This window comes from Opisthocomus hoazin, chromosome 2, assembly GCF_030867145.1.
Source record: "Opisthocomus hoazin isolate bOpiHoa1 chromosome 2, bOpiHoa1.hap1, whole genome shotgun sequence".
NCBI lineage: Eukaryota > Metazoa > Chordata > Aves > Opisthocomiformes > Opisthocomidae > Opisthocomus > Opisthocomus hoazin.
The window spans coordinates 34,710,755-34,782,843 of NC_134415.1; positions in this window are offsets into that span (position 1 = coordinate 34,710,755).

Sequence of the window (72,089 nt, forward strand, 5' to 3'; positions counted from 1 at the left end):
GGGAAGTCTGCTGCCTCCCTGGGGCCCGGGTTAGGGATGTTGTGAAGAAACTCCCTGATCTGGTGCAGCCTTCTGGTTATTACCCCCTCTTGGTAATGCAGGTTGGCGGGGACGAGATAACAGAGAGAAGTCCCAAGGCCATCAAAAGTGACTTCAGGGCACTGGGGCGACTGGTTGAGGGATCAGGGGCGCAGGTGGTGTTTTCCTCCATCCCATCAGTGACAGGGAACAGCACTGAAAGGGGCAGGAAAACTCACCTGGTTAACAGATGGCTCAGGGACTGGTGCCATCGGTCAAATTTTGGCTTCTTTGATCACGGGGAGGTGTACACAGCACTGGGCCTGCTGGCGACAGAAGGAGTGCAGCTATCTCAAAAGGGAAAAAGGATTCTTGGCCACGAGCTGGCGGGGCTCATTGAGAGGGCTTTAAACTAGGTTCGAAGGGGGAAGGGGACATCGCCCTGCTCACTAGGGATGAGTTCAGGGTTGGCGTGCCAGGGTCAGGGGTGAGATTGACAGCCCAGCTCAAGTGTGTCTATACCAATGCATGTAGCATGGGCAATAAACAGGAGGAGCTGGAAGCCATTATACAGCAGGATGGCTACGACTTGGTTGCCATCACAGAAACGTGGTGGGACAGCTCGCATGACTGGCATGCTGTCATGGATGGCTACAGACTCTTTAGGAAAGACAGGCCAACAAGGAGAGGTGGGGGAGTTGCTCTATATGTGAGGGAGCAAGTAGAATGCATTGAGCTTGGCCTGGGGGCAAATGAGGAGCAAGTTGAAAGCTTGTGGGTTAGAATTAAGGGACAGGCTCACACGAGTGACATTACGGTGGGTGTATACTACAGGCCACCTGACCAGGAGGAGGAGGTTGATGAGGCCTTCTACAGGCAGCTGCAAGCAGCCTCACAGTCACAGGCCCTGGTTCTCATGGGGGACTTCAACCACCCTGACATCAGCTGGGAAGACCATACAGCTAGGCAGGCGCAATCCAGGAGGTTCCTACAGAGCATCAATGATAACTTTCCGATGCAAGTGGTGGAGGAACCAACAAGGAAAGGCGCTCTGCTGGACATTGTATTAACAAACGAGCAGGGACTGGTGGAGGATGTGAAGGTCGGAGGTAGACTCGGCTGCAGTGATCACGAAATGGTCGAGTTCAGGATCCTACATGGAGGAAGCAGGGTGATAAGCAGGATCAAAACCTTGGACCTCAGGAGGGCTAACTTTGGCCTCTTCAAGGAGCTACTGGGAGGAATCCCGTGGGCCAGGGCTCTCGAAGGCAGGAGGGTCCAAGAGTGCTGGTCGCTCTTTAAACGACACTTCCTCCATGCTCAGGAGCAATGCATCCCCCTGAGAAAGAAATCGAGCAAAGGAGGCAGGAGACCTGCATGGTTGAACAAGAAGCTTCTAGCAGAGATCAGGTGGAAGAGAAAGGTCCGTGGAATGTGGAAGGAGGGGCAGGCCACTTGGGAAGAGTACAGGAATGTGGTCAGAGCTTGCAGGGATGCGACGAGGAAGGCCAAGGCCCACCTGGAATTGAAGCTGGCAAGGGATGTCAAAAACAACAAGAAGGGCTTCTTCAACTACATCAGCAGCAAAAGGAAGGCTAGGGACAATGTGGGGCCGCTGCTGAATGAGGCGAGTGTCCTGGTGACGGAGGATGCTGAGAAGGCAGAGCTACTGAATGCCTTCTTTGCTTCAGTCTTCAGTGCTAAGACTGGCCCTCAGGAATCTCAGGCCCCGGAGGTAAGAGAAGAAGCCCACAGAGAGGGCCTTGGTCGAGGAGGACTGTGTGAGGGATCCCTTAAGTGATCTGGATGTCCACAAATCCATGGGCCCCGATGGAATGCACCCACGAGTGCTGAGGGAGCTGGCGTATGTCATTGCTGAGCCATTCTCCATCATCTTTGAGAGGTCCTGCAGGACAGGAGAGGTGCCTGAGGACTGGAGAAAGGCCAATGTCACTCCAATCTTCAAAAAGGGCAAGAAGGACGACCCAGGGAACTACAGGCCGGTCAGCCTCACCTCCATCCCAGGAAAGGTGATAGAGCAGCTTATCCTGGAGGTCATCAACAAGCAAGTGGAGGAAAAGAAGGTTATCGGGAGTAGTCAGCATGGATTCACCAAAGGGAAATCATGCCTGACCAATCTGATAGCTTTCTACGATGACATGACTGGCTGGGTAGACGAAGGGAGAGCCGTAGATGTTGTCTACCTTGACTTCAGCAAGCCTTTCGACACAGTCTCCCATAATATCCTCCTAGGGAAGCTCAGGAAGTATGGGCTGGATGAGTGGTCGGTGGGGTGGATTGAGAACTGGCTGAATGTCAGAACTCGGAGGGCTGTCATCAGCGGCGCTGAGTCTAGTTGGAGGCTAAATTCCAGACACTAGTGGTGTCCCCCAGGGGTCAGTACTGGGCCCAGCCTTGTTCAACTTCTTCATCAACGACCTGGATGAAGAGTTAGAATGTACCCTCAGCAAGTTTGCTGATGACACCAAACTGGGAGGTGTGGTGGATACACCAGAAGGCTGTGCTGCCATTCAGCGAGACCTGGACAGGCTGGAAAGTTGGGCAGAGAGGAACCTGATGAGGTTCAACAAAGGCAAATGCAGGGTCCTGCACCTGGGGAGGAACAACCCCATGCACCAGTGCAGGCTTGGGGCAGACCTGCTGGAGAGCAGCTCTGCGAAGAGGGACCTGGGTGTCCTGGTGGACGACAGGTTGACTACGAGCCAGCAGTGTGCCCTGGTTGCCAAGAAGTCCAATGGCATCCTGGGGTGCATTAGGAGGAGTGTGGCCAGAAGGTCGAGGGAGGTTCTCCTTCCCCTCTACACTGCCCTGGTGAGGCCTCATCTGGAGTACTGTGTCCAGTTCTGGGCTCCCCACTTCAATAAAGATGAGGAGCTACTGGAGAGAGTCCAGCAGAGGGCTACAAGGATGGTGAGGGGACTGGAACATCTCTCCTACGAGGAGAGACTGAGGGAGGTGGGCTTGTTCAGCCTGAAGAAGAGAAGGCTGAGAGGGGACCTTATAAATGCTTACAAATATCTGAAGGGTGGTTGCCAGGAGGATGGGGCCAAGCTCTTTTCAGTGGTGCCCAGCGACATGACAAGGGGCAATGGGCACAAACTGAGGCACAGGAAATTCCGTCTGAACATGAGGAAGAACTTCTTCCCTCTGAGGGTGACGGAGCACTGGAACAGGCTGCCCAGGGAGGTTGTGGAGTCTCCTTCTCTGGAGATATTCAAGACCTGCCGGGACAAGGTCCTCTACAGCCTACTGTAGGTGACCCTGCTTCGGCAGGAGGGTTGGACTAGATGACCCACAGAGGTCCCTTCCAACCCCTACCATTCTGTGATTCTGTGATTCTGTGATTCTGTGATTCTGTGATTCTGTGATTAATGCCAGCTGGCGATCTGGCCCATTATTGGACTATAAAATTCTCTTTCCGAAAGAATTTTACTAGACAAGGCAGCCAAATCTATATATGAGTTTCTTAATTAAAACAGATAGCAAGAGGCCCTGAATTCTACTGATGTGTAATGCACACAGGTAACAAGGACACATTGCTCAACGTTGTGGTGAATCACAGGAACCTAAAAGGAAGCTCGGAGAAATGTGCTATCCTATGAAATCAACAGGATGGACTCACAGCTTCATGACTTTAATACTCAATATGCAATCTACCTTTCATATACCTGTATCTAAATTCCTACATTTGCCACTTCAGTGCTGAGTCCAGTGTGGTGGCAGGGTTATAGAGCGGGCGATAATATGTACAGCTTACTTTAAATGAGTGAGTTTTACTGAGGATGCCTGTTAAATAGCAAGTGAGAGCAAATCTGCCATGAAATTCAGAGGAAAAGAGCTTGAGTTGCTGCAAATAGATTGAACATGTTTATGTCTCACTCCTTTTATTTCCTAGGTCCTTGACTGATGGAAGATTGCCGAAGCTGGTAAATGTTTAATCTGACTTCGGCTGCATTCCCCAGCACTGTGGGCAGAAGCGATCAGTTCACATATTGTAATCAGTTTGCTAGATAAAATATTAATACTCCCAAATATACCCAGGGCACACATGTAGGATGTCCTTTCACTTTAGAATTTTAATATGTTCAATTTTTAGCACTCAAGTGCCACAACAGAGTAGCGGGCTGCGGAAATCTGATCTTATGCTGATGTCCGGAGCAGGCATAGCATGGAGGGGTAACAGTCTGAGCTTTGCCACGCTGTCACCGTACCACGGCTCTTTCCTGGCGCGTGGGCAGATGAGCTTGCAGCAGATTAATTTCTGCCCGCTATGTAGTTCCTCATGCTCTGCTGCTCCAGTCGGTGTCAGCTATGCAAGGGCTTTAGCAGCAGCAATGAACTGAGGTTGCTCCATACATTTCACATGGGCTAAGTGTCAGGTGGTAGCACCATTTTGGCAACAGCAAACATCCTCTGAGAGCTTACACCTCCATCTTCTGTGCTGTTAGCCAGTCTGCCACAGATCGACACTGTTTCGTAAAAAGACCATGTGATATAACTCTTTATTTTATCCTTTTTAAGTGATAAATTCAGTGTGTTGTTGTATGAACTACTGAGTTCTGGATGGTGAAGCAAGCAGCAGTGGTGAAATGATTGACTTTGACATCACATGCAAACTTTTTTGATTTTTTTGTGGGTTTATTTTTTTTGTTACTGTATATTAATCTTTTTCTGCTGAAAAGTGATTTCCCTTTACCTTTTTTTTGTGTGTGTGTGTGTTAGCCTGTTCGTCTTGCTAATGCTACATACAGATTTTCTTATGCATCCCTTGATGGAAGGGAGGAAGAGCTCTGAAACCTTGAACATGATCTCAGGTTGCTCTCTAGGATGATGTGCTGTCGCAGTGTGATGCCCTTCAGCAAAAGCATGCCTCTTTTTTGTGTTCCTTCCAGCTGCAGCTGGCATGCATTAGGATCTCAGTTTCTGCCCCTAACAGAATTTCAGACGAAGTCCGGCTGCTCTCCGGCAGACCCTGAAGCAGAGTCCAAATGGCTCCAGCCAAACTGGAGCCAACTGCAAAGAAAAGAGAGAATTTTATTTCCTGGCTCAATATGATGCAATCAATACAGTGAATTCCTTGTCAACATAAGATGCACACTGACACCTATAAGAACACATCATCAGTTTTCCATAGTGTCTGATAGCTCATGAAAAAATTGTATGTATTTTTGATTAAGCATAATTACCTTAGTTATTTTTTTAGAATTCAGACATTATGCCATGACTTCCTTCTTCCCATTTCTTTCTCCGTATTACTGCTGTTGATGGATTGTTGCCTAGTTAGTTAACTTTTTAGCAGCTAGCTTTGAAAAATCAGGTTTGAACAGGTGCTCGATTGCTCTCTCCTTTGTTTGTGTCAGAGGTGAAAACAGGAGGTTCATGCATGTCCCCTTGGGAAGCTGTTGGGAAAAAAGCAAATATTGCTGCTGTGAAAAGGTTGTGTTTACTAGCTTCTGAAAAGGCAGTAAGTCCATTTCGGTGTCAATGCAAAGTGCAGTCATTAATGGAATTATCCTGGAGGAAGGTGTTTGCTCTCCTAGGGGTGCTGGGGTGGGAGCTGGAAGGAGCAGGGACCGTAGCTTACTTGTGCTGGTGACCCATCTTGTGTGACTCTTTCTTCGAGTCACCTCCTCCGCTGATCCCATCCCTTGTCTGTGGCCTTACACTGAGATTTGAAACTCTCTAGAGTGGTGGTCACTTTGTTGTCACCTGCATCCATCAGGCATCAGGAGACTGCGCTGTGGGAGCTGCAGCAGTGCCGAGCTAGAAGCGACACTGACGATTAGTGAGCCTGTTTACCTAACTCTGTGGAGTAACTTCAGCTTCAGCCTGCTGCATTAAATTCTGTTTTCAGTTAAACCAACGATACGTGATTGAAGAAAAAAGCCCATGGGGTTTTTATAGCGGGGAGAGAGATTGTCCCTTGTTGGAACGCTACAGTCACAGGAGACAAGGATGTTCTAGATGTTGTCTTAATGAAAAGATCTTTCATATGTATAATAAAACATAATATACGCTATGATATCTATGTAGCATATATAAGGAGAGAAGAACCTTTTGTGTGTTATTTACTAATGTGCCATGAGCACAAAAATGCTGACAAGAGCTTCAGCAGCAATTCAAAGAAGAGCAATGTATTTGTCCTAGTAAAAAAAAGCAGTGAAACAGCGTGGGCGGTGGGGAGGGACACTTAGCTCCTATTTTCATCTCTGATGGCACAATAACATTCACGGACACCAAATATCGTCACACCTCTGGCTGTCTTCAGGTGTGGTTGTGCCGCGCAGCTGCTTTGCTGGGTGCAGAGCACCGTGTTCAGCTCGGACGCTGCTGGTGGGGCAGGGTCTCATGCTGGCAGGCTCTCTCCTGGAGCCAGGATGGCTCGCTCGATGCCCAGGTCTCCGCAGGCACAAGCGAGGGCTTTGTGGCCAAGCAGCATGAGAAAATTCATCTTCACTCAGGCGGTAAATTGTAACTTATTCTTTCAAACAGTTGTTGAAAGTAGCGCCAGAAGCCAAATTTGGGATGGCTCAGGATTCCTTTAGAACTAAAAATCTGTCTATCATCTTCCTGCCCTGACAAAATTTAGCATTTAATAGTGTCTCTTTTGTGCAGATGTCTGCTGGTGTCTCTCCTTATCAACTGAGGAAAGAAAAATCAGATAAACATGTAGTTTCTCAAAAAGTAAGACTTAAGGCTGAAGCTCTGTTGCACACCTAGTCCAGCCTCTAAAGTTTTGGGGGGAAACCAGGGCAGAGTTGCAGGTGGATGCTAATACAGCAGCAGGTAGGAGCATGCTGTCAGCTCTCCCATTCACTCCCAGGCAGAGCCTGGGAGCTTTCTTTCAGATCCCAGGCAGATCTTCTCTCTGTGAGTTTGAGTTTGCAACGGGCTTTTCTTGTATTGTGTAAAAAATGTGGCTTTGAAAGGAATAGGCTCACGCTTGCAAAAACATTTTCATAGGCGTTTTTTTTTTTTTGTTCTCTAGTCTATGTATTCTTGAGAATTTCTAACTCCTTATATTTGATTTGTGTTCTTTGTTTGTAAAGATTACACTCATCTGAAAATATACAGACCAAATGAATAAACACAGCTCAAATGTTGAAGGCTGAACATGAACTTTGCAGAGTAACTCTCACCAACAGAAAACGTGCACAAACCAAAGTTTCCAACACAGTGGTTCAGGAAGACTGACATCCAAATGGTGGCATGATGCTAACTAAAATATGGAAAAAACATCCCAACAAAATCTGTTCTTTTCCATTATTTATTTGCTTGCCTCCAGTAATGTTAAATATTATTCTGATGTGAAAAATTTCATGTCTGACAGCGTAGGGGTATTACTCAGTTACATTGCTACATCTGGATCATGCATCTGTAAGAACCTGGAGGTAAAAAGGAGGCTCAACCATAGCAGATGCTTTCATTGCGTGAGTAAAGTGGCACTGGTGGGAAGCAGGTACAACTTCCATCAAGTTTCTTTGTGCTACGGAAACCCAGCAAGAGTCTGGGGGTGTGATGGACGAGCATTTTTAAAAGCTAGTCCATGCAATTTATTCTCTCATTCCAGTGCAGCTTTAATGGCTGATGGTAATCTGAGAGGGTTTAGCTGTTTGTTATCTCGGTGTGCTAGCTACTGCTGATGGATTGGCCAAGACCTGTTTTCAAAAATGACACTTCTGTGATATTCAAATCTGTCTTGTGATATTTATATGCCAAAGAGCTAGAGCTTTTGTGAAGTGCTAATATGCTTCTATATTTAAGGAGGGTTTTTCCATTCAGAGTATGAGTCTGCATAGCCTTCTACAGGCAGGCAGCAGTGCCCCACACCCACAGGAGGTTCAGCTAAAACTCAGTACCTTCCCAGAGTCCGTGCTGAGAGGTAGGGGATACCAGCATAGGTTTGGTCTTGCACTGATATGGCTGCTTGGTTTCTGATCCATTCAGATTGCAGGGAAAATGTGCTCAACCTTGGGTGCACAAAGCTGGGCATGTCAACTCTCTCTGGATTCCTTTGCATACGGGATGCATAGTCTCATCCTCGTATCAGCACGTTTGCAAACCTATTTGCAAAGTCCTCCCTTGGACTGCTTTGGGCATCCTCTTCATCTGCTTGGAAGACTGATGACATACACGAGAGCTGGTTCAGAGAAGATCTGCTAAGATGATGAAGGGATGTGAAAATGTATCACACAAGAAGAGATAAAAAGCGTGGTTTGCTTAAGTCTAGCACAACGGGGATGAGAGAAGACGTGACTGCTGTCTGTAAACAAACCAGGTAAACAAACATCTCGAAGAGGGGAGAGCACTTCAGTTTAAAGCTAGTCCAGCAGAGCTGAGAGCAGAACTTGTGTCTCCAGCTGTGTTTCAGCCCTCATGTACCACCCAGCCCACCTTTCCCTGCCACATAATCTGCAGTCACTCTTTTTCCAGCCAAGCCAAGACAACAACAGGCTGGTTCCAGAAAACATGAAGTGCAAGTTTATTGCAGAATCCAGACAAAGCTCTGTGATTCTTTTCTGGGCATTTCTATTATTTACAGTCATTCTTCACCTCAGACCTATTTGCATCTCTGTGAAATGAAAGCGTGTCATTTTTAAATCACATCGTCATTCAGAAGAGAGTAATTCCAGGAGTATGTTGCAGAGATATCATCAGTCAATAGAGATGGAGAAAGTTGAGAGGGCGCAAACCCCTTCCAGTATGTGTAATTTTTTTTCTCCCACTCAAGAGCAGATTGAGGAAAAATATTTGCCAATCAGTTGGGCAAGCCCTGAAACTTTACTGCTCTTGGCTGCAGATTTTATCTCTTGGTGTATTTTATCACTAGAGGTTTGATGTCACTAAGATGAGTGGGACTTTAAATGCAGCAGCTAACTCAGCACACACCATTTGCTTTTACAGGGAAAAGTCCTGGAGCTCTTTCAGTCCTCAGGACTGCAGCAGGATTTTCTTCATTCCTGCAACGTTCCTGCTGGGAAGCGTTTGTCTGGTGGAGTCCCACCACCTCTGGTGCAAAACCAAGTCCCAAACCCTTCTGACATGAGGGCACTGCTCTGCTCTGCATCTTTCCAAAGCAGACAGCAGCTTCTGGATGCCCGTGGGAGGGACTGGGAACTTCTTGATTCTGTATGTGCTTGTCCTAAATATGTGCAATTAGGTAAAGTTAGGTAGGTGTGCAAAGAGTTATCGCTAGGAAGGCTGCTGTGTGGGTGGAATAAGGAATGGACCACGACCTGGTGCTGCTGAAATCACAACCAGTGATTTGCCTTGTTGCTTATCTTGATATGTATGTATGAAGGGAAAATAACATTCCCCAGTAAAACTGCTGCGTTTGTAGCCTGACAGGGTGCAGCACCCTACACTGACAGACGCATCCAAGGGCTTCTTCTGTCAGCTCAGTTAGGATGAACTCTGCAATGCCATGTGCTGCATGCAGACTACTGAATAAATTCCTACCACAAAAACACAAGGCAATTTCCAAGTGACAATAAGTGCGAATTATGATGGAGAAGAATGGAAGACTTTGTTTTTCGCTACCATGTGAAAACCCAAAATATTCGACAAAATTAAGCCTTAGTTCCTAAGAATTCCGCATTCTAAGCCTTGTGCAGAAGGCTTCTAAGGGATACATTTGTGTGTCTTAGAATTACTTCTACGGCAATAAAGGTGCCCATGAAAGACATCTGAAGTGATTCCTTGAGAAGCATTAAAACTACAACAGGAAGAAAGCTCAGGATTCATCAGAAAAGTTGTAGGACCTTGCAACATCGAGCAAAAATATTCTGCTTTCAACCCCTGCCTCCACCACCCCCAGCCAAAATAAAATTAAGTTAATCTAAGACCATGGTCTTTGTTCTGGTAGGTAACCAGGAAAGAAAGGGGAAATGAAGAGAGTCTGTGGAATTAGATATTGCTGCCTATCACATACAACGTCTCTGGGATATTGTTGAATTAAGTGCAGTAGTGCTGTGACCATATTCTGGCTGATTCAGTGTAGGACTCTCAATAATCACCTCCCCTTCTCTCCTGGAGCCAGCTCCCAGTCCCTCCCAAAGCAGCTGAGGTAGTAACACAAATGCTAAATGACCTCCGACAGCAGTATCACAATAATAACAACAGCGCAGTATTAATGCAGATTCTTCTGCGTCAATGTGATAGGGATGCTTTGCCTAACTGTTAAATCAGCTCAGGATGACTGGTAAAAACTCATGACTCAAGACAAATTAAACAAGTTAGGGAGGAGAAATCAATGTGTGATTCCTAGTTCTGATAAAACTGTCTGGTAGCAATGCTGTTCGGCTGGATGGTGCTGTAGGCTTCAAACTTGCTACAGTACTTCTGTTGTTTTCCAGGAATGTGATAAAGCATTTTGGTCACATGCTTAATTTTCTGAAGCTGATAAGTTGAGGGGCACTGCTGTCCTGCCATTTGGTGGCGAATCTGCTAAAATATTATAGTGCTACACGTAGGAGTAAGTGGTGCTTGGAGTGAATCTGTAGCTGTAAGAGACACGGTGGGCATGGAAGAAACCTCACTCATATCTGGGGGTGTGGGGAGAAAACTGACCTCATGTTGAGATGGCTCAAGCTGATTTTGAACTAAATTGCTGCAATATCAAGTTTGGCAGCTTTTTAGGGCATCATTCTTCTCAGGCTGTCTAAAGGATGAAGTATGTAAGGGTAAAACACAGAAAGTTAAAACACAACTTGATAAGAAATAGGAAGACTTCTGGGGTACTGTAGCTGTGTTTCAAGCAAGAGTGAAGTCTACAAGGTGGACATTTCCTAGCTCAGTTCCCAGGCAGACTCAGCTCACTACCCTTTCAATATCCATGGCACATCTATTCACTTTGTTATCTCTCCCCAGGGTATACCACAGTAAATGCCTTTTGCAGTATTACCTAAATTAACTCTTAATTCAGAGTAAGAGCAGAAGAAAGTCCAGCTCTGTGAGGTCTTACACAAATATATCTGTCTGCACCAAGGAAATGGCAGCAGGAGATAGTAACAATGCAGTTGTTTCTGTAAGGCTTCGTTATCGCTGACATCTGTATTATGCTAATGAATAAATCAACTCTTCTAAAGTTAATAAAATTTAGGATGTAACTATTTGTCTCTTTGCTTTATGACTCCAGAAATGGAATGGGTCAGCAAATGTAGTATGACATTATCTGTTGCCCTTTATTCTGTATATGGAAATTCGATTGATCAATGTATCTTTCTAAAAAAATTGAAGCACATGAGCGTGTGAATGTAAATATTAAGCTTGTCCTAAGATGTGGGCAATTGATGGGTATTAACTATTTAGAAACCTTGAACAGATCTTATGGATATTCTGAAAATATGAGCTGTTTATAACCTTTTAAAATTCTTTCTAATGCATTGAATTTATAGTTCTTGGACTTCACTTTTGTCTAAAGTGAAGGGAGCTCTTCAGCTTTTTCCTTTTCACCTATTCATACAAGCCAGGCGTGCTCTTCCCACAGTCACAGCCTGCAAAAAGATCATTCCTTTTGTGCTACACCGTCTCTTTGCTGACTGAAGTTTTCACCTGATTTTGACCTTACACCCTTGTGGCTATAACTCCATATCTTTTTTTAGCATCTCTTTTGCTGACAGCAGACACCCAATGGAAATGTTCCTCTTCATTCTGTAATTTTTCTGCCCTCTATGATCTTAATCTAGGGAGGAAATTGGACTTTTATTTTTGTGTTTCTGTGGGAGCTGAGGTGAAGACTAGTTTCAGCAAATCATCCTAAAAGATTATTATTTTTATTCCTCCTACGTGATCTCTCTTCTTATGTAACTTTATAAAGGATGCCTTTCAAACCAGCGCAGTCAGTGTTCCCAACAGAGTCACTTTCTCCCTTGTGTCGACGTGGTCATGGTGGGGTTGAGCCCACCAAAGGCTTCGCTGGCCCCACAGGGCCCACCATCACAAACACAGAGCCGGTAGGGAAGAGGACAAGTGGCTAGGCAGGAAAGCGGATGGCACCAGAGGCAGACACATGGCAGCACCAGCCTGCTAACCAGCAGTGGATGCTGAATTAGCCATGAGATCACAGGATTAGAGCCAAGATACCGTTACAAGTATTGACTTGCAGTGAATCGTCTCATTTTAATATTTCTCTTTCCTTCAAAACGTTCAAAGTTACAGGACACAGCATAAACTACTTCCAATATTTCTTCTTTTTGTTTTCTAACATTTCCAAAAGGTCTTTGATATTGTTGCCATGAAGCTGTGAAGATGCTCCTAGATCCTTGATAATACACATATTACACCTTTGTGCCTCTGCCTTGGCACTAGCATGACTTTACCATTGTGAGTTGACCTCAGCAAGTACAGCCACAAGGAACAACACAGAGGTGAGAAAGAAGACAAGCTGTAAAACAGGTGAATATGCCCAGTGGTGATATCACCAGTCACTTCAGCTTCTCAACCTTGGCTTTTGCGAAGGCTCCATCCAAAACACTCAGAGTATTTGTAGCCTTGTAATTCATCAGTATATTTACTGCATGTGGGTTTTTAGATGTAAAAATGTAGACTGATCAAAACTTGTGTGTTTTTCTCTCTGCAGCATCCTCAGTTCCTAGCTGGCAGGACCATTTGTCATGCATTGGCAATGTTGTTTTCAGAACATGAATCTACAGTACATAGGGTTTTCCCTCCCTGTTAAACATACGTCTCATCTCAAAGTTGCTTCAATAGAGCCCTCTCACCTCTGTTGAATTCTGCACCACACTTCTGAAAAAGCAATGCCCACATTTCATCCCCTCTACCTGGATTTTGCTTCCACATCAGTGTCAAATAGCCAAAGGCAGAACTGGAGCTCAGATCTGATATTTGCATTAGACACGGACCCAGATTTAGTACGTACTAAAGGGTCAATTGTATAGAAGCACACACCGTCTTATTTCAGGTGGAAAACTCTGTCAAGGGATCAGTTGATAAGCTGTTAATGAAATTCCAAGCCAACAAACACAGACACCAAATAAACCTTGTGACAGTGGTGGTTTATTTTAGGAATCAGAAATAGTTTATTGCTCAGAGGAAGATGGATTCAATAATCTCATCAGAAAAACATAGGAACCTGCACTGAAGATTCAGTAGCAAGAATGGAATTTTTTACCTTATTTTCAATTAATCATGTGAATTTTGGAGGAAAAAAAATCACATCTTGACTCCCCTTGAGCTGGGCTTCATTTGTAAAAGATCTTTCAAAGAATGACTAAGAAAGAAAAGAAAGTTGAAAATGAAACCGACCAGTTGATCGTGTGTCAGGATGCTAAGAGTGTCCTGAAAAGAAGCAATGAGACTAAATGGTGACAAACCAACATGCTAAACATGCCTATATTGCAAAGTTCTGTAATTACAAAATAAAAAAAATCAGTTATCTGGGGTAATCAAATATCAGGAATGACTAAAACAGCTTGGTAAATGGTCAGATTGAATAAGCAAGGTTGTTTTCCTGTTCAAAGGCAATGTCCTTCAGAAAAATATTTCATGCTTTAAGATTTCCCTCCCATGTTTAAAACAGTTTTGGTTAACAGAGGATTTTGCAGTTCATGAGTAAAGAATTTTGAGTAACTTCATAAAAAACGAGTAAAGCTTCTTTTGAAATAACTTGAAAATCCCACGACTACAAGTGCTTTTCAAGGGGAAAACGGAGCCAATAACGTCTGGACTTCTCCTGCCAGGAGCTGTTATTAAATGCCTTCAGTAGAGATAACAGCACCAGCTGCTGATAATAGATGTACTGAAGCAATGATGGTATCTGACAGAGTATCACTGTGGTGTTAAACATGCTATTTGATAGATATGAATGACACGCTTTCCAGCAGCATCTTTCATTAGAAGAACCGGGTCAAAGCAGAAAACACTGTTAAACACTGCCTTGGTGGAACATTTATAACTAATCACGGACGTGCAGCTGTTAGCCCAACGCTGGCAGTGCTGCCACGAAGAAATTGGCAGCTGTGCCAAGGTGCACTCAAACTCCGTAGTATTGCCCTGGCAGCTGTTAAAATTTTTTTCCACCTTGTCCTACCTTTTTCCAAATCATCCTCTTGCTTTCACAAAAAAAGGAGCGTAGTGTGCTCCCTGTTGCTGCCCCTGCCTGCAGTCCAAATATTTCCCTCCCCGGTGCAGGAAGGAGGAGTGCATGTGACAACTCTTTTGAGTACGTGCAGAAGATGTGGGAAGGAAATGCTTCATTCCTCGTTCTGTCTGGGAAAGCAATATAATAATAGTAATAATCATATTAAAAAAACCAGTAGAAAATGCACCAGCCTGTAAGACAATAGCCCTAGCATTACTTCAAAACCATAGGAAAAAGCTAAAGAAAAGATGGAAAGATGTTGAAGAACTGCAAAGAAAGAGGGAGAGAGAAGCAATAGGAATGCTTTCCTCATTGTAGCAAGTTTCTTGGTAAAAAGAGTATTTATACAGAGTGACTGATTTTCTACCAGCAGTGGAATAAAGGCCAAAAGGACCAGGGAAAATAAAATATATTGAACGAAAATATGCCAATGCTATATTTCATATCACATGACAATTCTTCTTGGTGTCTAGAGTAATGCCAAAACACTCCCCAAAGGTCTACAAGATGTTATTGCCAAAATTTCCTGCTCTATAAAAAGCAAACTGTTTTATCATCCCTCACTTCAAATCTCTTCTTGAATGCAGGAAACCTTCAGGGTCAGACAGATTCAGCTCACCTTGCTGGTCAGCCAGTTGCCCCTGTTCATTCCCTTGGTTCAGCTCATGTCTACAAAATACAGTATCAGGTAGCATACTTGCCCACACCTGTGGATCTGACTTGTGCACCTCTGTTTAATACGAGATCAACTAATGCCTCTCCAGAGAGAAACTGCTGAGGTTTCGATGAGAGGAAAAGCCTTCCTCTATTAAGCAAACACCAGTGAAGAAAAGTGGTGGTGACTGCGTATCAAATGATTTGTTCCTCAGCAGTTTGATAGAGAAACCAAAAGCTGCTCCCTAGCTCACCTACAGAACTACACCCCTGGGACCCAGTACAGGCTGAACACTGGCTGGGAAGGGGGCTGTCACCTGTGGCTAACACACTACCAGGGGGAAGGCGATGGTTTTCCTTCTGACCTCTCTTCACAGCTGTGATACAGTCGGGAGGTGTCCGTGAGTAGCAAGTGCTTCCTAAAGAAAATCTCATGAAGGGACCTCTCCAGGCAGGTCTTTTGCCTGCAGGATCCAGCAAGAACCAGCTCTTTCTCAGAGGGTACCCCATACTCATGCAACCATGAGGACTATTCGCATTCAACCCCAAAACCTGGAGACGATGGGCAGGTAGGACAGGCTTGCACAATACCTTGCTCCAATGCCTTCTGCCATCCCTCTCTCCACTTTACCAAAAGCAGCTAGCGAGTGATGAATAACTAATCTACAGAAGAAGGGGCAGTTGTGTAGCTCGTAGAGTTGCAGCTACTTTGGTGGAAGATGCTCAACTAAAGTAGTCAGTCTGGTCTGCAGTTTATAGATATGGGATTCCTTATTTATAGCAAGCTGCCCGGTCGTGATGTCTGCAGCAGCATCTCCTACTGCTTTTTATGGGGTAGGAGATTGGCTCCCATGCTGATAGACAGCAACTTGTCTGTCATTCATAATGCATAACAAAACTAGTATTTCCTTGTGCTTCTGGTAAAGGCTCTGTTAACAGATGAAGACATTTGAAACAATTTATATTCAGTTCCGGCAGTCAGTGTCTTTTAAATAATCTGGTCTGCTTCCATTCCTTTAAATAAGCTTGCATTATTCATAGATATAACACCAGTCCCATGACTTAAGTGCTATCATATACTGGAATCAAATCATAATAATTCAGTACTGGGGGCTTGTGGTTTAGTTGGGACTTGAAAGGACTTGGTAATTCTTGCCTTTGTCACCTCCCAGCAGCACCAAAATACATCTGGGCATGGAGCCACTGGAGTTAAGAAAATAGCAGCTAGCACAGCATTTTGCTGTATAAGCAACTATGGGTTCCTTATTAAGCTGCCTACTGCAGAATATTGTAGATTATCTTCCATATCTTTGAAATCATCATCAATCCGGCTCTAAACACCTAGAATATTACCTGCAGCATGATGATTGTGCTTGACCACTGCGTTCCTCAGGCACAGCGGATTGCTTTTTGGCAAGTACAGAGCTCACTGGTACAGAACCGAGCATTTCCTTGGAGACTGCTCCGCGGCTGCAGAACAGATTTGTGCAAAAACTAAGTGCCGTCTGAAATTCTGTACACTCTCTTCAGAAAGCAAGGTGTTCTTCAGGGAGATTTTTTCTAATGAAAACACACAGCACAGCAAAAAATATATCTATGTGGTGTACGGCCAAAGAAAACACTGTGAGTGCATTTTAAGGAAGGAAATAACTACAAGTGACAATACAGTATTGCAGGGCTTAGGTACTGGTAATTATTGTCAGTGGCATAAAACCCCAAAGCAAAACAGAATGGGTGACACCCAAACTTTTCATCTCTGTCCTTGTTTTACTCCTCAGGACTCCTCTGTTGTGTAGATGTAGAAAAGGGAATCACTCTGATGCTTTTTTGTTTATTCTGTGAATTAGATACGCTGTATTTAGTACGTACATGATTTGCCTTTAAATTTTTTTTACCTACCCAAGTTACGGATGCTGTGGACACCCGGCATGCAGCCAGAGAAATGAGACCCAGACTAAGCAAGCTTACTCTTCAGGAGAGACTCCTGGGTTCTTGGAGTGCTACACAAAGCCTAGCTCATGCAGAACTTCATTTTTCTACACAAAACAGAGCGCATAGTAGTACTGGCATATGCACTTGTTCAGAGAAGAATAAGAAAACATTTCTTCCATCTTACAGGCTTCCTACTGATAATTTTGCAACAGCTCTCACTCTTCTACTGGAACAGTGAATGTTTTGAAGTAATTTCACAGCAGTAGTCAGCACACTTCTATTACACTGTTGTAATTGTGATATACTGTGTAATACTTTTACAGCCTTCCAAGAGAAGGAAATTTTTTTCCTGAATTCCTGATTGTTTTTGATGGAAATGTGCCTTGGAATGCTTTCATTTCTCAGCTTTTAAGGATGTTTCTCCCAGAGCTGCACTGCACTTCTCCTGCATTACAAATAAAAAATAGGAAGAGAAGAGATGCAGCTTTCAAGGCTTGCTTTGATACTAGCAGTCAAAGCAGCCGGCAGATATCTGACATTTCTCTTCGGAAAGCAAGAGTTACTGTGTTTTTGTAAGGCATAACAAGCGAGATACGAATGGGGACCACAACTTCTAATTGCCTTGCTTTGTAAACTGGACTTTGATGTATGGTCAGCCTGTGTCACGGTTGGACGATGTTTTAGTGGGTATGGCAAGTTATAACTGCAAGGAAAAAAGCAGCAAAATTTTGTTGGAAAAGAAGCTTGTGTGTTTTACTATATTAGCTTTGGAGACATGCTTTCACACTACCTCTTAATTACATAAAACTTAGGCATGTGATATTTGTAATTATCCTTTGTTAGCTAATATCTCACTTAACCAACTATTTTATACTCACATTAATATTCTAGTGGCTTCTTCTTATCAGCCCACTTTGTTTTAAACAGGAAACATTTCATATGGTGAGGGACTAAAATAATTCCTAAGTGTGAAGTTCCTTACCGATATGCTTGTGTGGCATGCAATGGAAAAATCATAACATTTCCCTCAGAGTTATTTTCATAGAAAAAAAATGGTGATTTGATGAAACCTAAGTATTTGGGGCAAACACATTCATTGCAGCCAGAGCTTTCTGTGGAGTGTGAAAACATTTTCTCCCTGGGTTGCCCAGCTCCCCTCCTGCTACAGGCAAAGGCTTGCAGTCGCCCTGGTTTCCTGCAAAGCCCCTGCCTGCCTTTCAAAAATTTTGATGTTGAAAGCAGCCCTGTTTCTTTAGAAATCATGAAGGGCATGTTACTTTTTCCTTGTATTGTAGCATTGCAATAAATATGGATCTTTATTCCATCTCAGAAAGACTTTTTTATTATTTTTGCTGCTTTTGCCAACGTAAGTAATGCATTAGGCTGAACTACACACGCAGAAGTGAGCTAATAAACAGTATATAATATATCTGTTAGCTGGGGACATTATTCTTTGCTCATGTCAGCATCAACACAACTGCTTGCTAGGAGTGAGCACATCAGGGAGCTGCTGACAAATCTCTGTGGATATGCATAGCCTCAGAATTAAGGTTCCCTGCTGAGGGATATTAAAAAAAGCACCAACAAATACAGCTATTTAAGAAGACTCCCAAATGTATGGGAGACAATCAGGTTAGGAAAGTGTGTATTATCTATCAAGGTATTTCAGCAGGAAACGCTACTTTGCAAAGCAACTTTGGAAATAGTTCAGGAATTTAGATAGGAAAAGCATGCACTTTTTCTGCAAAAAATTGGCTTCAAAATTACAAAACATGTAAGCACAGGGCTAACTTCAAGCCAGTCAATGCTCTCATGAAACTGAAGCCTAAGGTGAATCATGTAAGTTGGCTGAGTTTGTTGCTTTGCTTTTGGACATGACACCTATCAACGCAAGACACCGAAATCAAACGCTCCGCTGCACTAAGACGGTTTTCATTCTTGGGAATCCCTCTGAAATAAAATGGATATAACAGTGGAGAAGGATGCTCAGCAAATCAGTGTATAAAATCTTGTTTCCGTTAAACCCAGTGGTACCTTTGATGTTAATATCGGTAGGGTAAAGATTTCACTTTCTTTCAAACTGTGACCCCAGTCAGGCAGACCGGGGTTATCCTTCCTCGAAGGTGAATTATGCCCCAACTGGCCATTGTGCAAACTGATTCCCCTTTAATATCAACCTCTCACTGCATCAGTTTTTCTCAGAAAGTCCAGTGTTGACCTTTCTCACACTGCCTTTAATTTCCTTTAATTCATTTTATTCATTTATTTATGAAGTAAAGTTTCCCAAGGGCTGAATTCCCTGATGCTCATTTTGGTGAGCATGTGTATGAGCGAATGGAAACCTCTCACTTTGTTGTGCTTATGTGCTTGGGACACCCAGGTCAATCAGTACTGTGTTTTCTTTGTGGATTTATTGGATTTATTCTGTGTGAAGGTAGTGATTTATGCGTTAATAGGAAAAGCCACCACACATAATCTACGTCGTCCAATAATGGAGTCTGTGTAATTAATCTGCATTCTCTGTAATGCGAAGGGGCCCAAGGTTTCCTTATCTATTTTTAATGCAGAATAGTTCTTTTTTTTAATTATTATTTGTTGCTATAAAAGCAAAGGGTGCTGAATTAGGGCTGAATTTTCTTGTGTTATAACACCGCTGCCTTGGGCCACTTTCAAACCCACAGCTGGATCACTCTGCTGTTGCAGTTCCCACACCGGCTTTAATGAAAAAGAAGGAAATAGAAAGTTGGGCAGAAATGACAGATTCCCTTGTAAAAAGAGTGCAAAAAACACATAAGCTATTCAAGATCAGGTTTAGTGGATATTTTAGCTTTAGAGAGTTAAAAGAAGACAGACTTCACAATAGTGAAGCATTTTTTTAAAAGATCAGCCTCATAAATAGTACTAGAAGTTATCCCAGTATCCTAAACAAGGCCCTCCATCCATAGCTAGTTTATAATTGTCTCTTTCAGAAATATTGAGCAGAAGATTAAGTTATTTTAAAGCTTCAGTGATTATTACAATAAGGAAAATGAAAAAGCACATTAAAGGCATGGAACAGGTATTCCAAAAAGAGCCTTTGGGGTTTCAGATACATCTATTTGTGCTGGTTAGAGGGAACTTAAGGAAGAATAGAAAGCCCTATATCACATTTTTAAGATGCCTGAAACCAGTCTGGCTTTTGGACAGAGCAGGAGATTCATTATTTTACAGGAAATTTGGAGCAAAAAACAGAACTTGCATGTGACTTCTCAATAGGTCAGCAAATAAGGATTGGCTTGCTTTGAAAATCACAGTCAGCTCTATTTCAGTGAATTTGTGCTCTGAAGTAACAGGCTGGGTAATGATGCTTCCTTACAGGAGAGAAAACAGGGCACAAATCTTCGAGAGGCTGTTTAGAGCAATGGTGTATGAATACCATGATGAGAGCTCTGAGTAAAGCAGAGATGGGCTCCACAGTTAAACTCATCCTATTCTGAAAGAGAAGATAAAGGCTGTGATTTGGTTTTGGTCTTGGATGTATGCATGTACCAAAGCCTTTCAAGAGTGCAGGGGCATGGACAGCAGGTGAGTATTTTTTTAAAAAGTAGCTAAGGTCATCTGAATTACTGTAATCACATTGAAAAATGGGAGGTGGAGTTTTCCTATCTTTGGCTCAAAGTCTAGCAAAAACAACTGGTAAAGGGATTATCTTTACATCCTCCCATTGACCATAGCGAAGGTAGAGTGCAGGCCTTGTTCTGCTACTGAACTTTCGCACTTTCTGCTGCTTCTAAGCTGCATCATTCTTGTGTCGTTCTTGCTCCACTCTGTGTCCCGTGAACATCGGCTGGATTCAGCACTGCAGGACAGCCAGGATTTCTGCCCTTACCTTCGATTCCCGCAATGCATTTTTCTTTTCCCTCTGATGCCAGGAGACATTTTTTAATGTACTTTGCTTGTTTCTTTGTGAGCACAGAGCAAACACGTCCTCCATTCTAAAGGCCTTTATTTCAAAGAAGAGAACACTGAAATGAGGAAGGACAGAAGTCCGCACAAGAAAGCAGAGCAGTTACATGTTACTTCTGAGAGACTGCAGGGAAAAGGGCCTGTAAGTCTTGCATCCTTCTCCAGATCATTTTTAAGAGGTGATAGGCAGGAATATTCAGCCATTTGCCACAGACTGGATACACCAAAAATGCGTGCACTATTATGTCAGAGATTCGTCATACACGATCACATGTCCACACGCGCTGGGTGCTCGTTTGCAGGAGCCAGCACAAAGACCCCTGCTCTCCTGCTGCTCACCTGGGCACGTCTCGCAGGTTACTGGAGCATGGACTGTGCTAGGGACAGTGTCTGTCACCACTAGTGGAGGGCCACTACCTGGCTGATACTTTGCAGACCTCAGTCTGGGGTTGGTGCAGCTGCTGGAGGAGCCTTCTGATCTCTTTGAATCTCTCCTTTGGCTTCGTGTATCAATGTCTCTCTCCTCTCCCGGGTGGTTTCACACCGCTGTAACCACAAGCGAACCCAGAAGAGGATCCTTTGAGCTGGGAAGTTGAAGGCAACTAACTCATGCTAAAACTTTCCCATTTTGCTCTTGTTTGACAGCTGGGCACAGCTTGCCTCTCACAGCTCAATAAACCTCAAGAATGTTAATTGGCAGGTTCGGGGAATTAGAAGGCTTTTATTTGTGCTGTGACAGGTGGCCATTGCACAGAAATGTGAGAAGAAACCATCCAAAAGTAGTTACTAGTTGCTAACAGACTGGCAAAAAGTTTAAAGGCAAACAGCAAAATGTGGTGGCAGAGGACACAAGCTGAGCCAGGATACTCTGCCTGTAGGAGAGCAAGGAGAGCAACCAAGCTGTTCCTGGAGTTAGCAGAGCCGTGTATTTTAGTGATGTTGTTTTCCTTCCCTTCCCACAGTACTTGCAGACACTATTTACTGTGACTGTGCTATAAATAATGCTGAGGAGCGAGAGCTGTTTTCAGTCCAAGGTACATATCCAGTAAACCTCATCAAATTCGAATGCGTTTCTTGAGCTTAATGATCTTCCCACCGGAAGGCAAACATGTAAAGAGGACTCTCATCTTCTGAGCTTGCAACAAAATGGGCAGAGTTATATTAACCTTGCTTCTGGTTTCACTGACAACGTATGGATCACATATTCTGGTGGTTATTGTAGTGGTAATCTCTCTGTCCTGCTTTCAGTGCTTCCCATCTAACAGACAAAGCCTGGGGTTTTCTAGAAGGTGTTTCTCAATGGTTTTTAGAAGGGGTAAATGTCCCCACCCATAAACCTCAGGGGGGTTATGCAGGCACGGAGCACAGCTTCAGTCCTTTGACATATCATACCTTAAAACACCGTCTTTAAACAACCCCAGAAAACCCTCTGTGTTTGCTGGCACACGACAACTGTACACAACGAAGCAAACCAGAAAGCCTGTTTATTGCAGCCTCTGTATAAATATACACAAGACCATGGTCTGAATATTTTTGAAGGTCTTTTTTACTGCTGTGTTCTGCTTGGCTCCCTTTCAGTGTGTGCCTGGAGCAAGCATCTGTGTGACTCACGAACTGATTTTAGAAATCAGAAGCCTTAGGGTCTCCATACATATTTGCTGGCCATAGGTTGTCTAGACTTAGTGAAATGAGTGTGGTCATTTGGGCCTGCTGTCTTGAGATTTATCGGTCACCCGAGAAGAATGCAGGTTAGAGTTAACTTCTGTAGGTCTGAGACTTTGGGTGTTGTTGTGTTGTTTTGTTCTGCAAAAGCCACAGAGTTAGGAAGGGTCTTGCATTCACCTGCAGACTCAGCTCTTCTCTTTCTTTTTCCATGGGGTTGGTCATGTTTTGAAGTTAGTGTCAGGGGAAATCAGGTCACACACACACAAAGAATCAGCAGCTCTCTGCATTTTGCATATCTGTAACTTGCTCAGAATAGGGAAACTGCTGGTGTCAGTTTGAACCATTGCCTGCTGATGGTGCTCACCTGTGCAGCATTCAGTTTAAGGTTACTAATAGGGGTTGGAGATTCATAATTTTAATCCTGTTTTTTAATAATGCCTCATTTTTAATGTGTGTTCATTAATAAGGCATTTTTAGTAAAGTCCACTCTGAAGATCTAGTTTCAAAAATCAGTGGAAAATATTGGGAGCGGGAGTCATTTTTATATTGGAATATGTCTGCAGTCTCCACTGAAGACCCACCCCCAGAAATGCACTGGTGGCCAGGCTGATACTTAAGGCTGTATCAGAGAACGCTTTACCTGGGACATGGCCTGCGTGCTCAGGGCAGTGAGATGAATAGGTAGCCCATCATAACAGATCAACCATTCTCTCTGTGGACCATTTCCTAAGGCTTTCCAGACATCCAGCAGAACCGTGCTTCCCCCTTCTGCTAATTTTTGACATACAGATGCTTTTACTTGGTGCTGCTGACCCAGTGGGGAGGACATGCAGGATGTTTCTGTGGGGCGCAGGCAGTCACTGTTAGGAACTGAGGTGTCAGCCCCACTCCAGGAAGGACACTGGGGACAACCAGAGGTAGCAGAGGTTTCCAGTGAGAGGGAGAGAAAGGAAAAGAGCACCAAAGCAGGGCTAGGAAAGCGCCTGTGCTGGAAGTTATGGCACAGGAGAGAGGAGAGTGCATGGCTGAGCAGCAAGAAGTAGAAAGTGATGTTCCTGCATGATTTGTTCTGATTTCTTCTGTTCTTTTTACTCTCTAGCTGTCTGCCTGCTTCGTCCTGCAGAGAGGAACAGAACGTGCCACAGTGAGTGACGAAAGGAGGAAAATGCCTCTTTCAGGAGCAAGTAAATTCAAAGGGAGCTCTTTCCGTTGCGTTGCTAATCTTGGTGGCATACACAGCTCTTGAATATACAATGCATTTTAATAAACCTGTGGAGTACATGCAATTGCCTTTTTTAATGTGGTCAGATTTCTCAGAGCATCTTTTTAATTTATTCAGTCCATTTCCCACAATTTTTCTGAATTTATTTCTTAGCCATTTAAGAAGTTATTTTCCCTTTCTTACCAGCTCTTAGATAGCTGGCTCTGCCTATTCTGAATTTGCTAAGGAAGTTGCTGGAGGACTATTACAAAATTAGCTTTCCAGTTAATACAAGTATTCTGTGTTGGTTATGTGTATTAGTCACCAGTCACAGCCTGAACTGACATCACTTGAGCATACATTAACCTTCTCACTCCTCCTCATGAGGTATTAGGAAGTTACAACTATGTATCTCAAAACAACCGTAAAAAGCCTTCTGAAGAAACATGAATTGCATTACAGTAATCAGCATTTTCTGGAGGACGTTTTTTATCCATTAATGTCATTTCATGAAGTCTGAAGACTAATAATAAGTGTTCAGAGAACACAACACTCTCAGTAAGAAAAATTGTACCATTTTTGGAGTTCAGTTATGTTACAGGCTGGTTTTGCACAGAAGGATAGAGTTGACCTCAAATCAGCTTATTCCTGAAGTCCTCCTCCCCCTCCTAAACAAAGCGTAATGACATTGTCATTTATTAGGTTCACCTGCATCTCTTTCTAAAGCATGATTGTCTTACAAACTCCTGTTTTCTAGAGATAAATACCGTGCCTCTACAAGGCTGCACATCTTTCAGATGGAAGAGGTGTCCTGCTGTCCGAGAAGCTGCTTTTGTTAATTATTTCTACGTTCGACCAGAAATGGTTCTAGCATTACAATCTCCCGTTAGCGGAATTTTCGCATCTTGTAACTAAACATTAAATAAACTATGTTAAAGCACAAATCCCTACAGAGTGAGGCAGGCTTCTCAGCTCGTTCACCACAGTCCAATGCACTGCTTGTCTCATCATCGTTACCTAACGAGCGCCTTATGGTGAGGCCATAGTGAACTTCTGCTTCTCAGAAGTTTCAGTGCTGGGACCAAATGGTGGCTCCCAGGCGTGAGGTACAGCCTGCACATGGGATGCGTCCTACTGCAATTTGAGACCTCTTGCGGTAACCCTGTGCATCTATTTTCCAAATTACAGCATAGAAGACAGATTTAAAGCAAGATGTGTTAGAGTCTCTATACAAACATCTGAGTGCTCAGTGACTGAATGTATTCTCTTTTATGAAGTTTTTTCATAGAAGAGAAAAAGAAGCCCCTCTTCTAGAATTGCTGTGATTTTAGTGATATTTGCATATGTTTCTGAATGATTTATTGTCATTAATGGGGATGTTCAGGCTCGTCTCCAGACATCATGTCCATGAAATAAAACCAAATGGTTTCGTAAAGATGTAAGTACATTTGTACCACCCTAATTTTATATGAATATATTTTATGGTTTATAAGTTACATTTTTATCACTAGCGTTTAGGATTCTTCTGCAGTGCATACAGTTTTTATAATTTTTTTTTTTCATAAAATATGGAACCTTACTGGTCCATTTAAAAGAAATTGCTTTTATTTTTTGTATATATTTTGTATATATTTCTCCGGTGTGAGTTGCAATGGCACAGAAAGTTGCAACTCCTTATGCCATTTTTCTTTACTTTCTTCTGGATTTTTGGAGAGAAATGCTAGAACTCCCATTCCTAACTGTTGTGGTTTAACCTGGCAGCTGGCAACTAAGCACCAGACAGCTGCTCGCTCACCACTCCCCTTCCCCCCCCAGCAGGATGGGGAGGAGAAATGGACAAAAGGGATAGCTGGTAGGTTCAGATAAAGACAGTATAATAAGGCAACAAAGGAAATATTGCTACTGCTACTACTGATGATAATGAAAATGTACAGCAAACTATATACTATACAATTTTTCTCACACCCAATGACCGATTTGCAGTCAGTCCCCGAGCAGCTGTTGTGGAACCCTGAATCATGAATTTCGCGAAATTCCCAGAAAAGTTCATACTCCCGGACAAGAGAGGATTTAAACTCATGGAAACAAGAAGAGCAAAGAAAACTCCCTGCCCCCCCGGCCAACGCCCATTCCTAAGCTGAGCAAAATGCCCATGGTATGGAATATTTCCACTGGCCACCTTGGGCTCTCTGCCTGGCTGTGCTCCCTCCCAGCTCCTGCACCCCTGCTCATCAGCGGAATATGAGAAACTGGGAAAAGTCCTTGATTTCATAGCAACAACTAAAAACATCAGTGTTACCAACATTCTTCCGGTACTAAATCCAAAACACAGCAGCTACTGGGAGGAAAATTAACTCTATCCCAGCAGAAACCAGGATACTAACCCACAAGAAATACAATTTTCTGATGCAGTCTTAGGTGTTGCTTTGCTGCCTCTTTGCTATAATGCAGGCTAACCACACTTATTAACCCCAGGGGACTTACAATGTAAGCACTTCTGACAGACAAAATGTAAAAGACAAAAGGCATAGGCAGAGAGAGAAATTACCTTCTTCAGGTCACAAGGCAGATGTAGCAGCAGAGCTGGACCTAGAAATCTGTAGGGCTGCATCTTACAATCCAGTGACTTCTTTGGCTGTAATATACTGTACAGTTTCCCGGGCTTTTTCTTTTGTTTTCTACCGCCATTTCATTGTGTTATCTGCTACGACACATAAGCAGTATTTAGTTTTCCTCAGCATGCCTTATTTTCAATAACAATCCAAGTGGAACATACAGTTTTCTATTAAGAAACGTGGATTTTGCTTATAAGCTTCAACACAGCACAGTTTTTTTTCCCCATATGGTAGGCAATTGCTTAGTAATAAGAGTTTCTCCAACATAATAAGGGGTATTAAAGATAGATATTCACGTAGTGTGACATCTTGTTTCTCAAGACACTTCACTAGTTTTTAAATTCACTGTTCAAATGGACACATGGTGTTTCATACAAGTTGCCACAGTGATAGCACATCAAAACCTGAGTGGGTGCTGACTGCATAAAAGTGAATTACAGAAGAAAATTATAGCAGCAACTGCGAGGCTGATGGGGTGTTTGAAACACCCTAGAAAACTGGTAGATGTACTGCTGAGAGATATCAGTGCTGAAAACAAGTCCCTAACCTCTTCTAAAGGTGAGATGCTCGGCTGGATTCTTCCTCGCTTTAGACTGTGCTGTGTCCTACAGAGGTGATGGTGGAAGGTAAGAGCCTGATGGTGCTTCAGCTTTTTCATGATGCTGTACGCTGGGCTGACTCAGCCTCTGGAGGGACTTAGGATTACAAAAAGGTATGAGCTGGGAAAGGGCCATGGCGCAGGTGAGTGGAGCTGGAGGGCAGCAGCCCTTGGAGCACTGCTGGGCAGCACTGCCTTGCCAAGGGCCGTGTAAGGGCAAAGCCCAGGAGTGCATTGGAAGCTGAGGATCCAACGAAAAAAGTTCTTTGCCAACTGGTTTGCATCCTGGCCACTTGCGCTGCCCATGTGCTCAAAAATGTTGCAGATTTACTCATGCTTCCGCAAAACACACAAGAAAATCTCCATTCAATAAGCTTTTTATAACAAATGATAGTTTCGTGGCAATTTCATTCAGTGCTGCTCAGCACATAATTGGCACATATTTCCGTAGGCAAAAGGGAGAAAATGAGAATGTAAATTACAGCTCTCACTCAGCATGGTGATCGTGTTTTCCCTATGTTGTAGTGTAGCAAAATGAAGTCCTGATCATGCTATAAACTGAGAGCACAAGTCCCTTACACAAATAACACAAATCCTGCGAGACAGTAAACTCTGCTATAGTGTCACTCAGTGTAGCTTGGAAGCTCTCTGGAGACGAACTCGACTACGTAACTGGTACCAAAATCTTCATAAATTGACAATCTGAAAAACAAGTATACTGACATGAGGTTCCTGAGTCATCTTACCCTCATGATTTCCTGGCTGTGTTTGTGTTGCTTACAAGAGAATGGAGTAATATTCGATGATGATAGCCTGGGGTCAATCAGTTTTCCACATGTCCCCATATTCTGCATTTTTTTGCTGAAAGCGCTTGTAGCAGTTAAAAATTAATTAGTTTGTCAGTGAAGGTCTAGATTTTACCACACACAAAGCAGCACAATCAACAATATTTAATCATCTGACTTCCAAATGAGAGGTGGAATGAGATCTGTGGAAACTCCTTCTTGCCATTAAGAGTGGTAAGAGGGAGAACTGGTGTGTACAGTTTTACCAGAAACAGACTGTAAAAGATTCCCAATTCTAATGTACAGTGAGGTTTTAAAATATTAAATACAAATTTAATTTGACAGTAAAGTGAGGAGCTGGTTGACCCCATAGTGCTGTCCAGGCTGGAGAGGTTTCCTGAAGACACATGCAGAATCTGAATGGGAAAGCAGCTCCCTTAAAGGCTGCACCATTTGGCCAGTAAGTCGCTGATCTGCAACACTTACTTCAGTCATTTATTGATGTGAGCCTTTCAAGATAATCCCTCCTATTTGAGGTTTAATAGTTCATCCATTTCAAATGGGATAAGATTAAGATTTTGTTCATGAGATCTCAGCTTAGACAGAATGTAATTCAAAATGTTGAAAATCACTTAAGCCTGTATTTCTCACCTACAGATTTATAGAAAGTTTCTTACTGGGTCTGAACCTCCTTTTTTTTTCTCCTAACATGAAGCAAATACAGTTTAATTTAAAAAATTTTAGAGTTTGCATAGAATACCAAATTTTTCTTTTCCCAAGTGACACTGACTGGAATCTAAGTCCGCCTGGGCATATAATGCAGTAAAAGATGTTTTCCTGGTGTTAATTTATACATATATTTATGTGACTATATGGATATACAGACAAACACACACATAGTCAAACCCCGAAAGTGCCTTGTGGACAATCAAAATGTGCAATTTAAGAAGGGCAAATTGTTAACCAGAATTATAACAGAAAAACAGAAAGTGGTGGTTGACTTGCCTGCAGTCTTCAAACGAGAAAGGTGATATGGCATGTGGCACTTTGGGTACTTGATAAAAAAATCATTGAACTGGAGACAATATGCTAATTTTCAGCTTTCCTGCAGTACCTGTATCCTTACCTGTCTCTCCTACAAGCCCAGTGTGGATCAAAGCAAGTGCACGTGTGACGTATGCCCGATCAGCAAGGTACAAAGTGCTTCACCTCCACCTGCCACTTGACGTCTGTATATTCGCTCTGTCAAACCTCCCAGCTCTTGGTGACCAGGCTATGCCGTCCCCCACCGTGCATCAGGGACTTGCTACCCAGGAGCTGCACAGGCTTGGCTTTCCCTCCATGGTAAAAAGCCATGTAGGTTGTCCTTGGAGAGCAGGGATGTAGATGTAGGGTAGCTGCAAAGGGCTCAGGCTTTTTCTCCCCTGAGCATGTCCTGACTCCTCAGCCAAGATCCAACCCCAGTGCCAGGAGCTGCTTGGTTGCTTTGATGCTCCTTATTCCCTGCAGCGGAACGAGCAAATGGTCCTTCGTGCTGGCCATTTGCTTTCACATCTCTGCACATTTTCCACAGACTTTCCCTGCCCACGCTTCCCATGCGCTCCGTGACTCGCGCGCCTCCCTTGTCAAAGACCTAGAGTATCTGAGCAGCATGATGCTGTTTTTCTTGTGACTTAACAAAAATCTGTGCTGTGCGGGAAGTCATGGAGAGGTGCAACAACTTCATCAGAAAGCGAATGCAAATCACATTTTCGAGTTGTGCTTATGCTAAAAAATACCCTAGTATCCAGTTTTAAAATGAAACCGTATATTAGCTTTGGGTGTACAAAGTAGGAGACTCCTTAGAAAGTATGCTTTTGCTATCCAGTATGAAAAAAGCCCTCTGTTTCAATCTGTATTTTAAAATATTCACATTCTGGAAATTTTTGTGCTTTGGTTCATACCCACGGGGGATATTTAGGGCTGTTATGGAGGCATTATTGAAAATGAAACCATAACTTCCACTGTAAGAATCAAGATACCTTAGCATTCAAAATTTACGTGTGTTCCTGGAAATTGCTAACTCAGTAACACCTGGAACACTTCTTTGCTAACTCAGCAAGTGGGGAGTTAGTTGTACCTATTTCCAGAACAATGTCTACACACAGAGATTTGCCTATTCAGAATCACTGGAGGGCATGAGAAAGATGAGGAAGGATGTTAGGACTAATTGAAATGAATTGCCACGCCGCAGCTTTATTCCTCAGCCCAAGGGTAGTTGGAGAAATGTACTTAAAAACACTGTGCGATGCAAAGAAGAGCAGTTTATTCCTGCATATTGATGGCAATGAAATCTATGCTCTTCCAACAAGTGGCATTGTTGAGTGGGGAGAGTGTTAGCTACTCTGACTCAAACATGCAATTTTTCAAAGGTAAAGCCAGAAACTTGGGCTCCTCCCCATAAAGGAGGAGAAGCTGACGGAGCTTGCTAGGGCACAGTGCTGGCTGCTGGGTCCTGGTGTGAACAGCTCTGGGGCCAGCCCCTTGCTATGCACCGCGCATCATAGTCGAATCCTGCACTGGACCCCAGACCTTACTGTAGGTTGCCTTGCTGGCGTGATGGGGGAACCTGTTGCCAGCAGCAGGCCTGCCCTTCCTCAGCGCTGCGGAATGGTGCGTGGGCGTGAGGGCACTGCCCCGTGCTTGGGTCTCCTCAGCTCCCCACTCATCCCCCCACTCCCTGGAACCTTTGTATGATTCACGCCAAGAGCTTCAGCTTCCTCTTCTTAAAAAAGGAGGGATGTTGGGAAGTTGAGCAGTCAGGAGGGTTTTTTTTTGTTTGTTTGTTCATTTTTTAAAATTTTTTTTACTTGCAGAGTCAACAGCAGTGAGATTTGCACCGAGGGTGCTCTTCAACCTACTTATGGTGAGTGCCCCAGAATCATTAACAGAAAAACACCCTGAAGATTCGACGCCAGCTTTTGTGCTGACAGATTAATTAGTACGTACTACATCCTGGTGCCAAGTAAAAGTGAGGGTATAGAGAAGACAGACCCAGGCCCTCCTTGGAGGTGCACAATGAAAGCATAATAGGTAATGAACACAAGCTGCAATGAGGATATCCACACTGGAAATAAGAAACCTCTTCATGCAGAGGCACAGAGCTGGGTGCCCAGGATCTCCCTCCTGACTATTTTCAGAATGCAGCTGGACGGTGCTGAGCAACCTGCCCTAACCTGGCAGGCAGCCCTGCCTGGAGCAGGGAGCAGGGGATTAGACCTCTGTGGCCACTTCCAGGAGAGGACGTGTTCCTTCACCCTTCGCTGAGCTCACCCTATGAATGACGGGTGCTCACCTCTTACAGGCTCAAGATCACAGTAGTCATGACATGAAAAAATAATATAGCATTTTTTATAAAACACGCAAATCAGGCGGTGATGGTGTCCATGTTTCTCGTCTGATACCTCAGCACCTTTTCGTCTTTCCTCCCTCCCCAGACGGCGTCTCAGGAGCTAACACTGCCTTCATCCAGACAGCGGGGCTCTGGGGCTGCTGTGACAGTGATTTAAAGCTGCAGCTGTTCCCTTCTGCTGCTGCTGATCTGCTCATGCCTCAGATGCACAGTTTCCAACCGTACTTGCTGTTCCACAACAGCTTTTAGTGCTCTTCTGTGGACGGTGCTGGGTGGATAACGGGTAACGAGCTCAGTCTCTTGACACAGTTTTCAATGTTCTTGAAGTTCAGTGGAGATTTGTTTCTGTGCTTTCCGCTTTCCCCACTTGCCCACCCAGCCATTTTCTGATCACCTTGGCATCATCAGGGCTTGTGTGTCCAGTCACTTCCAAAGGCATTGAGGGACAGACATAACGCTGCAGTGGTCCTGTCCTGGTAGTAATGCAGTGCTATCATGTACGATCATCTGAGCTCACCACGCTGGGATTTAATCACCATCCCTCCCTGCTCTCTGGTGTTGTATCACATCAGGATGAAAGCAGAAACTGAAGCTGTAGCTGTTCTGTCTTTGGTGTGAATGTGCAACCTTAATTAAATTCTCCATCAAATCACAGACCTGCCTGTGCTCAGACTATTGCAATATTACCCATTCCGTATGCTTCTGCTACAATTCCTTATGGTATTTCAGTATTCTCATTAAATTCAGACCAAATAGTCCTGTTTTTTCACATACTTTTTAACAGGTTAGAGGTCTGCTAATTTCCTTGCAGGCAACTCGTTTGACATGCCTGTCTTACTTTCCAACCATAAAATCCAATTTACTCTAGTATCTTAGAGCTTGTTATTAATTTCCGTTTAATGCGAAGAAGCTGAGTGGATCTTCAAGGCTGTATGTATTTTTACTCCCCAGGAACAGACCATATCATGATTTGCCTGCCTTGGTCAGTACTAACCACAAGCTGAATTTTCTACTCCTCTGCCCCTTCTATGGCAATATCAAAGTCAGTTACTTTAAATTCAAAGATGTGCTGAAGGTCACAAACATACTGCGCTTTTCCACAGTTGGCTATGTCCAGGTACATTATAGAGGCAGAAAAATCCTTTGTTGCACCAATTTGTATTCTCCAGGGAGTGCTTCTTGCAACACTGTGTAGACCTCTGGTCCACCCTTGAATCAGGATGGAAGAGGGTTTATTTTTTTTCCACTGGACAGTTGTTTCAGAACAGAGGATTGTCCTGAGCATGCACACTAAACTTCTATGCAGGATGGGTGGGATCAGGCTGTGTTCATCCTTGCTCATCTGGACACACTTGTAGGTGTAACTTAGGGCCACTGAACACTGTGAAACATCAGATTAGGAAGGATTGGTTACAAAGTCGAAACTCATGTACATGTCTTGTTCCATATGATCCAAACAATAAAGTCAGGGTCAATGTTTTGTTTGTTAGCAAGATCCCCCAAAAGGTTTGTACTCCTGTTCATTTCGGTTTCTTTCAAAGAGAAAAACTTGTAAATTAAATGATGCTATTAAAGTGCTAAAAGTCATTGCCAAACAGAAAGTTTATGCTCTGGTTTGCTTGCCTGATTGTGGGAGCTATAGTGTATTCAAAAAACCCGCATATCACGTCCATGCAAAATCCAGAAATCCAGAATGAAAACTGGATACTTGCTGGTTTCCCCTGCTCGGACCCTGTGGAAAGTCTTGGACGTGCTGATTGTCTGGAAATACTGAGAATTTACAGCTCTTTCTGGAGTTAAAGGCCACAGCAGTTCCCCAGCTCTTAACTATTCCTGTTGCTGATTTTCCCTGAACTCACTTTAAAAAAAATGCTTTTACATTCTGTTATTACCAGATGCTCTAGTGACTACAAATCTCACCTTGAAGAGACTTGCTAGTAAGCTGTTCTGCTCCTACGAATGGGAAGAAACAGAGAAAGAAGTTACCCCTGCCCTTTCACTGTTGCGGCAGTAGCCCTACACACTACATGCAGGAGTACTACTGATGAATTTCCTGGCACTTTTGCAGAAGAAAGAGTTAACTCAGGAGGTGACTCAGTCCAGTTCAAGGTGGTTACAGGACTCCTTGGTTCGTGTTTGGAATTGCTGAGAGTTTTTGTTTCACAGTGCTGATTCCCCTCTCCTGCCCTTTTCTGAAGTCTTTTGACCTTTGGTTTTGTAATAATTCAATGGATTGCAGCTAATTAATTATAAATGATCTAGTTACTTAATTATAAATGAACTAGCACACAGATCAGATGGAGCTTAACTGTGGCAAAGTCATAGCTTAGAGCTTCTCGCAGCTGCGCCTGGACTGCTGCCACCATCCTGGCCAAATCTCGCTTGCAATTAGCTCAGGGCTGTCCACACTTCACTGCAATCTCTAGTACAGATACACCTTCTAGTAGCAAGGACTTGTTTTTAGACAAGACGGAAAGCAGTCAAGAAAGAACAAAGTCTATATAAAACCTTACTAAAGAGCATATGTTTTATGTGCTGAATCGCTCCGGTACTGAGTATGAAAGGCGAGGTTTTAGTTAGTGCTCAGCATTCATCCAATGCTATTTCTACCAAATCGATAGCTGGCCTAAAGGGCAAAATTTTGGTCAGTGTTGAGTGTGTTTGGAAGTTCCACAAAAACGGACAGAGTCTCTAGAAATCTGGAGGGGAAGCGCAGGGAGACGAAAGGCGTGGACCCCACGAGAAAAATAATATTGCAGGTCTAACACATCCCAAGACTGAGTGCAGAATAAAAGCGTGCGGAAACAGGAACTGCAGGAAAAATTCAAATCAGTGCTGAGTATTTCTCTGTGAAAGATCTTTGCTTAGAACAAAGCAGTGATAATTATCATATTATCATTTTTCCCATATTCATATAAATGCTAAGTAGAATTCCCCTGGAGTACATTATTCAGATTAGCACTTCTCACTGCAAGGGGACACAATGTTAATTCAATCTCTGTTCAGTCTTTATAATAAATTACTAAACCACCACCAGACAAAAACAGCTTTGTTTTGGAAAATGACAGTTTTTAGAGCAGTTGTCTCACATAACTTTAATGCTTATTTTTTAAATTGCTCTTCATTTAAATGCCACTTATGATGAAGGCAATTGTACTGCTTAAATATTTTTTGTAAATCAGAAATATTTGCTTTAATTTTATTCAGGACAAGTGGATGTGCTTAGTGCAATGTAATGAAGAAAAGTGTCATACCAGTATGAAGTCATGCATCTTCCTCCACTTAGGAGCCTTCCGGATGCTTGAAAAGACACAATAGCTTCCAAAGAGTCTTCTTTTCTGGAACTAAAGAATGCACAATTTCCATTAGAACTAACCAAACACTATTAAAATAAATTTGGCTGTGTTTCTTTAGTTTCATTCCTTTGATTCTAACTTTTTTGGTGCTTTTATATGTACAAATGAGGCTTTGATCCCCCTTTTTTTAAGGTATGGCTGATAGGAAGAGCTGTAATCACGTCTAACAGGGCTGTTTGGCATGGCTGCCTTTTTCCCACTCTCCACTCAGGGTGGCTTGTTCCCGAATTTCGGTCAGAAGTGACACACAATGGCTGTCCCTCACAGTGGCAGGTTACAGACAGCTCCGTGGCTGAGCAATTCTGACAGGGATTTACGCTGGGTGGGGAAAGGGGGGAAGCGGGATGCTAACGTTGGGAATATCATCTGCTGGCTGGCCAGGCCAGATGCATGGTAAAAGGAACAGTTCTGATGCCAGTTTGTGGTTCTTGATCCCAATGGTGAGGTTTAATCACTTAAAGCACATTCAAGGAGATGCAGCCTACATCTACTTTATCGTTTGTTTGCCAGCAGCTCTGAATATGAATGTCTCTATTTGCCTCTCAGGTGATCATGCCCAGAGGCCTGAATTAAATGGATCAGGTAACTGATAGGTTGTAGGCTAAATGTTTTATAGTGTGGTCATTTTCCCAGCTAATATATTCTTCTATTTGACCTCTTTATCTGAACATTTTTAATCAGGCGCAATAGCTCCGCTCCTAGAAATCAGGGTCCCCTGCTAAGCAGGATGGAGGCAGGTCTGTTATTGAGCAAATGTCCTGAGAAATCTTGGGAAACCCGATAAAGCTTCCTGCATCTGTGTGGAGAAATTGGCTTCTGCATATGCCTCCACACTGATCTCTGAGGGCAAACTTTACTGTTTAGAATTTGAATTAGAATGTTTCATTAGAAGTTTTGTGTGTGTGTGTGTGTGTGTGTGTGTGTGTGTGCTTTTGCAGTGTATTTCTTCATAAAGTATTCCCCAAACATTGAGAATGACAAACAATTTAATAGATGTTAATAAATGGCATGAACATGTCATGGTCACGATCAGTGTATGGTATTTTAAGCACACTAGAAGGTATTACAGATGACTATAAAACACAGTTAGAGGTCACCTGCTTAATTCTTTCACATTATGCAGTGATTGGCTACCATTTATTAAAATATTTATTAAATATCCTTACCCTTGCAAGCTGCTGTACATGGGCTTTTAATATTAAGTAACCAACATGCAAAATTAAAGTGATTTGAGCAAGTTGTTCCTGTTAGACGTTGTTATCTTCTGATCATACTTTCATTCTGTCAAGATCATTTTAAGTTCTCACTCTGCATTTACTCAGTTGCAGTTCCTCCCACCTTGATGTCACCTGAAAACTCAGTCAGCTAATGCTTTTTCTATCATACAGGTTATTAGTGAAAATATTAAATAATGCCAGGCACTGTGCAATCAAAATGACTTCAATTATAGATATTAAATGCTTTTAATAAGCTATTGATAATTCAAGGCAGCACTGTTCTGTGTGTTACATCGGTTGGTCTGTAACTCAGGATATTGTTCTCAGAAATTTTCAACCATGCTGTATGAAAGAGCTCTGTCAGTGTAAAATTCTGGCTGTGCTCAGCATGCAAGGAGCAGATGAAGTCTTTGTGCTGAGTGCTGAGTCTCTTCTTCAGCCCTGTCATGCCTAGCACGTGTGAGCATTACCGTGGCTCCATCACCTGCATCAGCAATACAATCAGGGACTCGCTACAGCGCAATTCGGGGAAGGAGCTGAGGATGGCGAACTGATGTGATCTCACCCAGACCCTCAGATTTAGATGACTTGCAAAGCTGCTACACAGAAACTTCAGCTGCCACATTGTCCCACAGGAAAGGGCAGATAAGGCATTAATCTAGATCTGGGGCAGTGGTCAATGCTTTCAGAGCAGTCTTGATGTCCACCTGGACAGCTTAGCAGGTCCCAAGGACGACAGGCCAGAGGAGTAGGGCACAGTCACAACCACAAAGGGAAAACTGCTTACAAATACAATTCTTATCCCTGCCCTCTTGGATGTAACCCCCATTAAAGTTTGACTAAAGAAGGAATCGTGGGTTATGAACGATTTGGAATAATTTATGATTCATTTACATCTTATCTTTAGTAAGTGTATTTTTACATGTATGTACACATATCTATGGCATATATGCATAATTTAATTTTTTTTTCTTTTGTCATTGGTTTCCATTTCTCTTACATTCTGAATTTCCTGAACTGAAATCCTTGTCTCTGGCTTGTTCTGTACCCTTCACCTGATGAATTATGCCATTTTCAGAGTGCAATTCATGAAATACAAACTGTTCAGCAAAGCAGTAAAAACATTTTTTCTCTGCAAACATTTGCCCCTGGAATTTAAACAAAAATCCTTTGGGTTCCACTGTGCTGAGAGACTTTATATCCTGTCATACCTTTTCTTATGTTTAAAAATTAATGACTTGTATTTGCAGTCAGTCTTGCATCAGAACATTCTTGCTTGCAATTAATTCCTTGTAGCCTCTCTCAGTGATGCTCCTTGCCCTTATTTCTGACGATGATCCTATTCTCAGACTCCACTGAGACTTCAAGTAACCATGAATTTTTTTTACAAATTGATTTATTCACTCCTACTAAGCATTTGTTCCAGTTAGTAGCTCCCATTCTCTGATATATACATAAATACAGTTCTAGCTATCTATATATACAGGCATATATATATATGCTGTTAATTAAATGTTGCCATACGGGATGACCTTCACAACAAGCTGTTTGATTACTGGGATTCATTCTATTAGACTGAAAGAAATCCAGACTGAGGAAAAAGGCACATGCTTCACTTTGGATAGTGTTATTTTGGCAGGTACTTTAGAAGATCTGTTTGTTGTCCTCGCCAATGCTGGCTTCAAAGTAACAGAAGGAAAGGATATATCAATAAGGTGAGAAAATAAAAGTCATTTGGTCAAACTGTAAAGACATCTAGTGTTGGGACAAAGTAAATGATATGTCTTACCTTGACTGAAGCCTAGTCATGCTGTATAAATCATCTTTTCCCAACTCCCTTAATGTATTTCCAATTTTAGCCCACTGAGCCAGATTTCCCACTGCCTTTTCTGATGTGGCAGACTTAAACACTGTTGTTCAAACTCAGGAACGTCCTGCTTTGCCTTGACTGCAATAACTGCACCAGATACAAAGACACGGACCCATATTGGTTTTTTAAATATGCTTTATACCAGTGGGTAACTGCACTCAAGAAGATATGCCAGCATGTGCCTAATTTAAGCGATGTAAATCATTCATACAGATATAGTAAATGTTGAACTACCTTCATTAGTAGATTCCTCAGTAAAGCGGCAGTTAGAGAGTTTGTAGGAAAGCAATAACCAGGGGTTTGAAAGGCTGCTTGCCAAAAATAAATAAGCCTTGTACTGAGGGAGAAGCAAAGATTCCTTTATACAGAATGAGGAAAAGCCATGTTTTACTGCAGGATTTAAGATGCTAATCAGCAGACAATAACTTTAAAAAGAAAATATGCTATCTAGAGTCAAAATCACATCCTGAATATAAGGCCGTAAGGACATTGCGTTTAAAAGCCAAAGAACAGCAGCATGAACACAGAGAAGGCATGTGTCTGCACCTTCTTTAGTCAGGGCTAAGCAAACAGTAGGGAATAAAATAAACCTAGCTTCCCAGAATCGAGCTCCAGGCTGCCCACATTCCCTCAAATTAAGAATCAGATTCTCAGATGCAATCTGGTGCAATGACAGTGCAACCAGTGGTGCCAAGACTGGGGTCCCCATGTGTGTGAACGTGTGCAAGGTCAGCCAGTTAGAAACTCCCCAAGAAACATCCTTCCCATGGAAAATAACAACCCAACAAAATGTTCTGCAGAAATAGGAGGATACCAGCAGAATTTCGGGGCAAACTGTACCATGCCTCTGTTTTTACCACCTTGACCTCTCCTTCAGAAACCTGTGAGGGAGACTGCATCAGGAGACTGGAAGTCCTAAGGACCAAGTCTCCCCAGAGTTGTGAGTTTCCTCTTGTAAGGTCACCAGCTCTCGAGCAGTCCTGGTGATGCAGGTTCTCTGGAGACAGGGTATCCCGCATTTCCCAGCTGCCAGCCCGCTGGTCTCTTCAGGGTCTCAGACTCACCAGGGCTGCAGGCTTCTCCCATCAGCTCCTCCAGTCCACGTACAAGTTTGACCTCTCATCATCATCCACAGGTTTCTTGTTTTACTCAGCAATTATCTGCACTTGGAGGAGCTCAGTCATTGCCAGCACTGATATTTCCCAAATTAATTTATTCTACTTTGGCAGGAAATGCTGGAAACTTATTTTGATTTCCTTTGTGAAATTTTTGATTTTCAGCTTTCTCCCTCATTCTGTAGATTTCTTTACAATACATTTGGTCTGAAAACGATCTGGAGTTCCTCGTGCTGCTGAACTGAAGTCACTTGCAATCCACAGTTTGCCTTCACTTGCCTGGTGTCCTTCGAGCAGCAGAGACCAACTGGGACTGACAAGATATCCCACATGACATTGCCCTGTGTACTATGGTGCCTTTTAACACTTGTGCTTCACCGAGTCACCTGCAGGACACAGTCCTTGCTTTTGGGAGGAGGCTGTGGCCAAAGTGGCACAGGGCAGGGGATGACGGGAGGTCAAGCAGACACAGGCTGGGCTGCCAGCCTTGTCAAGATGATTTTGAGGGACTGGGAATGAAGTCAGTGCCACTTGTCACGCCCATAACAACTGGAAGGACAGGGTTCAAGGTAGTTTTGCCCTGTCTTCCTGTGCAGCCAGTTAGCCAACATGCATTAAATACACATGTGTACACTAACTCTGTCAATATTTTTGGGGAGAATGCTGAGAGTGGATGAGTACTAAGCCCACAAACACATAAATATAGAAGTACAGAATGTAACCAGCACAAGCTTTAGGAGAAGTGTGTGGTGTTTATCCTTTTTTCCTGTTTCCAAGATCAGAATTTTAAAGCACTAATTTGGCTAATAAACTTATAAAGAAATTGGATATGCTGGAAAATTACTTTCAGAAAGTTAATCTTTAAAGAACTATTTTTGGTTCCTTGAACACTACTGGGAACATAAAACAGGAGAACTTAGTCACATCACCACCATTTTCTAACTCATCATTTCCTTGGCAATCTTTTGAAGTTTATCTCCAGTTTACAAAGTGATTTTAAATATCTCTGTTATCATCACGCAGATGTTTGTAGCATTCCAAAATTTATCTGACAACCAGCTCTTTCAAAATAAGTGTAAGGATTTCTCTAAAGTTAAATTAGCTTGACCTGCACTAAAATGCCTAAAAAATGGCTGATACCTATCCTGGTAAGCAGTTATGTCCCAATGTGCATTGCTGCCTAGGCTTCAGCATCTTGCAAACACTTGAGGAAGAGAAACAGAGAGACGCTATCAACCACTGGTGTAAGAATCATGGCTCATCAGATTTTGTAATACCCTGGATCTCTGAAAGACTGTTGGTACCAGCAACGTATGTCTAAACTTTGCTGTTGTGTGCCTCCTGTGCTCAAAAATTTGAGGCAAATCTTAGCATCTTCTCGCTTCAAACACTGCTTTTTGAAATGAGTTTTCTGAAGGATATGATTTCTGTAATGGTTTGCTGCCTAGCCTGCCCCTGCAAGAGCAACTCTTTCTTGGGGAGCAGAGACAGGTTTCATTGTCAATGGATTTGGAACAGCATGGGTCATTTCATTATACTTTTTTTTTTCCTTTCTAGCAGTATAACAAGAAGATTGAAACCCCCAACTGAACATTTCTTTAAATATTGCCATTTTCAGGGAGCTTTTGGCTTCACTTTTGTTTTACCTATGTGATAAAACACTGGCACATGTACAAAACATAAATACAAAAGCTTGGCCAGTGCTTGTTTTGAATAGTGATGGTCAGAAAATTCTTTTGCAAGGTATTTACAAATTCAAAATCTACATTAAAAAAATAAAGCTGTACATGATACCTTCTTGGTAGACTAAAAGAGTTATTTTTTTGTTTAATAAACACAGTCTCTTCCAGAGGAAGACAAATATACCTGTAACTATCTTCTGGCATGGACTACAAATAAACTCTTTTGTCCCTTGTTACTGTCAGCTGCCATATATCCTCTCCTTCTTTACGTGGATTTTTTTTCGTGCATAAGAAATAGCACTTTCGGGACACTCAGTTTAAAAATCTTAATTCTGATTTATGATGGGTTGTACAAACCTGATGCTGGAACAGCTACAAAGCAATTTTGCAGACAGACCTATTAGTTCCTTGGCTGCAGGGAAGTAATAGGTGGCATGAAAGGCCAGAGTCCAGCAGTTTTGCTAATTCCTTCAGAGAGGTGCTTTATCAGTAGCAGTCTTGAAAGCAGGAGTGCAAACCCCAAGAAAGGATGGGTAAGCCAAGTAGGAAACAACCAGTTTCCTTGCTGCTGCAAAGGTTTTCTGGTGTCTGTGCTCTTAGTCCCTCAGGCTGGCAGTGTGATGCACAGAGCATGCTGCTGCCATGCCCTTAGCAGGACCCTCGGACAGAGCAGAAGCATCAGATGGAGCGTGACTCGCCCTGTGAACGCTGTCGCTGGGAAAGAGCTCCTCTGCAGCCCTTCGCCCTCTGGTGAACAAGGTGGTTGGTGCCTAGTACCGAGTCCATTAAGTGAGGAAGCAGCCTGAAAAAACCCTCATGTTTTCAAAGCCAGAGAAATGGTGGTAATCAAAAAGAGGAAGCACAGGCTCCCGGCTCAGCGATGCAGAGGACCCATTTCCACATCTGCAGCACAGCATTGAGAATATGGGAACGGAGCTGCAGGAGGCCAGAGGTGTAAGGAATTCGGACTAGTTGCTTGTCCTTGCAGCCGACGGAGAAATTTCTTTCTGGTGTCAACTGGCAAGCGGGAAGATCCAGATGACATGTCTGTGGGTGAGGACAAAACAAGCAGCTGGAGGAGATCCTTCCAGGGCAAAAGCATCTGGAGAATGGTGCTGGAGCAGTCTGTGGTATAGCTCTGCCCAAATATCTCTCTCCATGCTGTGCTTCCCTATCTCAGTGTACCAATAAGTTCATGGTCCTTCCGTGCACAGGCTAGTATTGGCTATGGAGAACGAGAAGGTCAGACTTGTATATTTTTTAGCGGAGCATGCACACGCAGCTGGGTTTGATCTTAGCAGGATAAGACATCTTAATAAGGCTTCTCCTAACTTTAATATGTGCTGGAAAATATAGTTGACCTTGTGGGTGCCACTGAATAGGCTTACTACGTTTTGAAGCTCACTTTCTGGTACATTTAAATATGGAAAAGCTGAGACTGAGACAGCTTCATTGCAAGGCTGGCTATATTTAATCCTAAAGCCTCAGGAAAATGTCAAAGATGGCCTTGCAGTAGAAAATCCTGCGTTTCTCAAAAACTGTATGTGGCCTAAGCAGCCACATTGTTTTCTTCTGGAACCCCAGATGCTGTGGAAAATGTCATTTTAGAAGGTAGACCTTGCAGTCTGATAATACAGCATTTGTACAGATTCATGAGCCTGTAAAATGGATCATTACTTGCACAAAAATCCATACCATCTTCTTGGCTTAATATAGTAGTGAAAGAAATATTTCCAAGATTTCACCAGAGGAACAGATTGGAAATCATGACAAAGAATGAGCATGTAGCGTAATTTATAGCTTGCCTGAATTAGACTTCTCATGTCTGATCTGCTGTTAAAACTGGATATAGTAGGCTTCAGTTGGCTTCGTCAGCTAATGAAGAACTTATATCAGGATAGTGGCTGTTCATTTAGCCTGGCTGTGTTCTGCGATCCGGTCTTTGCAGCTGTTTCCTGATCTTGTTGATGTGTTTAAAGAACACACATTTGGTATTCCATGCTTCTGGAGGTGGAATATCTTCACACTTCCTGCGAAGACTTAGCACTATACTTTACAGAGTAGTAGAAACAAAAGCATGTAACATAAACAATCAAAATTCTTCGGGGAGAGAGATCCTATTTCAAAGCAGAGTCTGGAAGTTCAGCCCCACGAAAAGCCTGATGGCCGGTTCTGCTGTAGCTCAAAACTAAGATCCAAAGCATGCATGCCAGATCTTGCTCTACCTTAAGCTAGTTTGTCACAGTAAGTATTTACATATTTTGAAATATAAAATAAGTATCAAAACCAAACTTCTGCCTTAGTAATAGACAAAAAATCCAGCATGTAACATTCACTTGAAAGATTTACATATGGATGTGGAAGTTTGTGTAGGAGACCAAGACACACCCATACACTATCATAAGCAGTAATAATAAGCCTGACTTGAAGGACAGACTAAGACCATATATATTTTTATATAACCTGTTTGTTAAATGATTGCACACTATAAAAGAGGAACCACCTGACGTCCATTAGATATATTGTCTTGTTTCTTTCCCAGATCTAATCCTCTCTTACTTCCTTGGCTAATGGAAAAACTAAAAATAACAGTAAGGGGAGGTGTAAACATTTTTCAGGCAGCTGTTTTGTTCTTATTCAAAGAAGGTTGTTATCTGTGGCACTGAAATCATGCGATGTCCTCACCCTCATAGTTGGTGCCAGTGTAAGACGAGGTACCCTTCAGAGACGGTTAGATGCTGTCGTGCTCACATGGAGGTGAAGCCTATCAACCCCCAGGGAAAGGTGGTACCCCTTATGGGTATGTCTGGGTTGGAACTCAAATGCAGCGTTGTAGAGCAGGCAGATACATCTGAGCTGCATTTACTAGAGGGCCATGGCAGTCTCATGGTGGTTACGTGGTGGTTTAGGCGAAGTGCAAGGTCCTGCATCTGGGTTGGGGCAGCCTGCGCTATCAGTACAGGCTGGGGGATGAGGGGATTAAGAGCAGCCCGGCCAAGAAGGACTTGGGGGTAGAGGTGGATGAAAACTTTATATGAGCCACCAATGTGCACTGTACAGTTGGACCAAAGGCCAACTGTATCCTGGGCTGCATCAAGAGAAGTGTGGCCAGTAGGTTGAGGGAGGTGATTCTGCCCCTCTGCTCCACTCTGGTGAGACCCCACCTGGAGTCCTGCATCCAGCTCTGGAGCCTCCAACACAAGAAAGACATGGACCTGTTGGAGTGGGTCCAGAGGAGGACCACAAAGATGATCTGAGGGCTGGAGCACCTCTGCTATGAGGAAAGGCTGAGAGAGTTGGGTTGGGGCTGTTCAGCCTGGAGAAGAGAAGGCTGTGGGGAGACCTTATGGCAGACTTCCAGTACCTGAAGGGGGCATCTAGGAAAGATGGGGAAAGTATTTTCAGCGGGGCTTGTTGCAATAGGATAAAGAGCAATGACTTTAAACTAAGAGAAGTTAGATTTAGACTGGATATAAGGAAGAAATTTTTTACCACGAGGGTGGTGAAACACTGGAACAGATTGCCCAGAGAGGCAGTGGAGGCCCCATCCCTAAAAACATTCAAGGCCAGGTTGGACGGCGCTCTGAGCAACCTGATCTGGTGGAAGATGTCCCTGCTCACTGCAGGGGGGTTGGACTAGATGACCTCTAAAGGTCCCTTCCAACCCAAAGCATTCTGTGGTTCTATGACTGTAAGCTGCAAGCCTTTGAGAAGCACTGAAGGATACTTTTGTTTCCAGAAAATCTTGTGCCCTGTGCTGCTAGAGCTGAAGGGTGATGTGTCCCTGAAGCAGCCTGAATATGCCTCTGCAGGCTGCAGGTGCGTGGCTGGATCTGAGTGCAGTTCATGCTCGTGGTCAACCATGACAGGGAGACAGGGGACACCCGAGTGTGTGGCCAACAGCGACAGGCACCAGGGAGGTGCTGAGTGAAGGGAATGGCCATGGAGCTGCAAGGAGCCAAAAAAAAAAGAAAAAAAAAAGAGGAAACTGCAAAATCCAGACTGGAAAGATGTGTGAGGACATATGGCATGGCAGAAGAATAGTATACAGCAGGAGGGTAGTGCAAGGGAAGCAAGTGGAGTATAGAGGAGGACTGGGGACAGGAGGGTGTGTATAGGAAGCATGGAGAGGAGTGTGACTAGGGCAGCATCTTCTCCCATCTCAGGTGAAAGTTCAAAGTTCTCGGGAACAAGGGAGCACTGAAGCAGCGCTTGCCTAGGTTTCCTTGAAAGAGGATGCCAACAGTAGCTGAAAAAACAACGTTGAATTTGTAATAAAGAAAAAAGGCAATTCAGGAATCACGAGCTAAAATGACTTCAGCTCATGGGATTAGTGAAGCTGTAACACAGTCGCAGTGGTCTTGCGTATGGAAAGAAAATCTCGGCTCTGAACACAGACTGTGTCTTTGAAATGGGTATGGCGGCTCTGAACTAAGTGCAGTTCAGCACCTGATAAGAAGAGTTGAAAGGCTAAATAGCAGGGTAAGGTTTCATTTTCTAGAAAGGTGAGGGGGAAAAAAACCTCTTTTTCTAAACAAGGATCAGATTGCCTCCATTTAGCACTAGCCTTCGGATTCCCAACCTTAAATTAGTATTCAAAATACACTGGCATCCCTCTTGTTCCTAAAAGCCGTTGTAGAAGTGGTACTTTTAAGATTTCCAATTATAAAAACAACTTTTTGCTGTATCACCACAGGGGGAGGATATGTGTATAGAAGTCAAATTAAAGGGTTCACTAAGATGAGATATTTCACTTAAAAATTTTACCTTTCAAAGAGGCTTCTTCAAAACTCTATTACCATCACATTGCTTAACTTGATTTATTGTTGATCCATTACACTGAAAGGGGAAAGCTACTTTTCTTCTTTTGGGTGTAGGCTACACCTGTTTTTTCTGCACTGTTAAATCCACAGCCTTCAGGTTCTTTAGAAACCCTTAGGGCTTCTGGATGCCCACACAACCAGAAATTAAATATTTTCCATTTCCGTCTGAAACTGATTTAAAATGGTGTCATATAAATTTACATCACAGCTTAATACCATAATTATAATCTGGAAACAAAGCCGCCTATGCTAACCTACCAAATGTCCTTGTGCTACAGCAATATAGCTTGTTCACCAGTGGCCTTTCTGCTCTCTCTTTTGTTAGGATAGTGTCACGTGGACACATTAGCACAGCTCCAGAAAAAAGAGATGTGTTTATCCAGCACGAGTTTCTTTTTCTGTAGCAAAAGGGTGAGATATAAAAGCACTCAGTGTGTAGCATACAAGCCTTTACCTTTATTCTATACATGTACTTGCCCATAGAGAGAGAACTTTGTAACAATGGTGACTCTTTCAATAATTTTTATTTTTAACCTAGCTATAACTTCCTTTACCAGAGTATTCAGAAATTATTTCTACAATTGTGCATTGCAGACCATGCAGAAACAGTTAAGCACAAAATGTAATGAGTACAAAGGAAAAAGGGAGGGAACATTTGTGCCTGTTCTCAAACAGGCTATATCCACACTGCACTTACGTGCATCTCTGTAGGCTTCTCTCAGATGCAGGGAGTGGAAGAATATCAGCTCTAACAGGAATGAGAAATGGGAATAGCTCAGATAAACTTGTATGTTAGCCTCCTTGTTCCTGTTTTTCCTGTGCTTTGAACACAGTAAACCCTGGAGGAAGCATGGGATCCATGCTCAGGACGAAATTTCTTCACAACCGCATTCTGGCCAAAGAGATGAAGTTAGCATCTGACACTGGAGACCAAAGGTTAGCAAGAAGCATGGAGAACTTAAAGTTAATAATGCCTTGCAATTGTCACACAAGCATTGCCTCTCTGTTACAAAAATAACAGATGATGGACAGCCAGTGCCTTTCAGAGGCCCAAGTGTCTCCCATAACATACTCATTGGGAAGCTCAGGAAGTGCTGGTTAGATGAGTGGACAGTGAGGTGGATTGAGAACTGGTTGAATGGCAGAGGTCAGAGGGTTGTCATCAGCGGTGCTGAGTCTAGTTGGAGGCAAGTAACTAGTGGTGTCCCCCAGAGGTCAGTACTGGGCCCAGTCTTGTTTAACTTCTTCATCAATGATCTGGATGAAGAGTTAGAATGTACCCTCAGCAAGTTTGCTGATGACACCAAACTGGGAGGAGTGGTAGATACACCAGAAGGCTGTGCTGCCATTCAGCGTGACCTGGACAGGCTGGAAAGTTGGGCAGAGAGGAATCTGATGAGGTTCAACAAAGGCAAGTGCAGGGTCCTGCACCTGGGGAGGAACAACCCCATGCACCAGTGCAGGCTTGGGGCGGACCTGCTGGAGAGCAGCTCTGTGGAGAGGGACCTGGGTGTCCTGGTGGATGACAGGTTGACTACGAGCCAGCAGTGTGCCCTGGCTGCCAAGAAAGCTAACGGGATCCTGGGGTGCATTAAGAAGAGTGTGGCCAGCAGGTCAAGGGAGGTTCTCCTTTCCGTCTACACTGCCCTGGTGAGGCCCCATCTGGAGTACTCTGTCCATTTCTGGGCTCCCCACTTCAAGAAAGATGAGGAGCTACCAGAGAGTCCAGCGGAGGGCTACGAGGATGATGAGGGGACTGGAGCATCTCTCCTACGAGGAAAGGCTGAGGGAGCTGGGCTTGTTCAGCCTGAAGAAGAGAAGGCTGAGAGGGGACCTTATAACTGCTCATAAATATCTCAAGGGTGAGTGTCAGGAGGATGGGGCCAGACTCTTTTCAGTGGTGCCCAGCGACAGGATAAGGGGCAACAGGCACAAACTGAAGCATAGGAAGTTCCGTCTGAACACGAGGAAGAACTTCTTCCCTCTGAGGGTGATGGAGACCTGGAACAAGCTGCCCAGGGAGGTTGTGGAGTCTCCTTCTCTGGAGATATTCAAGACCCTCCTGGACAATGTCCTGTGCAGCCTGCTGTAGGTGACCCTGCTTCGGCAGGGGGGTTGGACTAGATGATCCCCAGAGGTCCCTTCCTACCCAAACCATTCTGTGATTCTGTGATTCTGTGATTCTGTGATTCTGTGAAGTGCCTGTAAGACATAAAGTCTCAAACAATCTGGCAAAATACTGGTAACTGCTGTGGTGCTATGACAATAAACCTGCTACCTTTGGAAGGTTAGTCTGAGTGTGAAAATTATGCCAGAAAAAGAAACAAATTGAAGTGTCTGTCAGGTGAGGGAATGATTTATGTCAGGTGTACAATGGTAAGAAATATAGATATGGAAAACTTGGCTGTCAGGATTCAGTTTGATGGGGATCTAGTCAGCAAAAATTCTTCCAATAGAAGCGAAATCTGATGAGACAGGCCAGACATAAGAAAAATTGTTATGATGTCACAGAAATAATATCGACAATGTCTGGGATTGCTTGAAAGACTAAACACTATATTATAGCATGGATGTCAGAGACAACAAAAGGAAATTCTGCGTAATTTGTGTCCAAAATAGATAGCCATGGATCCTGTTCTCCCACAACATTAACATCATCAGGATTGCAGATTTAATTTTCCTGACCAACAGATTGTATTTCTTACCATGCTCATTAAAGACTTATCTTCCTTTGCTTCTGTGAAGAATGCAGGAAATTGATTGGTGACCCTTCCACAGTGCTGCTGGTGTGTGGTGTTTCCATGAAGCCAGCTAGCATGGAGACATCCACTACGCAAACAAGATGTCTTCACGGGAGATTTTCTTTTAAAATCTGTTTTTCAAGAAAATCTTGGGTTCATAGTCTACCGCAATGAAGGGAAAAAAAAATATCTTTTGTAAGGCTTTCAAAACCTCTCTCTAGTGGACAGTCCGGCAGATATTGCATATCATCGCAGGTCTCCAAGTCAGTACTATCAAGCCACAGAAATTCCCTTTGAGTAGAGTTGAGATCAGCATTTGCATTCATGTGTTGAACCTACTCTTCTAACAGCCTGGAAAGTAAAGTACTTCTGTGACCATGGGTCCCTGGGAAAATTAAATTCTGCTATAACTGTGCAAACTGTCGACCCAGGGGAGGGACCAAAAGTGCAGGGGACAGAACTGCCCTGGGAAATAAATTTGGATTATGGCATTTATTTTACAGTATATCAAAGTGGCCCCAGTTCTCACCATGCTCAAAACTTTGAATTAGGTTTCCCTAAAAAAGCTTCCTGATACACAGCCTTATACACAGACAGAAGTGCTTAAGCAGTTTCTTTCCTGTAGGTGGAGGGAAGTGGGATGGGAAAGTCTCAATGACTTGACTATCTAGCTACAAAAAGTGTCCTAATCTCACAAGTTTGAGGCCACACAGAAGCTCTTAATGGCTGTATAGTTTCATGTGGTCTTATTAGACAAAGACAAATTGCTTTGCTCCCGTCCTAAATTGCCTGTTCTACAGATCCCTGCCTGTAAATTAATAACAAATGTAAGAGAATCAGTAGAATTGTATTTCTGCAAGAGAAATTGATCTGTTAACATTTAAATACTTTGCCACAGGCTTTAGTAAATCTTTTAGTTGAAGGTAAGATTAACTTCTTCCCTATGGCTCCAACATCTTGGCTTGGACTGTTTCTAAAGATGCATGAAGGGTAGATATCCTTGCCTTTCAGCTTTTTGATCAGATCACTTTCATTTGGCCAGATGCTATCACAGCCATAAATTTCAAAGCTAAAAATAGACTTGACTTTTTTCACCCTTATCCCTTAATTCTCTCAAATAGATAATGATTCAGTGCTACCTTGTGACCTTTCAAGTCTAGTTCACTGCATGTTAAGTGAACATGATTCGGAGAGCAGAAGTCTTATACTTCAAGGTTTTTAAAAATGGAGTTAGTATTTCCTGTCTTATACTTAAAGCAGTAGGTAAGAGCAAGGTGACTTTATTCCTTTACTGCAGGACATACACATGCCAGCTCTGGAGCCTAAAAGCTTGATTCTGGTTTTTCACTTAAAATAATTTTATCACAAAATCTTTACTTTTTACAAGACTGCTTTATAATATTTAAAGCCATTAAAACATTAGATCCCGCTTTCACTAGTAATGCCATAAAACTTGAGTAACACATTAATGAAAACCAACACCAGATTTGTGCCATCACAGAAAAGAGCAAAGAACGATCATCAGCTCTTTTCTGTCTGTCTCCAATATTAACTGCTACAAAAGAACTTTGTTACCATCTTGGTTTAAAACGAATGTTGTGACAGGAATGGCTTTTTTGAAAGAATAAGCTGTAGCAGAATATTTCTGTTTAAATGCTTAAGACCAAGCAAGAGTCATTAATTAATCAGGAGTTGCCCCTCAGCACAAGATTTTCTGCCAGTTCCTCTAGCATATCCTTGTGGGGTAATTCCGAAAACATCTTGGCAGCTTGTATTCCACACCACTGACAAGATGCAGCAATTCAGAAGGTGCTGTTCGGAACCTGGGGAATTCAAGACTGTAGCTCTGTTTTGCTGTTCTATTTTCCCTTTATGCGCAAGAAGGAAAAAGTTGGTTCTGGTCAAAAGCTTAGCATAAACGCTATGACAGATGAAATAGGAGCCTAGGGTCATACGTGGAAGTTTTGCACTGGTGGAAAGAATCACACACTGAAATTGCTTCTTGGCAGTGTAAAGGGTTTCACAATCAGTGTTTTCGTGATGCAATTTGTGACTGCTTTCATTGTGGTCTAATTCGTCTTGGACAGGGATTTCAACAAGGAAAGGAGTGTGCTGGGCGTATTTTGCTGATTGTTTTATGCGTGCGCATTCTTTCTGGTGATTCTGGTTGTGCAAAATTGAAGAGTTTGAGCCTTCTCTTTAATTAACTCTGGCATTGATATCCCTGTCACTTGGTCCATCTGCAGTGTCTAGGCTGGGCAGGACATCCGAAATGGTAAAACTCTTCATTGCAGCATGGGTTGCCTGTTGTTTTCTGACCTTCCCTGGACTTTGAATTAATCCACTGTTAATAGAAGGGCAATTCTGCTCCTCTGACTTCACGGGAATTTTATGAAAGCATATTGAGACACTTGACGTTTTCAGGATATGCCACCAACAGGTGCTGGATTGGAACAAACAGCTTGAACAGACGATTTGTACACCATTCATTACATCTGGCAAATGTATGCGCAGTTAGTAATAGTCTTCTGGGGGAGCTGTCAGTCATTCCCAGCAGGCAACACTGCTAATCTCCATAATTACACGAACTGTCATGATGTAATGCACACACAAATAATTTTGCAGCTCCTATTTTCTGTATCATCCACCTCCTTTGCCTTTAAACACTGTAAGTCAAGAAGCATCTCAGTACTTCTAATTCGCTTTATGAAGGATGCATGCACATGCATGCTTCTTGCTTTGGTTTTGATGGTTAATGAATCAACTTTGCTTTTTAAATGGTGTAACTTATAACTAAAGCATGACATCGAAACAAGAAGAGTGTCTGGAAATTCTAGATCGGTTCACTGATACACACAATTCAGAGAAATCAGTGAAGTCTTCCCAGCATTGGTTTTGTTTAGTTGAATATCAGTTGATAGGGTAAATGTAGTCCTGATAAAACTGTTGTGTTCTCCAACTCTTAGCAAAACGTGCAAATCATCTCTTTCTGAATACATGTTAATCTCAATGAATTCGTAATGTTTTGTGTATGATAGAAACCACCTCAAAATAGTGTCTAAGCAACTCAGAAATGAACAGTCTTGGAAACACCTGTAGGGAAGATCAGTAACCTTTCCCTCTTGATATGAAACAGTCTGTCTTCTCTACCACATCACACAGAAAGTCTATTATGGAACAAGATCATGAACCCGCATTGCCAAATTGTTTGTTCTCAGAAGGAGAGTTCAGTAAATGCTAAATTCATAAGCAAACCTAAAACATAAAAAAAAAAGCAGCCCAGTTCTGTTACCATCCCTGGTGGGACTTGGAGTGCACACATCCATTTGATTTTGGCTCTAAAATTAAACTACCAGCTTCTTTGCTGCATTGATCGCTGATTAGCAGATTGTAGTTGTGGGAAAACACAGTCACTACAATATGTGCACTGCATGAAAATAAGTTCTTTGCTCAACACCTGCATTTGTCTTAGTTGCCTGCCTTGTGTGCCTCCACCTTTTAGCTGCATGAGAGTTACAGTCGATGATGTAACTGCTACAGTATGGAAAAATACTGTATGAGAGTTATGAGTGCCACTTCTAACAGGTTGGATATAGCTGTGCCCCATTTACTAAGGAATGCAGTCAAGCAATGAAACAAAGAAACCAAATGAAAAATGCTTGAAATATCATGTGCCCCTTTTCAGGGCTCCGTGTTTCATATGTCAGTGCCATTTTTGCTGAAGTGACGTACTGAATTCTCTACTTGGCCCAAAGGAATTTAGGAGATCTTCAGTCAAAGTGAAAAAGCAGGAGCTTCTTCAGAGGCAGACATAAATAGTTCATTCTCCCATTTGGCTCTTTTCCATCTCACCAGTACCACAGAGATGCTGTCAAAGGTCACTCTTGCTTTGAGGAGTAGTCCCTAGGCACTGTGTAGAGAAAACTGTAACATTGAAGGATTTCTGTTTGGAGCAATCCGCCAACAAACTAAATGAAAAAGATGCTGACTTCTTCATCCTGCAACTTTGCTCTATATTACTCCTTTTCCCTTACTCCTCTAAGCAGCCACCCACCCCACTACTATTCGATCTGTTTCTTCAGGGGATAGAGATCTGTGCTGGGAAGTAAACGCCTAACTCTAATTGTGGCACAAGATATTATCAAAGGCATTTTACATATCTCTTTTTAAGAAAAGGGCATGTATCCCAGGAACGGAAGCTTAAATTATCTATTTAGAAGAATATTCAGGTTATAAACCCTCAAAGACAGGAAGTGTTGGGCTCACTGCTACCCAGGCAAGTAGCATTTTTAAAATTCTGGTATAAACTATTGAAAACTTCTTTCTTTTTTTCCCAGACAATTTATCTTAATTACAGTTCTCTGTCCCAGTAGCTTCTCTTGCAACAAAACTGAACTGAAAATCCATGCAGGGAAGACTTCTAGTTAAAATCCTGTTTATTTTTATTTGTTGTTTTACGTCTCCATTTTTTGGCCTCAATTTCTTTTCCCTGAGCCACGCACTTCTGGAATGTGCTGTTTTAAGTTTTATAATTGGATGAAGTGAGAGTTAGTCACCCTCTATCCAGACCACAGTTAACTGGACCTTCTGGGAAGAGGGTCAGGAGAAGAAGTTTAAGAGATTTTCCTGAGCCATGATGTCTATAGGATGCCAGAGCAGAACTTTGGCTCAACAGATAATTAAAGCAGATGAAATGGCCTCCTGGAACGGAGATTAGCTCACCATAGAAGCAGGGGGCTGGAAAGCAAAGGAAAACATACACAGAGCATTTCTATGACTTCTACAAGCAATGAGATGAACGGGTACTGCAGGAGCACCCCTCTTTCTCACACCGACATCCTCTGTCCAAAAGAAATTGATGAGGAGATGCACTTAGCACTGCTGCTACAAGAGAAAATAACTCGGCCGACAGACAACCATTTCTAAGACAGAAAACACAGGCCAGGGCAGGATGTCTCCCTGCCAGCCTTCGCGATGGAGATCCTGCACTAAAGGCCAGAGAGTTGTAACAAAAAAGTGCTCTGAGCTCTGCGTTTCTGGAATCAAAGGCATCATTCATTATGCACTGTGCATCTAGGCTACCACTTCTGATCTCCAAAGTGTTACAGGAGATAAGTGTAGCATGCTTCCATCAGGGCAGGATGCTTCCGGGGTAGTCTTATTATAAGAGACCTTTTAAGTCTTATTACTGATAAACCATACTTCTTTGTTGCTGGGACTCTTCAAGCCAATAGAGTTAGATGGCTAGATGACCCATCCTTAGATGAAAACAAAAATTGGAGCAAATATTTATGCGGAAACGTTGAAGGTCCAGTTTTTGAAAGGAGGTAAATGCCTCTTAATTTTATTGACTGTCACAGGAACACAGAAATTTTCAGCATTCCTTGTGACCTGAACCTACATAGTCAAGTATTTGGACAGAATTAAGTTACGTTTACAAAACTGTTATTATCGTCAGATGAAATAAGCTGAAATAAGCACTACTGGCAGTCAAGAGACCTTTTAGAAAGATAACAACTTACTTTTTCTTTGACATGAAAAGAGACTTCTTAACTAACTCCGTTGTCTATAGTCAGTGCTTTTGTTACTTGTAGCTGAAAATGCACAGTTTGCTGTTCTGGAAAATGTTGTAAAAATGACCCTTTTTAAAAATAAACTTTCCTACTGAAGTATTTATAAAATACCATGCATCACAACATTTACACAGCAATAGTGAAATGAAATAAATCCCTTCCCTGCTCCAAGAAAAAATTCTAATAAAATTCTAAAGGTCATTGTCTTCAAAACACTACCAATGCACAAGTTCAGTTTAAAACGATGGAAATGAATCCTGGTTACAAAAGCTGCAGTTATTCTGTGGCCTTACTACACTCAGCTGTGGAATAATTGCAACATGTCATAACATCCTGCCCCACCATTTTGCCCTTGAAAGATTTGGGGTTAGCCAGTTTGGCATGACCTGATTACAAAAAAAAAAAATCAAGCCGGCAGGCAGGAAGCAGGCTCTGTGCAAACTCTGCATGGTACTGCCAAAATAAACATGCCTGATGGCTGCAAGGTCGCTGCCAAAAACCAAGGACAGGACTCCACTGGAGGCAAAGGGAAAGAAACAGAAGAAATGATGGTTTGGCATCCAAGCCAGGAAGGGACAGTGAAGGGTGGCACCAGGCCAGGACTCTTCAAAGTGAATGGTCATTACAGTAGGACCCTTCCCTGCAACTCAGCCAAGAGACAAGAGGCACCTTGTACGTTGTCCTCCAATGTGGGGACACAGAGGCTTTGCCGACATGGGCAGCTTCATCTGGTTCCACCAAGTGCCTCAGAAACATCTGCATCCACCCATAAACATCTCTACCTTTAATCTTCAGCCCTGGGGGGTGGTGAATCAATGCTCAAGGACAAATATGTGGCACTCTGCAGGCTGCTGGTGGGTGCAAGTCTGGATCCTGCTTTTTGCATGTGGAAATCTGTCACAAATGCCAAACTATACGCATTTCCCCTCTTCCTCCTCCCCTTTTCGGGAGTTGGACTTGATGATCCTTATGGGTCCCTTCCAACTTGAGATAGCCTATGATGCTACAATTCCCCGACCTGTTTTGCCTAACGATTTACGTGACTCAAACTTCCCACTTTGCCACCTGGGGTTTTCCAGAGCTCTGCTGATTCTCCTTCATTTGTCTGTTTCTCCAGTTGTGACATCAAACTGTGAAGGGTGTGAGACTACAGCAATCAAAGTGAAAGCTGGGGAAGGAAGTGAGCTCCACAAAAGCTTTGGGCATAGAGGAAGAAGTATCATCTGAGGGCACCTTCACTCACCACCTGCTCTGGCCGTATGGTGTGGACTTGCTGTTAGCTACCTTTGACAAAAGGGAGGCTGTAAGCATTGAGTTAAATGACTTGCAATTAACATTTCCTCTCCTCCTAAAACCACAATCAGTTCCAGTGGTTACAGCACATGCAGGCAGAGAGCACAATTTCTCAACAATCTGTGCTCTGCAGCAAAGAAGCAGGTTAATACTGGGAAGAGGTACATTACATCTCAATAAGGCTGAGCTCAAGAAAGAAGATGTAAGATCTGAATGGAGAGCTGGGATACCTGATCCCATGCTGAGAAAGTTTCAGAAGAGGCGTATGCTTCTCTAAGCCAGGGACAAACATGTCTTCCAGAGGGGTTTTGGGTAGAGCACAAGTATTGCATAGCACTGCATTTTGACAAAGATAGCTTCATCTTGAGGCCAAGGATGGCTGGAACATCCTTCCTGGACCTGTGTCTCTATGCAAGTAACGTTTTCCTGGATATGCAGGAATTGTCATCCCGGAAAACATGACATTGTAAAATGGAAGCAAATCCAAATCTTGCAGATTGTCAAAACAAGCAAGCAGAGAGCAGTGACAAAGTAGTAAGCGCTTTCCTGATAAGCTCAAGGGAACATTTGTACTGGTGGGCAAAAGCAACAGACCTAGCAGCAGCACATGATGAATGTTACAGAAAATGTAGTTAACACATTTCTGTACACAGTCCAGGAGCCAGTGTCATAGCACTACAGCCATGGGAATTTTGGCAAGGAAAACCCAGTCCACAAACATAAGGATTACAGATTACTAGAGAGGATTCAATGCTTTTCCTGTAGGTTGCCTTTGCTGCAGCCTGCTTCTGGGTCTTCGTTTAATATGCAAAACTAAAATTAGGAAGATACACTCAGGGAGACTGAATCCCAGGAAGGTTCATGGCAGCTGCTGACTCAGCAGTGGGAAGTTACACCTGCTGAGGACTTTGTGAGATCCACCAATTCCCTAGAAACTACAAGGTATAGCTTAATCATTTAGATACTAGCTAACAACTGCAAAGGACGCACATGTTTCGTTCAGCTCTGAAACACTCTTAAGCTGCCTCTAGCATGGATTTGATAAGAAAATGGGCGAAGCATAATGCAGCCCCGGATGGGGAAATGTCAGTAAGGCACTTCTGACTTGTCTTACAGTTCAAGACGTGAAGCATCCTAACGGAAAGAGTCTCTTGGACACAGGAAAGCAGCGCTAATGCACTGAAAGCCTAGCAGAACAAAAATGTAACGAAACAAACTCTGTCCTAAGCCTGCAAGTGTTAGTTAGACTGATGGAATGGGTACTTTCCCTCCACCAGAAGCCCATCTGTTCCTCCCAACTTGGCCTTCTTCATCTGCATTAGCTCAGGAGCCATCAGAGCCCTCCACCAGGTACAAGTTGGAAAATCAAGACTTCAGAGAAATATCCCCAAAGATGAGGTTTTCATGGCAACAGGTAAAAAAATCTTACTCTGCTGTTTAGTCATGCAGCAGAATGAGCAAATAAAGAACAATCGGATACAGATGTGACACTGGTGCTGAACGGCTGTATGCGAATAACGATTCTGTGAATACAGAAAGAAAATAAAAGCAAATGTAAAAGAAGAAAGGTAGATACATAAAATCAAGAGTAGAGATTACGTCAAAGAAATGCTAATAAGGATACTACCTATTTTGACACTGTTTTGCCTTACCTAGGTTACATGATCGTATTTCAAGAAGAATTCAGAAATTTGTGGGCAGAAAGTTCTACATGAGCAGCGCTCAGGGTCAGAGGGGTACAATCAGAGTGCCAGCCCTCTCTTTATCCAACTCATTATCCAACTCAAGGTTATGAAATAGCTCAAAAATATTAAAGGCATTTGGATTATACCCTCCTGCCTGTGGAAGCCTCAGTCATCTGTCTTGTTCCTCTGATATTTTCTGATCCCATAACTACCAGCTGGCCTAACTAAAATAAAGTTAAGCTGAGCTGCCTATAATGGTCACTTCTATGTGCTAAACTACAGACTAGCTAAACTAGACTATGTATAAACTGTATGCTTACATTCTAATAATGATCATTTAAACACCTCCTGCATTTCTTGAACGCAGTACAACACCCAGCTGTCATGAAAGGGCTGGAGTGAAAGCACAGAACTACCCCAGCGACAGCCCCTTTGCCTCAGGCTGCCTGACCCAGCCAGCTGTGTCCTTTGGCCCAGCCTGGGAGTGAGTTGCACATGGTGGAAAGAAAGGAAAAAGCAAAGCCATGTTTGAGCCGTGCAGCCTGGATGCACCATGTTCACCCTACTTCTACTTGCAGTGGGAACATGGAAGGATGGATGGTATTTGGGCAGAGGACCAGAGTGTGGTGAAGAAGATGTGACACTTCCACACGTCCCACTTTCTTCTCTTCCTCCCCTCTCTGTTTCTGGCCCTCAGCCTTCCTGCCTTTTCGCTGACTTTATTGCCTGCCCAACCTGCTGCGCAGGCAACAGTGGCAGCAGGAATTACAAAAGTTCTGGCGTATTTGCCTCCTCTTGATACCCCACACATGGGTGCAGGGTGCATACCTTTCTTGCTAGCCCTGGCTATGACCCTGCCATTTGTCTGCCCAGGGGAAAGCTGTGGGACTTTGTTGTGCAGGAGATGAATCCTCAGGAGGAATCTAGCCAAAGGTGAAGAAACACGTTGGGTTCCCCTCGCTGGCAGGAGCACTGTAAGCTGTCCCACTGGTAAGCTCTGTTTGAATCAGGTTCAAGAAGTGCTTGAAAAGCTGTCAACCTGCCATTGAGACAGCATGATGCATTTCCCTGTAGCCAGGCTCTAGCAGACAAGCAGAATCAGCCCGAAAGCAGCAACCACGGTCCCAGAGCAATAGCCAGCACTTATTAGGATCTCACTAAGAATGAAGTTGGCAGGGCCAGAGAGACATACTGCTAAAAATACATTTGGCAGTTAGCATGAGAGAAGTAAGACAAAAACCTGCTTCTCTCAGCGCTCTTTGGCCACGGATCCTTAAAAGAGCAGGAGGCCCTACAGCAGGCATTCACTGAAATCATCCTCTGTGGGTCCAAGTAGTAAATCTGTGTCAGTGGATTCAATACTGAATGCTGTTCAGTCCTGAAAAAAGACGGAGAAGGAGAAAGTATAACCATTCTTTCCACCATGGAAATGATCAAGTGTTAAAGCAAATACATGCAGATTAGGAGTGAGGCAACTAGTAGATGCATCACACTGAACTCGGCTTCCATCCCAGAAACTCTTCAGAAGGAGAAGGCTGATGAAATGAAACTCCACTGTATCTTTTTACTCCACTTTCTCTTTTTAAGTATTTTCTCAGTGTCTGTGATGCATAAGGTTTCTTTGGAAACATGTGTTTCTATTGGAAAGATAGTTTACCGGCCAAGTGCCGGGTCCTGCACTTGGGTCACAACAACCCCATGCAACGCTACAGGCTTGGGGAAGAGTGGCTGGAAAGCTGCCCAGCGGAAAAGGACCTGGGGGTGCTGGCTGACAGCCGGCTGAACATGAGCCAGCAGTGTGCCCAGGTGGCCAACGGCATCCTGGCTTGTATCAGGAACAGTGTGGCCAGCAGGAGTAGGGAAATGATCGTGCCCCTGTACTCAGCACTGGTGAGGCCGCACCTCGAGTACGGTGTTCAGTTTTGGGCCCCTCACTACAAGAAGGACGTTGAGGTGCTGGAGTGTGTCCAGAGAAGGGTAACGAGGCTGGTGAGGAGTCTAGAGAACAAGTCCTATGAGGAGCAGCTGCGGGAACTGGGGTTGCTTAGTCTGGAGAAGAGGAGGCTGAGGGGATACCTTGTCGCTCTCTACAGCTACCCGAGAGGAGGTTGTAGCGAGGTGGGTGTTGGTCTCTTTTCCCAAGTAACTAGCAAGAGGACAAGGGGCAATGGCCTCAAGTTGTGTCAGGGGACATTTAGATTGGATACTAGGAAAAATTTCTTTACTGAAAGGGTTGTCAAGCATTGGAACAGGCTGCTCAGTGAACTGGTGGAGACACCGTCCCTGGAGGTGTTTAATAGATATGTAGATGTGGCACTTAGGGACATGGTTTAGCGGTGGATTTGACAGTGTTAGGTTTACGGCTGGACTCGATAATTTTTAAGGTTTTTTCCAACCTAAATGATTCTGTTTTTCTATTGGATCTCACCTGTCAAGTATGTCCTGGTCAAGGAGTGCTGGTGAAGATACCAGGCAATTAAGTACTATGTTGCAATTGCATTTCAACCGTCAGAGTTATTTTTCAAAACTTCCTAAAAGGTGTAATTCTGTCCTCATACCCTTCAGTTTCATTGTGAAGGCACTGAAGTAGGTCAGCTTGCATAAGACATGGGCTTTTGAGTTTTAAGAGGAAAGGAAAAAAAAAATCATCATCAATAGGAAAGCTAGAAAGGAAGAGAACTGAGAGTAGGAGAGCAGATATGGAGAAGGGGCTGAGGGAGAGGGCAGGCATTTGTATTTACTGTCAGGGACAATATTGTCAGGGACAGTACTGTCTCCTAGAAGAGGAAAAGTGCACAATACTTGCAGAGTCTCTGCTGCTCGAAGTTTGTGTATGCTGCGTCTTACTAACTAATATGTGCCACCACCTCCACTGTATGGTAAAACACTTGACCTCCTTTTGACATTCCCTTTTAGTGAATACCATGGGATGGTAAATGGAGAGTGTCTGGAAGGCAGAGCAGGGCTTCTTGCAAAGATTTTTAATAACTCATCACACCTTCTTGCCAGATTTCTGCATCCTGGATGCATCCATGAGGGCAGAGTTCCTGTACCAGGTCTGGGGAAGAGGAGTCGCTCCGTCCCAGTGGCAGTAATACACGAGGATGCACTTCTTTTCACCCTTTCTAAAGCATCACTTGCAGTGTCTCACTATCTGAATTTCGACTCTTCAGGTGGTAGGCTTGGTAAAGCAAACCCAGCTTAGTAGTATCTTTTTCTCTCAGTTGTTCCAAGTCCTCCACCTTGCAGGCCTCCAACTTGGTCTGGTAAACACAGTGGTAAGGCAAGAAAAATTTGCTGCTGGTAGCAGAATAGGAGGAAAGGGCATGCTGCCTCATGCCTTGAGAAGTACAGTGGTGTTTTTGTAGGTGTGGGGGTCTCCATAAGTGACTGCTGATAATCGTCTCCAAGCCACATGCTCTGCTGGAGGCAAAGACGCTCTCCAATTTATGAAAAGTAGCAAAGTACCTGGCAATCTTGAAGAAGTGTCACATAACGTTTTTGTGGTTAGGCTGTGTAGTTTTCACTCTTCACAACTACAAGTGGCAAAAAAGAAATGTGCAAGGACATAAGCCTCGCCACATGACTCAGAACTTTAAATCTGCCTTCTTGCTTCATCGAGGTGTTGTGATCGCAGCACAAGCACTTTGCTGGCAGCGCATAGTTCTGCAAAAAGCAAGCTGTTGCCTATGGGCAGTTGTACACAGAGAAAATCTCCTTGGAGAGCTTCCTAACAGGTTACTAAAAAAGATCCTCCACTAACTTCTGCTTCTCAATATAAGTCCATGTTACCTGCCATTCAAATAATTCCTGGAAGTCAACATTTCACTGCAGAAAGATGTAGTAGCAAACTGTAGCAAATTGAAATTCTTACATAAAATTGCATCTGATAAACAAACTCTTGTATGACTTTTTGGTCAAAAAAACTACGCATAATCAAAGTTTAGATTTTCTGACACTGATCCAAACTCAATCTGTACCTGATCTTTGTGTGTCAAGGAATTTACAGATGTTTGGGATTGGTGTATGTTGTATTTGCAGCTACAATACGCAGCATAATTTAGCCCATCCAGCTAAGTATTTCTGTAATTACACCTTCTATGTTTATAACAGGTTTTCATTGTAGCCGTTGTGACCCCACGGATGGCACAGCTCTGCAAACTGGCTGGAATAGTGGAATCAGACTGAGAAAACCACAGGACTTTAACTGATGTTTTTTAACTCTTTTGTAAGGTACTGCAGACACCTACTGCCTCATATACTCATTGCTGCTTTTCGTCACAGGTGGTCAATTTTACATTGTAAAAATGTGTAAAATCCCTGTAGTATATTAATTCTATTTTTCTCAGTGCTCATAAATTCTAAAGAGTCTGATTCAAACTGTCCTGTATTTTGCCTGCAGTAGGTTAAAGTCCTAGCTACAGTATGCTGATCTCCTCAATCTGCAATGAGGAGACAGTAACCCTGCGAGAAGAGGGGCTGCCGTTCTCTGCCTATCATTAGTACATGTCAACACTTCATTAAACTGTCCAGAGCCTGCAAGCATAAGACAAATGGACTTGATTCTGCAAAAGAAGCAGAAGGAAAAATAATCATTTTTCATCCTGTGTGTTTTGTTGATTAATGGACATACATTCAACTGACTGGGGTAAGAATTTGAATGGACAAGAAAGGCAGCAGTTTAAAATATGATGTTCCTACAGTTGAAAGTCAGGTGTCTGTGAGCCATTAGCCCTTGTAAAGCTTTGAGAGACTGATGGTTCCTGACATGGGCCATGAGATAGTCATGTCTAGATACCTTGGTACAATAAAAAGATATCATGCGGTACATTAGCTGCAACTTCCAATCTGTAAGGTCAGGGCTGTGGCACAAAGGAGATGAGAGTGCACAAGACATTTAAATTGGTGTTGTATCTCTTTGTAGACAAAAATATCCAGTTTACAGCGATATTTCTCTTGCTGAAAGCCATTCTGTACCTCTATGAGTTCATGATTTTTAAATGTAAAGGTTTGAAGCCGCTGAAATGCAGTGGTACATTATATATTGGCAGAGAGATCAAATCGTTCTAAGAAAACACACTGACCTCAGAGATGAGGAGAGAATACAGGCAAGAGAAATAAACCAGCAAAATGATCACATTTATGAACATCATTTAAAAAATGTAAAGCTAAGATAAAGTTTTGAGAAAATAATTTATTGCACCCATTAAGTAGGCTTTTATCAGACTAACTTTTAGAAACAGAGGCAAGTCATATATAAGCAATGTGCTTATTTTAATTTACAAGAGGAAGAAAATCAGGCAAAGAGGATAGAATCATGAAAAGGATGCCCGGTAATAAGTGAGCGAACACTGAGGAGTAAAAAGGATAATAATCATCCTGCAGTGGAAAATGAACATTTGGGATGACAGGGGCTAATGTGTTAGGGTTGCTCAAAGCCTCTTTATTCTGTTTAAATTCATGAGTGACCAAAACCACAGCTGGTTTCAAGTCATCCTAGGTTCTCAAGGGAGACCTAAAGTATTATTTCTTTAAAACATTTAGCCAGTTTTTAATTGCCTGAAAGATTATCTGGTTTTCCATGTCTATCTGATAAAAAATATTTTTTCTCCTTCTCACCCTCTGTTCTTCTCTTAGACCAACAGTACTACTACTGGTGTTTTAAAACACTTGGTGCTGAAAAAAACTGAAATAATCAGAGTAAGAAACCAAGAACATTGAAAATGGGGGAAAAAAATGTCACTTTCCTCTGTGACAGTTTACAGGGAAATAAATTCATTGGGTGAAGCTAAACTAGATGTCCCTGCAAATCACAAGATTTATTGTGCAAAGATAAAAACTGTTTGGAAGAATGGTAACCCTTGCAGGTGTGCAGACTGTGACTGTGAGGTCCCAGAATGCTGCAGAGCTCTTGGGTCCAGCTGTGTCCCAACTCCACACTAAGGCACGACATGGGTATCCACCATCCTGAGAGCAGAAAGCTGGGTGAATGTGCAGGATTTGCAGATCTAAGTAATCCTGCTGTCTCCTGCAAGAACAAAAGCCTTTTATTTTATGTGCTGTGACCGAAGGGCTTTGCACCATCTCATACTCTATTTAAAAACTGATTTTCTCCTGCTTGTGTAAGTTCCAGCTCTAACACTGGAAATGTTATAACCAAAGGCTGAGGGAGGGGAATCAAGGTTATAGCTCCCTGCTCAGTTTTCATAGAGTAGATCTTGATGCTTCAGAAAATCATGGCTTTTTTCCCAGTGCCTCTAGAAATATTTTTTTCCCTGAATCTCAGTCTATTTACAGATTGGAAAAAGACCTAACTGGGCAAGACAAGCAAATGTAGCACTGATAGTCACAAAGTCACAACAGATATTTATGACCATCGCACAGTTTTCAAAGAGTGAAGAACTTCCCACTGCTAGAAATTATCTACCAGAATATTTCTATAAGTTTGGAAGATTTTGGCAAGAGCAAGACTAACACTAATAAATTATGCATGAACTCAGACTTCTTAGAACTTAGTGGCAGCTATCTGAGAATCTGAGAAGGTATAACGAGTTCCTAAACAACTGATTTAATTAAATGCAATTAAGGATTAAGAGATATCAGACACATGCAATCATATTCTCTTGATCTAGAGAATTATTCATATTAATAACCCTCAGAGAGCATTTTCAAATTTGTTATTTGCTGGTGCTCACTCTTTTTTTTCATGTGTGATTTATTCCCATTATACATCTAATTGTGTCCAACCGGCAAATTCTTCTTTATTATAATGCTATTCAAATTCTGTTCAGGGAATACGAGCCAGGCCTTCCAAATCCAAGCTGAGGGATAATCTCTCTCCAGTGGAAGCTACCTGAAGACTAAAAATACAAGCTCCAAAAATTCCCTGTGAGTATAAAATGCAACCCTTAAAGGACATGTTTGAACTCCTTGGGTGAGTAATTTTACATGTTAACTACATCTATTTACTTTGTCTGCCACACAGACTGGCTACCAACCCTGTCTACAAATTATCTTTGCAAAGCAGTGCAGCACCCTTACAAAAAGCATAACTTGAACCATATTATGAATTAAACTATTAAAAGGCCTAGCCAGTAATTACTTCTTAGCAGATAACAAATAGAAATCAGTATCAGAGATTTACTATAGAGGGAAATTATTATTTCAAAGCTGACTCTATAAATGTAAAGTATTAAGAGAATTAGACCTGTTCTGTTCTGTAAAATATTAAACCAAATCACTTTTCCCACCCATACAATTGATATTTCTTTTTCAAGGTGATGAACAATTTACATTGTGGTTGATATATCACCCCTTACAAGTCCTTTAACCCACATCCCAGAAATAATTAAACTGAAATTACTCCACACAATGCAATGTAAAATAAAGATAATGGTTTAAGAATCTGAACATCAGTTTTGGTGAAGTCAAAGCACTCATTAACAACAGGTTTGAATCTGAAAGACATAGAGAGTCCTTCCACCTAAACAAATTAAAAAATATGTTTTTGTTGGGTACTTCCTTTATGTGGGATAACATTTGTCAGCATCATGCAAGAACAAAGGGAAGTGAATACTGTGTTCCTAGAAACCTTTGATCTCTTGCTTCACTGAACACGTCAGGCAGCTTGAACTCCTGACACCGATGGGCGCGTGCAGAATACCATCCAGGCAATCCAAGTCTCCATAGGTACACTGCAAAGAAAGGCTTGGGTTTTCTATAATGTCATGACACTTTTTTCAATGTTGTTGCAGAGCGTGAAAGAACAACGGTCTACCAGGTTCCCTAAGAAATGCCCCCTGTGAAGAAGGGACTGTCCCATGGCCACCAATCTAGGGTTCCTTGAACTGAAATGCTTCAGAAGCCACTGAGATGACACAGTGTGATGCACACAGGAGACTTTACCTAGTTTTGTAATCCCTGTACTGTTTAAATGACTTGGAATAATGTTAGCTCTTGCACTAGTAGTGCTGTTCCTATGTAGGAACATTCAGGGAATACTGTAAATCCTTCAGCAATTTTATGGCCCAGACAGTACAATACAGTTATTTTGGGCTTCAGCTCACAGGGCCATATGATTACATCAGCATCTGCATTTTCATAAAAAAGAAATGGCAAGGTTTTGGCCTTAAAGAAAGCTTTAAAGGAAGAATAAAAAGCTTTAAAATATGGAATTGATTCAACATCATCTGCCTGAGGGCCTGAAACGAGAGCTCTAAAGAGACTGATGCAATGCGATATGCTTGAGAGCCTGAAATGTGCTCTAAAGGGTTTGAACTCTAGTATGCATCTTCATTTCATATTTATCTTTGAATCCATGATTCCAGCGATGCTAATGACTACCACTCTTGCAAAGAGCAGTGAAAAGGCAGGAACAGATAATTGTGGTAAGCCCTACCTGCTCACTAAGTCACTGTGCCCTGCAAATTAATTTAGATATTACAGGTTATCCTGCTGCTCTTGCTTCCTCTCTTACATCCGGGTTGGATGGGGCTTTGAGCAAGCTGGTCTAGTGGACAGGGTCCCTTGCCCATGGCAAGGGGGGTTGGAACTAGCTGGTCTATAAGGTCCCTTCCAACCCAAACCATTCTATGATTCCATGAAAAAGAAAGGATTCCTGTTTTCCACTGCTACTTTAATTGGTTAAGTAGGACTACAGCAGAAGGCTACTGAGTACAGAGCCATGGAAGGATTGTTGGCAACACATATGGGCTCTGAACTATCTTCTTCCAGCCACCGCATATTAGGGATGTCATTTAGTGAGAGGAAGTAATACATGGATTTAATGCAAAGTAATGTTGAAAGTTCATGAATGCTGCATAGCTTGGTAAACTATAATTTTCTGTGTAAAGAGCCCTGGAAGTACACATGGGGATAAGGGAAAGAGCTGAATCTGTCAGGAGACTGTGTTGAACAATTGTGCAGTTATGGCTAGAAGCAGAAAAAAAGGCAGGACTCTGCAGAAAACTAGAATTAATGAAGCCTATTCTTTCCTTTTTGCCATAATGTTATCAGCCTGTTTTACTCTTGGTTTATAGAATTGGCTCATCTCCATTTTTCAAACTCGCTTATGTGGTATAACTGGTATAACTGGAGGCATCATCTGGCCTTTTGGTATTTGTTACTATTTTCATCTGTTAAATCATTTAAGTATTTTTGCAATTAATAAAGTCTTTTAAGTGTTTTTTTCTCCACTTTGGGCAAAGCTGTTTTAATTGCTTGGCCGCTAATCAGCTCATAGTAGTCACTCTGAATATCTGTGATCTGACAGTGTATTCTCAAAGGACTGAAAATACGCACACTTCTGATTTACTAGAAGTAACCATGACATTTAACTGACTGAGGACTCTATCCCACAGTGAACTTTATATAACCTTTGGTACAGTATTGGCTTGCAGAATAAAGAAAAACTTAACAGCGAGTGAAAAGAAAAGAGAATTGAAGAAAGAAGCCATGGTAAAGCATCTGGAACACAAATAGGAACAGAAGTACATCTGTATGTGGATACATTTCTACTTATTTTTACTTCGCCCTCATTAGCCGTATTTCTGTGACTACATTTCTGAAGAGAAGAAGCTGGAAGAAAGAGAAAGAAGTTCAGCACTTCCTTATTCTTTAAGTAATGAGGGAAATAAATTGACAAAGAGTAGAAGTAGAAAGAAGGGAAACAGCAGCGTGGGCCATAGCCAGATTTGCTGTTCTGGCTCCAGTTGGGTAAGAGGTAACTGTTGAAGCTGCTCATCACCACCTCCCCCTCGATGTTACTGCCTCTCCAAGGTCTGCAGGCGTAGCTGAACATGCAGATTTGATTTGTGTTATTTGACTTCAGGGAGTCACTGAACGTGCAATGCTGCCAACAGCTCCAAAGTCAGTACCACTGCAGGGGCAGTAGCATCCATCCAAGGGTCTGCCTGGTGATAGCAACCCCAATAACCCAGCTCAAGCTGCTGGGAGAGCACTTCTGAATAGCTAAATTTGCGTAAATCCAGTGATGCCAGATTTTTACTAGCATAAGTAAGAGCAGAATGTTATGCATAAAACCTGCAAACAGAATGGGAGCGAAAGTGCACCAGTTTGGAGGAATAGGAAATGAAGAAGAAAAAGTATAGAGCAAAAAATGAAATTAGGCAGAATCTGGTTCAGATGTATAAACCATCTGTACTGTGTACCAGTGGAGCAACAAAGATCTACAACAATACAAGCGTTGAGGCCACTTGGAAGAGGAGGAGACTACAAAATGCAGTGGTTTGCTTATAATCGAGGACCTGTTCCAGAGGAGTCTTTGGCAGTGATGTGCTGTGTGGGCTGCTAGCGGGTCTGCAGTTGTAGTTCAGGTGCAGTCTGGGTTTTTTGTTGTTAGTTTTGTTTTTTTGGTGGGTTTTGTTTTGTTTTGGGGTCTTTTTTGTTTCTTTTTTTTTTTTACTTTTAAATCTATAAGAAACACCTTACTTTTGCCAGATCAATATTTCCACTGTACGACGTAGCTCGATTCTGCAAAGCAATCCTGGTTTTTGTCTGCCTAGGCGTGGATCTCACAGCTTTGTCAATAAAACTGTGAAATCTCTCATTCCACTCAGCACAGAGGAGTGCAAATGAAGGTGCTGAGGTGAGACACTGAAAGATGTCTTGAGTAAGAGGTCTTACAGTTGTGATGTTCTCGGAGATATCTGTTTTGGTGGGGAAAACAACCAGTGACTGCTCTCTCAACAGCCAGTTGAATTGTGGGAGGGTGCTTATTATCGACCCAGTCCTCAGCACAGTAATCCTATAAATCCAAAGAAGTTAATGGAATAAAGAGCTTTTTTTTTATGACTTGGGAGCCCCCTGTGGCTGCAAATTTGGCAGCAGTGTCTGGCTTCATGTTCCAAAAATCTCACAAAAAGCTGTTCAGTGGGAAAGCGAGGCATAATAGATCTCTAAGCCTTTGACATGTACTTCTCATCACAAACCCTAGTATTTTTTGTCCTTTTCTACAGGCTTGTGGATTAGTTTTGGATGTCTTACTTGCATAAAGACTCTGTGGCTTAGTTTTCCATATTATCGTGCCCCCAGTGCATACTTGCTTTTATCTCCTACAGGCACCCCATAGGCAGTCAAAGCATCTGACTTTGTGGGATGGCTTTTACACCAAGAAGGGAGGCATCTTGTGCCAGCCTCATCCCTTTCCACTGGAGTTACTCATCATTATTTATTAATGAATCAGTACTTTTCAAATTGGCTTCCACAGTTACGAGCCTTTCCAGCACAATACAGCTTTGAGCTATCGTTTGGACAGGGCTGGTGACTCAGGCAGGAGCGTGTCTTTCCTAATTCTCAGTTTATTCTGTATTTAAAAAAGCACCGCAGAAGGGACTGCCACTGTCTCCGAGGACGGACTTCTGAGAAGGGACAAAAAGATTCACCATTTATAGTAAAAACGAACATAATCAAACTACTCACTGTCATTCCATGACTTTCACAGACAGTCTCAGTTAAAAACTTGTTCTTACCCCTATAAAATAAAGGCAACATGAGAAAACTTTCAGCTGTGCCCAGCTCCCATGTTGAAACCCTGTGAAGGTAAGAGATTACCAACTCTTTTCTCCTCCCTGCTTGTAAAACCCCATAGTCTGGTACTGAATCACCCCTGTGCTGGGGTGATGGCTCCACTAAGCTACTTTTAGTGCTGTAGGAGTTATCAGCCTGTACTTTACTGAAAATTAGGCATATAAGAATAGAAAACCATCCCTGCTGGGTCCAACTGTTGGGACCATAGAGTTCAAGCGCTTTGGCCTCAGCACCAGCAATGGGAGAGGCCAGATAAGGAGAAGACCTGAGCCCGGCCACTTTCTGCAGCGCATCCCCTGCCAGCTCCCTCAGCACCCACAGCTGTTGGGTTGGGGATGTTGGAGTGCATGTCTCTTTCGTGTCTGCTGATGGAGATAAGGACTGCCTGTGCCTTTTTTGCGCTTGTTGAGAGCATCAGAACCACGTCCTAGAGCGTCCTAGGGCAGCAAGCTCCAGAAGTTCAGACCTCGCTATGTAGAGCAGTACATATTATTTCATATCTTTTAAACCCATCTCCTACTAGTTTCACTGAGTGACCCTCAGCTCTCACGTTGCAAGACTTGGTGAACAACAGTTCCCCATTCGGCTTATTGTGGCTTTGTAAACCTCAAGTTATATCCCAGTCCTCCTTCTCCTCTCCACAACAAACAGTCCCAGCCATTTTGGTCTTTCCACACAAGAAGACAGCTCCATCCTTTGAAAATTTCATTGCTGTGTCTAACTCCTTTCTGCCCATGCCGAGGTGCATGGGCCTAGATCTGCCTACACGCTGTGTGGACGTGCCGCCATCCTCCGCAGTGGCCCCCGAGATGCCATCCGTTTTGTGCCAGGATCCCTTCTGACGGTGCCCTGGCGGTGTGTTGTTGCTTTTCCAGCTGCTGCTGTGCGCTGAGCCAACGATTTCAGTGACCCGCCAGTGATGGCTGCAGGAGCCCTTTCCCGAGTGCTGTAATGGCCTGTTTTGAGCTCAATACTGTGTGAGCGTGACTTAGATACACAAACTATACTTTTATATGTACTAAAGCATATCTGCCACCTTTTTGACCCTTATCTCGCTTCCCCATCATGAGTGCATCATTTGACTGCCAATCTCCATAAACTCAGGGATTTTGCTGCCTGCCGCCCTCTCCAGGTCACTGCTGAAGATGTTGAATGAAACCAGTCTCGCATCCAGCTCCTGAGAGACACTGCTGTTGACCCTTCTCCACCCTGAAAAGTGACAGTTTTGCTCTTCTTTTGCTCCTTATCCTGTAATCAGATTTCAGACCATGAAAGGACTTCCCTCCAACCCCATGGAAATCTAATTTATTTAATAGTTTTTCATGAGGATTCTTGTCAAAAGCTTTTTGAAAATCCAAGCGTACTATGTCCGCTAGCAATCTTTCCTCTAATTCACAAAATTCTCTTTGTCCTTGTAAATCATCAACATACAGAGTTACCGCAGGAGAACTCAGCACACCTATCGTTTGTCTGCAAAATTAGAAGCACCTTTAAGCCGCATGCTTTTATTCCTCAAGTGCATTGTGCAAGGAAAAGTTCAGGTTGTTCTCCCACGTGATGTATCTTCTAGCAGCATGTAAGCAGATCATAGCATTTTCTAAAATGAAATCTGAAGAAAGAAATACATTGGACATTTAAATAAAGAACCTGAACAAATATGTGATTTTTAAAAGCTAATTGTCTAAGGTCTACCCAAAAGAAATGGCTGGGGTTTCACCCTGATCAGAATAGAAAGTAACAATGATTGCTATGTCAAACTAAATAGTTTTGAAATCCAATATTATCATTTCATTAGATTTTAATATGTTTTAATAGATATATATTTAATACACTTAAATATCTTAAATAGTTAATTCAATTTTGAAATAAAACATTTTAAAATGAAAAAGTGGCACAACTCTTTATAAAATATTATATTAAAACAAACTGTTTCACATTTTAGGGGGTTTTCTGTATTTTTTGGCTGAAGCTTATTGGCCAAATTCCGGTGTGAATTTGCAAGTAGTTCCAACTGATCCAAAATTGCATTAACAGCAAATGATTTTTTGGTATGAAAAAATGTCAGCCAACTTTAAATACAAATCTCTCCATTTGCAATTGTAAATAAAATGGTATGTACTGCAGTTCTATTACTTGACTGAATATCAAAGCAGAATGTTGTAATTACTGCACAGTGAAGTCTAGTTGAAGAGTAATTCACACACCTTCCTCTCTCAACTGCATAAAGTCAGACTTTCAAACTGTTCATCTCACATACTTACTGACATATCGCTCATGTTGTTTCCGCACTATTAAACCAAACTAAACTGGAATCTAACTTGGTAATTTATGGTAAATCTCTTTTAGATATCAATTCTCTTAAAAGCAGACTTGTTTTGTTCCATAGCTTTTCTCCTGTCCTTACATCTGAAAAAGCCTAGAGCGTCACCTCTGAATATGCCTCACATTACATCCATCTTTTGATAACTTACTTATGACCTTTTAGGTGTCCAACTTACAAAAGGTTATTGTCAACATGCAGACCAAAAAGTCAGTCAGAAGGGAGATTTGCATAGGGTGTTAAGTCTGGTATTAAATAATGATCAACTATGTATGAATCACTCTTTTACAAGACAAATGCAGGTACTCAGTGATTTAACCACATGCCTCGGGGAAATTTACATGCCAGTGATGTACCCTTCAGAATTTAATAATGCGTATGCAGCATTAATGTGCTACTTTGAAAACCTAGGGAATATCATTTATCAGTCCGGCAGAATTTCTCCTAGCTTCATTTTTTCCCTGTTACCTTGCTCTACAATTCAAAATGAACAGTAATCTATTTTCTACCTAATAAAAATACATTAAAAAAAGATCTTTAGTGTTGGTAGGGGAGCTCTTGTTTATCACACGGAATTTTGGAGGTATGTTGAACAGTACAAATATTAATGGTCCTGCCTTTCACCAAGAGCAATAAGACCAGGGAAAGTGGGGACAAAAAGTTAAGGGTGTCAAAATGTGTAAGCAAGGAAAAAGACAGATTCAACATGACAAAAATGAAAAACACTTACATGAACCCGCTACTGACTGTGAACTTGGAATTCTCCTAAAATGTGATCTCATAGTAGAACTTTGTTCAATTTTACGAATAACCCCAAACGTTACAAATTCTGCAATATTACTGGATATTTTTTTGTTTTAACTTAACAAAAGCTCTGGAAGAGGGGAGATAGCGAGCAGGTAGGCTAACCAGATTCTGTAGTCTCAATGTATTATGTAAGGGTATAAGAAAGTACAATTTACAAAATCGCATAAAGGATCTCAAAATGGTAACATCTTTCTAGCAGTAATTTATTGCAAAAGTTATGTTCAACATATAGCTAGTAACTATTTTTAAGTCATAAAAATGTCACCAGAATATAAACAAACTCACTACATCCTGAATCTGCAGTGTGACTCCCAGTGACTTAAGCTTTTTGTTTACATATCTAATATACCACCTAGGATATAATTATAATCTGTAATTAAATCTCATTTAATTTCTAAAACCAAATTATTTTATTTTGCCTTTGAAAGTAAAATAACCATCCTGGGTCCAGTTTATCTAACTTTCAAGCATAAAAACCAGACAGTTGAAATAACCTGAACTCAGTTATACTTTTAATGTTAGGAAAATACACTCCCTCCGTCTCTTTGATATTGAAACAAATTAGTTCATCCTGTGCACCAAGCAAAAGTGAAAATTGAACAGCAAGGACATAAAATATTACAAAAACAACATAAAAAATTAGAAAATACAGACAGGAAAAAGCACCATTTGACCTTCCTGTTTGTATTCTTTGATCTTTAAATGCCTTTAGAAGTCTGGCTTGTGAACCTTAAAAAAAAAACAAAAATTTTTTCCTGAAAATCCTATCAGGTTAAGATTTATCAGGTTATGTTAAACTTTCTTTGCTCTGTCCGTTGTAACAAAGCCATGATTAATATTGTATTAACCTGTCACAGTTGCATATGAAGACAATTATGCCCAGTGGTGATGCTAAACCTTTAGCACCTGGAGTTAGGAATAGTTTTTCTCATTTGATTATTTCTTTCAATTCATCTTACTTCATGAAGTACATGGAGGTATCCAGTGTCCTAACACACAGAACATCATATTACTGGAAGATAAGAGATCAACAGAAAAATCTCTATCATTAAACCAATATAACAGAGAAATCTCTATCATGAAACCAATAGAAATTATGTTATGCAGTCTGGCAATTATTCCTTTTTCTCCAGA